Source organism: Caloenas nicobarica, chromosome 3, assembly GCF_036013445.1.
Source record: "Caloenas nicobarica isolate bCalNic1 chromosome 3, bCalNic1.hap1, whole genome shotgun sequence".
Lineage (NCBI taxonomy): Eukaryota > Metazoa > Chordata > Aves > Columbiformes > Columbidae > Caloenas > Caloenas nicobarica.
The window spans coordinates 10,947,781-11,019,049 of NC_088247.1; the positions used below are offsets into that span (position 1 = coordinate 10,947,781).

The 71,269-nt window shown below is 47.4% G+C and overlaps 1 protein-coding gene across 1 annotated transcript; it reads left to right on the top strand.

Annotated features, from left to right (window-relative positions):
- Positions 1 to 1,590: 1,590 nt before the first annotated feature.
- SDC1 (syndecan 1) lies at positions 1,591 to 27,710 on the top strand. The gene is made up of 5 exons (XM_065631713.1): positions 1,591 to 1,861; positions 22,933 to 23,014; positions 24,073 to 24,563; positions 24,785 to 24,914; positions 25,466 to 27,710. Exons 1-5 carry the CDS (start codon positions 1,805 to 1,807, stop codon positions 25,630 to 25,632), a joined length of 927 nt encoding a protein of 308 aa, XP_065487785.1. The 5' UTR covers positions 1,591 to 1,804; the 3' UTR covers positions 25,633 to 27,710.
- The last annotated feature ends 43,559 nt before the right edge of the window (positions 27,711 to 71,269 follow it).

Genomic DNA, 71,269 nt, shown 5'->3' on the forward strand with positions numbered 1-71,269 from the left:
CCATCCCTCAGCAGGAGCCTGCTCTCCTACCCAGGAGCTGCTGCTCCAGCACGGCCACCCACCAGGCACCTCTGTGTCCCCATCACTTTTATTTGCATCCTTTCCCCACCCCGCTGTCCCAGCCAGCCACCTCACGTGTCAGTGGCCATCTTGGCTATGGGACCCATGGGTGCCATCATCTCCCCATCAGCTGCATCTTGGGGAGAAGAACACGGTGGCCATGTCTCATTTGAGGGAAAGGCACCACGGCAGGAGCGGTTCCTAGGAAGGCTGCATGAGTAATTTAAGGGAGAGGGAAAGAAAGCGAGCTAATTAAAGCCACGTGATAAAATCACAACAGTTTTAGCCACATTGAATATCCAATTAAGTCTTTTAAGCCTTTAGGCCACAGCTGTGGGAAGGGATCCTGGCTCTGGCAGAGATGGGCCAACACCCACCGAGAGCCTCCCGAGCCACCAGGAAGTGCTCACTGGTTATGGCTCTTTTTTGGGTTCCCCCCACGAGCAGTCCTGGGGCAGCAGCACAGCCCCATGCCCACAGCCTTGGCCACATCCCTCACCCGCACGGCCACGCACCCAACGCGTGCTCCTGCAGCTCCCAGCTGTGTTAATCTTAAAAACTGCTTTTTTTTTTAATAATGTTTGCACACACATTCAGTTGCATTGTTTATTGCCGACACTTCAACATGTGCTGGCGCACACACAAGAGAATAAAAAAAGACGGCTGAATTGACTGGAAGTGAACAGGAACTCCAGCCCTGACTCTGTAAGCAGGGTAAAAAAATTCATCCCGTGGTATATTTTTTGCAGGACTGTTTCATTTTTGCTAAGGTGAGATGTGCAAAGACCGTCCCGCAGCAATGCTGAAGAGTGGTAAAGTTGCTTTTAACCCAAGAAGGGTAATTTGCAGGAAGGAGCTTCTTTTAAAGCAGCACTTTTTGCCACAAACCTCTCGCAACATTTTACACTGCCAAAAAACCCGTTCCGGGAAGAAAATCGGATGCAAATGAAGGCACAGAGGGTGCGGGGCCAGCCCCGCGGATCCGCGGGCAGGAGGGAGGACACCCCCCCTACCCAACCTCTATTTTTGGGTGGAGAAACCCCCGCTGGCGGTGACCTGGAGCCCCGGCGCAGACGGGCCGCCCGGGGAGCGCTCCCTCCCCTCTGCCCGGAGCGGCGCCGGGGGACGGGGACACGGCAGCGCACCCCCGTGATTTTCCCACACTGGAAAGGGAAGGGAGGGCTTTTAACGTTGTTATTATTATTATTATTATTATTATTAATTATTATTATTATTTTTAGCGAGAAGGAAGGAAACTCGGCGGGAGCAACGCCGCCGCCGCCGCAGAGGAAATCTGGGAATGCGATGGGAGGGAAGCGGCGGGCGGGGAGGGGAGCGGACCGGCGCAGGTAGCGCGGCGGCAGGAAGCGGGGGCGGGCGGCGGGGCGGGCCGGGGCCGGGGCCGGGGCCGGGGAGCGGAGCCGAGGGGAGGGGAGCGGAGGCGGAGCCGGCCGGGGGGTGGCCGTAAGGTGAAGGTTGTTGCAGTGGGTTCATTAAAAGACAGAGTTCAACTCCCTCCCGTCGCAGAGCGCTGCTGGGAGGCTGGTTCGGGGGCTTGCGAAGGGGCGAAAAGAGAAAAAAAAAAAAAAAGAAAAAAACAAACAACAGAAAAAAAGAAAATAGAAAAGAGAGAAAACCCGCGGCTTCTTAAAAGAACACTAAGAGCAGCGGGGCAAGAGCGGCGGAGGGGACCGCGGGCAGAAGGGACAGGCTGCGCGCTCTCGAGGCCCGGCGAGGAGGAAGGATGAGAAACGTGGTGGCCGTGTGGCTGGTGGCCCTTTGCTTCCAGGCTGCTGTCCCGGTGAGCCAGCGGCGAGCGGGGCGGGCGGCGGCGCACGTGGGGCGGCGGGGACCGGGCTGGGCCGGGCCGGGGGGGCCGCCGTGAGCCGCCCGGCTCCCCCCGCCCGACAGGGAGCGGTGCCCTGCCCGGCCCTGCCAGGAGGGCTGCGGGGGCCCTTTGTGCCGGCGGCGGGCTCCAGCCCGGGCTGCCCCGGCAGCCCTAATTCAAACCAGACCCGCTGCGGCCGCTCCCGACCTGCCGGCGGCTCCGCCCCGCTGCGCTGCGGGCGGCGCTGCCCGGGAACCCCCCGCCGGGGCGCGGGAGCCCCGCGGCGCGCCCGGGAATGGGGCAGGGGCGCTGGGGGGGAGATGCTCACGTCCACCCTCCGGCGTGGTGCGGGCAGGGGCGAGCCCTGAGTTTGGGCGAGCGCTCGCATGTGGCTCTTTGTGGTTCAGCCGTGGCCGGGGAGCCCTTCCCCGCGTTCCGTGGTCACGGGTGACTTCTGAAACGGGGGTGCTCCCGCCGTGCCCCTGGCACAACCGGGCTTCGAAGGGAGCTCGGCGTCACCTTTGTGCCCGGGGAGCTTGGCCAGCAGAGGGTACGCCCAGATGCCTTTTATTTCTGCCCGCTAAATCAAAAATCCAGGTGGTCGACTCGGCGCACGAATCCTTCGGCTCCCCCGATGCCCGGGCTCGGCAGCAGCCCTGGGAAACCAGCCCCGCTTCCCTGCCGCGCCGCGGCGTGCGGCCACCCCGGCTCCGGGGCCGCCTGGGCAGCGCTCCGGGGCCGCCTGGGCAGCGCTCCGGGGCCATCCGCTTTCTCCCTCCCCACCGCCGTCCTCAGCTCCCCTCCTCCTGAACACAGTTACTAGCACTGCGACCGTGAGGCTTGCGTTTTCTCCAAACTCCGGTGTTTCGGAGCAGCTCTCCGGGGAGGCGCAGAGCGGCTGGGGAGGGCTCGGAAAGCTCCGCATCCGCGCAGCAGCTGCCGCCAGATGTCATCCATGAACAGAGGATGGCTCTGCCTCTGGAGGGCCTTTCTACGGAGATCCGGCACCGCAGCTTTGTGAACGTGCTTTGCTTGGTGCTCCGGGTCTGTGCTGGAGGCCTGGGCTCTGTCCCCAAACTTCTGGGCATCACTGGAGTCCTTGGGGCCACCTCTCTAGAGGCACAAAGCCCAAGTTGCCATCCCGTTCTCCTGTGGTGAGGGACACGAGCTCGTCGCTTCCCGTGTGCCCAACCTGTGTACGTGGCTCATGGAGTCTTCTCCTTTGGATGAGTTAGAAGGAAAAAGTGAAACATTAGGCTTTGTGTGAGCAGGCAGGATCGTCAAAGTCAAAACTGGTGGGTTTTTTTCTTTCTGAAAGGAAATAATTGATTTGAAAGTTGCCTGGGGATGAACTGCAGTGGGGTAAGGAGTGGCAGAACAAAGTGTGTGGCGTGATCTAAGCTGCTCAAAATACCTTCAGTTTCGCCGTACCATTCTGTCTGTCAACTCTACCTGTGGATCTGGATGTGTACCCTTATAGCCCATGTGGTAGTGAGTAGTTGTGAGATGGCTAAAAATGACAAGCATGTGAGCATAATGAGGAGAGGGCTCTGCTCATAGCTTCTGAATAAGCTTTCTACTGAGTAAAGTGGAAAAACTGCAGTTAATTTGCAGCCTCTCTAACGCATTTGGATAAAATTCCCCTATGATAAATATTCCTTACTAGAAACAGTAAGGACATGAAGTAAATGCTTTTCTGGAGTTTTCCTGTGCATAAGAGACACGCAGGCCTGGATGACACTTCGGATCGAGGGGTTTCCTGGGTGAACATATGGAGGAGCAGAAGCCCTTGGGGCTCTTCGTGGTGACTCAGTGCTGGGACTGTTTCCCTTCTGGTGATCACGTGGCCTCTTTCCCATGTTGAAATGTCAGTGGCACGAACTAAGCTGCCTTTCCCACCCATCTGGAATAATTACGCCTTTGCATCAAGTGGCAGAAAACCTCTGGAGTTAGGCACAGAAAGCTGAGTGACCTTACACTGTCCTTTGCACGTGCCAGATCACAGTGCTACAGGCATGGTTGTGTTGGGTTCTTGGTGGCTGAATTATTGGAAAGTGTGCCACTGGCACATCTCTTGACCCTTGGCTATTGCTGCATGACTTGACTCATCCATATTGTATAAGTAATAAGCAGGAACAAGAAAGTGGCCAAATGATAGTTGTCTTCTGAGTACTATTACCTGTAGGAATGGTTGGGGAGATTCCTGTTCTTCAAGGTGACACTTCATTGCTCAAAACACCTTGTATGAGTGTCATTGCCCTCTGTTGTTATGATGAGGACATTGATTTCCTTGAAATAAGAAGGCTGATGCATCTTAATGGGTTAAACTAGTTATTTTCTCAAATGGAAGCTTTCACGGAATGTAGCCCTGCCAAGAAGCCAAGCGAGCCAAGGTGCATGGCCTGCTGCAGGGGGGCAGCGGACAACCCAGGCTGTGTCGTGAGGGAAGACGGGGGTCGATTGTTTCATCTGGTGTAGGTGCACACTGGTGGTTAACACAAGCTTAGCAGAGCAGGCAGAACCTTTTTCCAAGGGTGATGTCATCCCTATCTGAATGTAAACTAATTAGAAGAAATTAGGTAGTCCAGCTTGCTTATTAAACATGTAGGCAGTGGATAAGGAGGAAACACTTTCTTCTATAGTACATTCAGAGCAGCGTCACGTTATTTATCAAGCACTATAAACAGCACTTCTCTATGTGAACACTCACTTGCTGGTGGTTACCTCCCAGTAAAATGGTGACTCTGTCGTATCTGGTCAACTTTAATTAGAGCAGAGACAAATAAGCTGTGGTTTGTATCGCGTAAGGGGGCTCTGGTGCAAGTTTGTAGTCCTTTGTGCCAGGTTTCTCTCAGTTTCAAGTGGCTAGAAGAGCTAACGTTTTTAATGGCAGCACTCTGAAACTTCTGGAAACCAAACAATCCTCTCTAACAACCTGAGACAAGTTACAGCAAGTGTAAGAAACCTGTAAGCCTTCTAAAATTAAGCTAGTGCACTAACCTGAAATGTAGGCTGCTGTTTTAGCAGCAAAATTGGTCCATTTTAAGTATGCGTTTTGCATTGCTGGTGCTTAGATGTCTCCAGGTGGCCCATGTAGCAGTACTTTGTCCTAACCTTGTTTGAAGTGGCTCTTGTGTCCAAGAACCATACTAATGCCTTTGAGAGGGACATTCCACACTTGTTTGTGTCATCTGGCATCTAGGGAGCTGGGATTTTAGTTGCGTCTGCTACAGGGAGGAGGAACGTTCTTGGGAGAGAGAAGATAGGACCCCTTTCCTGAGAAGGTGCTGTCAGTGGTAAAATTGCGGTGCTTCAGCATTGCAGCGTTAGTATTTTCGTCTTAGATGTCTCTTACTCTTTCAACTCAGAGCTATTTATACAGCACTCGCTCGGACACAGGCTGCTTCAAATGGCGCTAGTCCCTCAGGACAACGTTCAGTTGATGTTAAGACACCTAAATGTAGGTGTCTATGTGTGTGCTAGGTGCCTAAGCTCTCATTATAGTCATGGCGATGTAATCAGTGGAGTCAAAGAGAGCAATTATCTGACCAGCCCCTGCACGTCTACTTCAAGGTGAGTTGCTTTGTCGAGGCTGCTTTGACTAGATCTCATTTTGCCTATAAGGGGAGCACAGACACCTTTCCTTTAGTGTCTTTATCTGAGAGCAATTTAGCTCAAAGTGATCGTCTTTTTATTTGTGAAACTTTTATGGTAACTCTGTCCATAAACAAAGAGACCGAACAGATGCTGTTTCTGTGCCAAGAGAACTATCAAAGTAGTGGGAAACACCAGCTTCCAGCTCCAACGACAGCTCTGTCCTATTGTAGGGCAACTGCATCAGCGCCTCCAAATAATGCCGTAGTCTTGCTCTGCTAAAGGCTGCAGAAGAGAGTAAGGAGTATAGTTGGGTCCTGGGTCAACATTCTGAAGTGAGGAATATGAGCAGAAACATAAGTGGATGTATTTTTGGGGGGGGAGTTGGATTGTGAGCTGTTGAGGAGGCATCAGAGCATTTTAGTATTTGAAGGCACTGTTTATTTGTAGATTAGAAGTGAGGAACCTTTGTTACTCCCTATACTTTGATACAAGCAGCGAACTTGTGAAGTGGAAGCTGTTTTGACCAACAGTGGCAGGATATTTGGTGTTTCTTACAGGTTCATTTATCTTCTGAGCCGAGACTCTTAAAATGCAGAGAGCATGTGGTGTCTCCTTAGAAGTGCTGAGTGTCAATTTTGTTAACAGGTCTCTAAGTCAGAGTTGACTAGTGTACTTCATTTGAACTGCTAGGCTGCTGGTGTACCGCAGAAATGAGCTTTATCTGGCCTGGCTAGAAACCTGGGACAGTGCACTTTCTACTGTGGAGATGCTAGTGGAAAAGTTACCGCACCGTGAAGCCTTACCTCAAGGTGAGATAACATTTGGACCTCCTACAAGCAACTCTTGTGGAGCAACAGCTGCTAATGTGGTGGTTTCCCAACCTCGCAGTTTCTCAAGCAGTGCTTGGCTGCAGTCGACATCCTGGGTCTTGTGGAACCGGCATGGGTCCAACGGAGTCTGTTAGCTTGGGCTCCTTGCCATGTTTGACTGTAATGTTTGTATCTCGCTGCTGAGACCAGTCACACCAGTGAGGCTTGCTTTGCTGGATGGGAACCAGTGTGTTAGTGGGATTTGGATGGAGTTGGTAGCAGAACTTCCCGTTGAGTCACTGGAGCTGCAGCTACAACTGAGTCATGGAGGTGTTGTAAGTCATGGCTTTCCCTGCTAGGCTCCTAGTTTGTAACTCCTTCGGGTATTGATCAACTGAAGAACTCTTGCTGCTTCGCTTAGCATCTTGCTGTTTTTCTCTGGCAGAACTGTTTTCCCCATTGCCCTTGTTTTTGCAATATGGTTTTCTTCAATGTCTACTCGTTTTGTCTCTTAGTGTTCACAGCTTTTCTAATAACAGAAAGGCTTCCAGGATTGCTATTGCAGAATGACTCCTTACTAAATCAAAGGCACTGATAAAAGACAGGGAACTGCCTGCCAGCCAGCTTAAAATGCTCATGGGTGTCTTGCCTCTCACAGAGGCTCTGTGTTCTGGTCATACCCAACCCTGTAACTTTTCTGCACTGCCTGTGCAGTAACAACGTCTTGTGTGCCAGTCATGGGAGCAAGAGCTGACAGTCTTGATTTTTGGCTGCAGACAGTCGCAGGCACACACTGCTGTCAGCCCACCTCTGTAAAGCACATGCAACAACTCATGCGAGTGCCCTGAGCTCCATTGCCTGAGCGTGCACAAGCCATCGCTAGAGAATGGGGATTGCTCTTTCTCTGCCTGTGACACGTGATGATGAACTATTGCCTCTTAAATGGAAGAAAACTTGAACTCCGTTCCAGTTGTAAGGGGAGCAAGCTGAATGCTGTCTGGGCTGTACACAGGGAAGCTCTTCTCATTAGTTTCTGATGCTGGTGGCAGTACCCATCCTGGCCAGAGCTAGTCAGCAGCTCCTGTCCAGCCCTTCGCATATGGGGATTACTAGAGGAGCAGGCCGTGTATTGAAGCCAGAGGTGGGCAGGGGAGAGTGGAGCCAGTCTACCATCTGGAGAGCAAGCAGTGATTAACCTAAGAATTTCCAGATGAGAGCGTTTGTGATGTTCCATGTCGTAGCAGCGGTACTGCCGTGGCTGTGTTGGTAAAGAGCCTTTGTATGATCCCTGGGGATCAGACAGGCAGCTCCAGTGCTGTAGGAAGAGACTACCTGGCTCTTTCCTGTCTCAAAACAGGACCCCATCGCTGCCTTATTGTGTACTTTGAGACCAGTAGAATGGAGACGTATAAATACAGGTATATATATATTTATATATAGAGAGACCTGTCCTTGTCATGTGCTCTTTGTTGACCAGCTCACAGCAGGATTTGCAGGCTGTACACCCTAACCCCAGGATGGTGATTTGGGAGATTCGATGCTCATGCTCTGCACAACCACAGGAGCTTGGAGCAGCCTGTGCATCTACTGAAACATGAGTCTCAGGTAAGAGCATCTCTGCAGAAGGGAAAACCCGTTATCCCATTGATCAGCTAGTAGGTGTCTTCTTTAGGGATAGAGCCCAAGCTTTGTTTGGTCAAGAAGTCGAGGGGTAAAAGGAGTAAAAGCCCAAACTAGAGGAACCACAGAGCTCGCTTGGATTCATATCTTACACAAACACTAATATATCTGTGTTTAAAAGAGGCATAGATGAGGCTCTTAGTGACATGGTTTAGTGACAGTGTTAGGTCAATGGTTGGACTTGATGATCTTGAGGGTCTCTTCCAACCAAAATGATTCTATATGTGATACTTTTCACTCTCCTGCTATGCTCTGTGCTTATGAAACTGTAATAGAGACTCTTGCACTGGCAGATTTGATGGTCAAATGAGATTAGTCCACCTCACTGGCTCTAACAGGGTGTAAGTGGCACCTACATGCAGTGGCAAAGTGGTAGCGAAGCTTGCATCGAAACTTGCTGAACAGCCTGCAGCTAGACGGCTTTGACTGCTAAATCTCTTTCTGTCCTAATGGGAGGAATCTTCTAGATCGTGACTACTTTCTCATCAGTGAACAAAGCACCCAACAAAAGAGGCTGACTCTGGCATGTCTGGGCAGTGGCAGAGGAGTGCTCCGCTATCGTGCGCTCACATCGACTGACTCACGGCCTCGAACAGCAAAGCTGCTGCCTTAATCCTCCAGCAGCATCGGCTCCGCTCTGAAGCGTGTTTGACTCGCGAAAAGTTCCTCAGTCTGCATCTGTAGCAGCACCGAGCTGCGAAACGCTGGTGAGCTTCTTACTCCAGGAGCCGTAAGATGCGATTATGGATAATTAGAAGGTTTTGATGTAGGAGCTGAAACGTGCTAAATGCTCAGTAGGTCCCCATCTCTCCAGCATGCAGCCAGAAGGGGTTAAAAGGATCCACTAAACCTCTTTACGCTGATTCTAATGAGTAAAACAGGCTGGACGCTACTCCTGTAGTCAATTTAAATGCTACAGTCCCAATCATATAGCAAATCTTATTTTCTGACCTGTCCTTTAACACTCCCACGCCACCAGATTGCCTGCTGGGGAACCTTCCCAGGCGTTATTTGGGGGCAGACCAGTTGGCAAGGCTCGAAACTGTGCCAGAGATCATTCTCATAACTTGATGGTACAGATCGTGTTCCAGTACCCGAGGACATTCCCTGATGTTGTTTAATTTACTAGTATGGATGTAGCCGGTGGGTCTCTGGCAGCAGGCCCAGAATATTAGGAAAACTGCAGTACCCAGTAAAAGAAAGTGAAAGTTCGTAATGGGAGATCACGACTCATTGAAAACGGAACCTTTTCGGGTGCTTCAGAAGGATGAGCAACTACAGTTCTGTGAGAAATCCTGTGGAATCTACCATCTGAGGTTTGCAAGGTGAATACTAGAAACCTGGATCAGCAAAGCATTCAGTGTAGTTGTGGTGGTGCTGGTGTGTGCCAGTGATTCAGCCTGTGCTTTTAGAATTGGCTCACAAGGTGGTCCTTCAGCATTTTATGCTCTACTTTCTTTAGAGAGATATTGTGCTGACTAGAGTTGGTAGTCAGTGAGTAGACCCAGAAGTTCATTCATATATGAAATACCTTAGTGATGTTTGAGCAGTGTCTTACAAGTTTGATCTGTTGTTATGTAGTATCTAGCTATTCTGATGGTACTCCTCGTTAGAAACTTGTCTGAACTAAGGGCCATGTTGGAGTGACTTGGTACTAAAGAACTTTACCTTGCCTTGCAATTTTTGGTACTGTTTTATTGACTTGTCTTAATGCCTGACAGTCCATCAGCAGTGGCATTAGCGATGTCTCTTGTCTCTTCACAGTATAGATGTGTAAAATGCAGGGATATCCAAAACACAACTTAAGTCTTACAGTTGCCCGTATGAGGCAGGAGAGCATCTAGACTCCACTCCCCTAAACTATAACCTCCTCAACTGATTTGGTGACTGTTCTGAAACCAGGCCATGGGGAAGACAGGTGAACAAGCTGTGTACCCAAAAATGAAGGCATGAGGTAGCTGAAGGTAGTATTCATCGCAGTGAGACTTGGATAACACCTTGGATCAAAGGGAAGCTCTCTGATTTATCCTGCCTTCGTAACAGTCTCTTGTTCAGGGCTCTGCTGCATAGATGTGATACTAAACAGTGCAACCCAGTGACTCGATTAGCTTAATGCACCAGGTGTTTGGTCAAGAAATGCCTAATGTTCATTTCTGACATGAGTAGAACTATAGGTGACTAGAGTGCAATTGCAGCAGCAGGTTTTTTTTAAGATTGTTTCTGATGGGAGGATTTCTTTTGATGCTTCAGCTTTGAAATGATGCTTCATCACCCTCATGACTCAGCTTGGAGGTACACCACCCAGCTTCCATAATCTCATTGAGGTGTTGCATAATTTAACTGTAAACGGGGCAACAGTAAGCTACTGCTGTCAGAACTTTGTCTTACATGGCGGATTACCAACGCTTTTATGAACCTGAACACAGAAACCATGAGTGTCCTAAGAAGAGGCACTGAGAGCTTCATCTCTGCACCATTTTATATGGGTAGATCACTTGCTGTATGCTCCAGTGGTTATGAGCGTGTGTATTTCTCAAAGGGCGTTCATGTAGTCTGAACTGTGTTCTATGTTAGAGTAATTCAGTGAAATGTAGTCCAGCCATCTGGCCTTCTGCTGCTTATTTCAAGAAAACTAGCAGTACCTGAAACACTTACATGCTGCTTTTCTTCAGGAGCTGCTGAGACTATGAGGAACGAAGGGGGTGATGCTGAAAGTGCCTCTTTGAGAAGACTCTTGGGATGGGGGAACAGGGTATTCCTGATCTGAGATGTGGCTCCTGCATCTGGTGGAGATGTTTCAGTCGTTTTGTGCGTGGCTTAGTCGTGCTGGTGTAACTGCATCTGTTTGGCAGGGATGACTCCTGCATTATGAACAATCTAGACTTAGTCAACACTCTAAGATTCCGTGGATAAAACAGACCTGATAATGTAGGGAGAGACTTGATTTCTTCACACCCATGCTGGTTTACTTGAAACTGGAAATGGTGAGGCATAGAAGGAAATGCAAAAAAAGTACACTTAACCATGTGTGTTGGTTCCTGCACCTTGGCAGGTCTTACACTGGCCTGCATTGCATCAAACCCAAAATCTAAAGCTGCTTGCACGGTCTGCATGAGTCCAGCAACTGCTGATTGAGACTCGCAAGTTCCTTCTTAGCAGACCAGCAGCTGGCTGGCGTGAGTCTCTAAGCACTGGTTAGAGCTTGGCTATAGGGAGCGTGCCCAAATCAGAAGGGACCTGCTGAATGTCAGCTGTTGGCTCACTTTGCTGCCCTAGTCTGACTTGTGCCTGCAGCTCCCTTGCAAATTGTCGAGGTCTTCTGTAGCAGACGGACAAATAACAGCACCAAGAGATCAGGTGGTTGGGTGTGACCGGTCCTGCCATCTGGTGTGCATGTGTGAGATGGAGACTGGGATGGTGTCTGTTCAAGCCAGGCAGCTTTTTCTGGGTGCTCCCAGTTCCCTGATCCATCAGCTCTTCAGTGGGGGGTGTGCCTGAAAAGGGTTGTTGGTGGTGTCGTAACTAAGAAGCTGGGTAAGAGACTTATAATGACATCCAGCATTCAGAGGTATCAGATGTCTGGGATGTGCGTATGGAAAATACAGATTGTTAGCAAAACAGCATTTCACAGGCACTGGAGACTTCATCGTGCCTCCTTCTGGGGAAAATGTGGAGTTTACAAAAGCGATCAAGAAGGCCTTGTCTTGGATTGTTGAGTCTCAGGCTGGGTTGTCATGATATAAAGGACTTGATGTATGTCCTGTAGGGTAAACTCTGAGCTGATCAGCTGGGAAGCTAAAGCAGAGTTGATAGCAGCAGGCTATCCAGTTGCTATAGGATATATCCTCCTATAAAACCTTAAGTATGGGTGGTTTTGCTGTAACTTTATGTAACTAGTCAGAATACCTGGTCAGCTTTTCTCATTATAAAACCGTTTGTAGGTTTAAGTAGTCCCATTCAGTTTACCAACTAACCTGCTTTAGCTGAGATGTTCAGTTATCTGGGTTTGCAAGTTCACCTTTCTGCTGAGGTTTAAATAACTTCGTAGCTGCTAGGAACCAGAAGTGCTGCCAGTAAACCATTAGTTTGGTGATACACTAGGGATTTTTATCTGAAACTTGGATTTCACTGACCTAGTGTAGCACTGCAAGCAGTTTGCTGAAATTAGAAACACATATATGTGTCACAAATAGGGTAAAAATGCTTCTGTGATCCTTCAAGATCTTACAGTTTTGTCTCTTGGCTCCTTGGCATATCTCGCACTAGGTAATTGCTAGAATTCAAGGAGGAGAAGAGGGTAAACTTCCAGGATTGAGACAAGAACTTGGGTCTTCTCCTAGCCATGTGCCTGGACACCAAAGGCTGTTGCGCTCACTCTTGCCTGATAATAATTCCTGGAGGCAGGAAAATACTCCTGGCTGCACGTTGGCTTCCCTTCCTCGGGTGAAGCAGGACAGCTTCTTCCCCTCCAGAATACTGTGCATTATGGTGATGAGGTTGCTTCTGACTTCTGGGAGCACATCTGCTCAGGTCAGAGCGCTCGTGCAGCTGTAGTGTTGCTTGTGGTAGTTTGCTGATCACACAAAAGCTGCCATGGGGCTCATCTGAAATGGGTAGTAGTTCCACCAGCCACGTTGTAGGGCATTTGTCTCCAGGAAACAGGCTCACCTAGAACCAGAGGTGCATACAGGTTTTCCTGGTGCTGCTGAGAGACATCAGTGATTCACAGTGTGCCACCAGCCTCATTTGAACACTAGAGATGCCATAGAGCAAGTCACGCTTTCCTATAGACACGTCTCCGATTTCTGAGCTGGGTCTCCCTGAGCTGAATGGCTGAAGATGAAAAGATCAAGCTGGGCTCCTTTGGGATCAAAGCCTTTGAACTGCCTCTTGTGTTGTGAGGTGGGTGTGCTGCAGGCTTGTGCTCCGTTCTGCAGCGATGGCCTCAGCAGGAGGAGCCTGCAGGGCTGAGCCTCTCGGCATCCTGGCACATGCCCTACAGCCGCGTGCTGGCCGGTTTGAGCTGGCAGACCGACTGCAAGGAGACCATCTCAAATCGGACAAATGCAGACGCTAGCTGCTTTGCAGCTCTTGCCTCAAACCTAGTCTCGGACTACATTCATCAGTCTCAGGACTGCAGTGCTAACTGGTCTGCTATACTGGGAGCTCTGTGGTTCCTGCTGCCTGCATCAAGAATAGTGTGGCCAGCAGGACCAGGGCAGTGATTGCTCCACTCTACTTGGTGCTGGTGAGACCCCACCTTGAATCCTGTGTTCAGTTTTGGGCGCCTCACCACAGGAAAGACATTGAGGTGCTGGAGAGAGTTCAGAGAAGGGCGACGAAGCTGGTGAGGGGCCTGGAGCACAAGTGTGATGAGGAGCGGCTGAGGGAGCTGGGGCTGTTCAGCCTGGAGAAAAGGAGGCTGAGGGGAGACCTGATCGCTGTCTGCAACTGCCTGAAAGGAGGTTGGAGCATGGAGGGGGTTGGTCTCTTCTCCCAAGTAACAAGTGACAGGATGAGAGGAAATGGCCTCAAGTTGCACCAGGGAAGGTTCAGTTTGGATATTAGGAAAATTTTCTTCACGGAAAGGGCTGTCAGGCATTGGAACAGGCTGCCCAGGGCAGTGGTTGACTCACCATCCCTGGATGTGTTTAAATTATGTGTAGATGAGGCTCTTAGGGACATGGTTTAGTGGCAGAGTTAGGCTATGGTTGGACTCAATGATCTTAAGGGTCTCTTTAAACCAAAATGATTCTATGATTCTATTCTTAGCTTTATGGGGAGAGGAGACTGGCTTCTCCAACCCATGTGTGCCGTCAAGGAGCAATTGGGCAGACCGAAGCCCACTGTTGCACTTGCCAGGTGGTTCTGCAGTGAGTGTCACTCCAGTGACAGTCCTCAGTGCTGATCCTGTAAGACCGGGTGAGGGGGTTGCAAGAGATGGGGCAAAGAAAGGAATTTGCACCCAGCTGCAAGCAAGTCTGTTCATGGCAACAGAGGTCACTGCATGGATTGAGATAATTGGCCAAGGATAGGGACTGGTTTTGCCGGGACCACTGTTGAAGACATAAGGTCAATGTGTTTATATGTGCTGGAGGGCAACACTCCAAGACAAAGTCCAGTCTCCATTTAAGTGGTTATAACTGTTGTTGACTTGTCTGAGGTGAGTTGCTCAACTTCACCTGCCTGAACTCCCCAGCAGGGGCTGTGTGTGTGCTGCGGCCATCCTACGTGGTGTCAACTAGCCAGGTCGGGATACGTGGTAGCCAGTGGGCACGTGCTTGTGCTGCTCTGGGGGAGGAAGAAGCAGCAGGGACCTTGGATGCTGTCACTCTTAATTTCTTCTTCCATCAGGAGGATCATGTTTATCTGTGTTGCAGTTACTAGTATACATGGCTAGTGGGTTTTGGGCTACTGGAGTCCTTTGCTAGATGGATTTCTGTTTCATAAAGATGTTCTGACCTTATTTTGTCAGGGTTCCTGGGACAGGCAGCCCATCACTGGCTTTGGCTGAAACTAAAGAATTCCCCGTCTGTTCTTTTCTGAACAAGCAGATGAACTGGCTGTTGCTGTAAGGCTGAATCTTCTCAGCTGGTTTTGCTACACTAGAAAGTAAAAAGTACCGGTGACTTTAGGTGAGAAGGTTTTAAGACAAAGTTTGTCCAGTCTGGGATTATGCAGCTCACTGCTCGTCTCTCAAGCCAGCTGAAATGGATTGAAATCAGTTCCTACCTACTTTACACAACTCTTGGAGGTTATACATTGACTGTGGCTTTCTTGTGCTATCTGAAGAAATGAATACCTGAATTATCAAGCATGTTAAAGAGCTGCAGGGAAGGCTCTTTAAAGAAAAGCAGTTAACAGCATAAAACTAAACTGGCTGCTTCTCATGAGACTGGCTGCAGGGAAAAGAGCTGGCTCATTAGACCGCATCTTCAAAACCCGGGCTGCCTTGAACGTGGGAGACAAAAGGTATCTCGCTTTTGGCCATATTGTGACAACTCGCATCTGCCACTGATTCGGAGTTGAGTGCTTGTTGTGTGCCACATCTGTGGATGTGTTGACTTGTCAGTGAGGTTCAGTCACTGGCCTGGGCTGTATGGGTTGGCTGGAAGGAGCAGGTTGGCATGAATGAAAGCCGTGTGTAGTAATTTACTTGTTTGATGTGTCCTCCAGGTGGAAAAGCAGGAGCACAGACTCTTAACTTGTTCCTCTGTATTCCTGAAGGACTGGCCAGCCTTCTGATGGAACTGACTGAGAGAACTGGGAGGCAGCTCAGCTCTTGTGCGTCAGAGCTGACGTGGTGCTCTGTACACTCCTAGCAGCACACACGGGTCGTGTGCTTGTCACCAATGCTCTTGTGTGCTTGTCGCTGATGCTGTGTATGTTGCGTGGCCATGGGCTTCCCCGGCTGTGGAGTCCATAGCCCTGCTGGGCTCTGGCTCCCTCTGGCTTTGCTCAGCCCTCTCTGCTGAAGGACACGCGATACACTCCTTGTCCAGCACTAAACGGCAATTGCACTGCGCCTCCTGTAAAGTTCAGGTGGCTCAAGACAGAACGAGAACTACTGCCTTTCTGATTAAGACATTTATCTAGCCTTTGCTGCTGTGTTTAGGAGGTCAGGGAGGACTTAAAACGCTGTTGTCAGACTTTGTTCACAATGGATAAGGATTGTTCCAAACACTCTGCAGAAGAGAACGCTCTCTACAACCCCTCTCCTTGCTGCTTTTTGTATAAACCTGCGCAGCACTTTGAGTCAGCCTCTGGTTTGCACGTTGTCTGCAGTCTGAGGGTGGCGATGCCCCTTTCCAGGATGCATGGCGGTGACGGGGTTCTGCTGGGCAGGTGACTGAACGTCAGCAGCCCGGAACCCCGGGCGTGATTCTGTATGAATTGCTTCAGCAGCCCTGGCTGCCGCACTCTGCCCTGTGCCAGTACAAACACTTGTGCATTCATGCACCGAGCAGGATGGAGGAACTGGTCCTACTGGAAAATTCTTTGACGGATATTTTCTCCCTTCCTCCTCTTTTTTGTTTTGGGTTTTGGGTTTTTTTTGGGTTTTGGGTTTTTTTGGGGGTTTGGGTTTTTTGGGGTTTTTTTGTTTTTGAACCAGACCAGTTTCCTGATCTGGTTCACTGTGAGATGAACAACAGTGCAGGGGATGGTCCAGGCAGCATGAAGTGACACGCTCTCGTGGGAGGTGGTAGTTTAAAGGGCCCCACTGCAGAATGTGAAACCTAACCTGATGGTGACAGGCTGGTTCATTTTCACTCTTGGCATATTGATTGCTGTGTTCCAGCCCTACTTAATTAAACAAGTTGGCCTGTCACAGTAAGGAGAAAATGTAATGCTGATTGGGCAGTGGTGTGGTACTTATCAGGTGAGCCTCTAGAAGTATTGAGACTGTTCCTGCTGCGCTTATGGAGTAGCTGGATGCTCTTCTTCCTTGGACACTGCATCTTTTTCAAAGGATCAGTGAATGCTTCTACAGCTGCGGCCACAAAATTTGGCAGAAAAGGAGGATTGCAGAATCACAGAATGGTTGGGGTTGGAAGGGATCTCTAAAGATCATCCAGTCCAACCCACCTGCTAAAGCAGGGTCACCAGAGCAGATCACACAGGAATGTGTCCAGGCGGGTTTGAATGTCTCCAGAGAAGGAGACTCCACAGCCTCTCTGGGCAGCCTGTTCCAGGGCTCTGGCACCTCAAAGGAGAGAAGTTTCTCCTCATATTCAGATGGAATCTCCTGAGCTTCAGTCTGTGCCCGTTGCCCCTCATCCTGACGTTGGGCACCACTGAAAGGAGTCTGGTCCATCCTCTTGACACCCACCCTTGAGATATTTATAAACATAATCAAAGCGTAGAGGACGGTGAGCAGAGTTTACAGTCTGTTTTGTTCTGCCCATAGTGGAGTAGATCCTAAAAGCTCTCATTCTGTTTTGAGTAGGTGTTGGACGGTGTTTCACTGCCCCCAGAGCTGAGTGCCAAGAGGTGCCTACTGTGTGGTGATCAGGTGGTTCATGCTTCCAACAAAAGCAACTGCTGTTGCAGTGAGGACCTCTCCCTCAAAGATAGTCCCCTTCTCAAGTCCTCAGCCAAAAACAGGAGGCCAGTAAGAACTCAATTAATCAAGATTTTCCAGATTTCTTTACACTAATAATGATTTGATAGAGAAGATTAACTTGCTGCTACAATGGTGCTTGCCTTGCATTACTCTGTACTTTGCACTTGAGAGCTGCCTGACCACGTCCCTTTGGAAGGAGCATCCTGTGAACCACTAACCAGCCTTAATCCAGCTGGCATAAACGGGTGGATGGACGGGTGCGGATGCCAAGCCTGTCAGTACACAGCAAAAGCTTGTTGAAGGAGGGGGAAAATGACACCATCTGAAATAGGGAGGGCAGATAGTTGTTATGCTTTGTGCAGCCTTGATTGGAACACTAGCCAGGGATAAAAGGTCGGCTTAAATCTACACTACCCTGTTCACGAGCTGTTTGTGGGATGGTTTGTAGGTGTCTTTCTGCTCTTTGGCCTGCGCTGTTAGTCTGTGTGTTTGGCTGTTGTAGGAAGATAACTACTCCATTAACCAGCAGGGTCACCAAGCAGCACTGGTGTTTATCCTGAGCAGTGGAGTAACAGGAGAAAAAACTGGAAGAGCCATTAGCTGACATGGTGCCACGTTGCCACTGACTTCTGATGTAGCAGACATGGCACGCAAGCTTCGTGTCTGACTTGCCACATAAAAGCATCAGTTCTGTTTCAGCTACTCCAGGATTTATGGCTGGCTGTTAAATTGAAGGTGTGCATGGTCAACTTAATGTTAGCAGTCCATGTGCCTGCAGAAGGAGGATGCTGTTTTGTTTTAGGGTTGGGTTTTTTTTACCTTAAACATTTAAGTTGTCTGAAAACCATGGACATCTGGGACTGGAGTTAATTATATGTGGGCTATTAACTGCAGAATATCAAGGTTTAACAGAGATAAAATTTCTTTCAGCAGGTGGTTTTGTCTTCCCACACACTAATATCAATATTTTGAGGTCAGAAGCTCTTCAGGCAGTTCTGCCTCAGACAGCATTTCTGTGAGAGGGTCTAGCTCTGCTTTTCAAGATACAGAAAAAGGTGAAAGACAAACCTTTCTGTTTGAGTTTTAGAGCTGTTCAAATCCTTGTGAACATCTTTTCTAGATGCTCCAGTGTTCTATTTGGTAGCCAACTAGAGCGCAAATGCTTGTCTTGTTCTTATACGTCTCTCTTAAACAAGAGCAAACTGTTGGGTTTGCCTCCCATAAAGCTGGAAGAATCTTGCAGGATGCTTAGGAAGGGGCTTTAGGTGGGAGAGCTCATTACAGGTCATTCCTTTTCAGCTGAATAAGAAGGATTTATTAGGAGAAACAAATGTACAAATCTAACAACATTATTGAGATAATGGATGATTTCAAGTGTGTTTGACACTGCTGTAATAGGCTGATCACTAACTGGGATTAATAAGAGTGGGATACAAATCATCCTTAATCTAGTTCAGGGCTTGTAGCAGCTTGTGGCAAAGCCAGTGTTTTTGCTTACATCAAAGAACAATTTGAAAAAAAAGCTGCTTCCTTTTACATATACCATGGCTGCAAATTAAAGAAATGTGGTTCCCAGTTTGGGTGGGGTGAGATCAACTAATAAACTACAAATCTCCCCTTTGTCGTGAGAGAGTACTCCAGATCTGGGCTCTGGCAGCTGAAGGGATAAACACAGAAAGGTTCATGTATTGGGACTGCAACCAACATAAAGACTGAAGAATAGTTAGAAATGATGTCTTAAAAATGAAGAAAAAAAAAAGACTGGAGTATGTCAGACTTCTGGAGCCTATAATATCGCTAATGATTTGTGAAAGCCTGGCCCATTCTTGATTAATTGAAGGTGCTGCTAAGCAGCTTTCTGGTCGTCCCATCCGAACTGAATAACTATTTTTCTGCAACAACAGAGTGCTCAGCAAGAGCAGAGGCTCAAAGTCTCCCTAGGGTTTCCCCTAAACAGGCTGCTTTGATACTTGGGAAGGGAGTCTTCCACTGGTTACTGCATATCAAAAAAATGCTCTTAAAAATGTTACCCCTCGCATGCAACTGAATTCAGTGACACCAAATCAAAAGGACTAGGCAAGTATTTCTAATCAGTTGTCTGAGCTACTTAATAAATAAACCCAAAACCACAACTGAAAAAAATACTATCTTGTTAAGCAGTAAAAAAGCAACGTGTTGTAGGTACAGTATAAGAATTGAAAGTCTTTTGGCTAGAATACATGAGATACCATCAGAGATCCTTCAAAAGATCAACTGTCTGAACTTAAACCTGTTCATCCAGCCTCCCTGGCATCAGTTACAATGTGAATGGTCCACAAATAGTCTCAGTGGACTGAAAAATAAACTGGATGATGATGGAAGTAATTTTAAAAGCATGTCCACATTAGCTGATTATATCTAACAGTCCAATAATAAAACTTTTAGCTGAAGTAGTGCAAAGTTGTTGGTGGAGCAATCTTGCTTTAAGATGGAATTTATTTTCTGCACTTTTCGTACAATAGCACAACCTGGTGATTCAATCTGTGTTCTGCGCCCCTAATCCTTTTGACTAATCAAAACCTTTCTCATTGGTGTAACTCGGATGCAATAAAAGGTCATGGAAAAGCCTTGACCATGAGGTGTTGGCTGTCTGAACAGCACGGTCCGTCTTCCTGATGCAAACCCGAATTAGTTCAAGCCAATGCTGTCCTGTGTCAGTGTTTTATGTTAACCTTGCTGTGTCTGAAATCCTTCAGCAGCAGATCATTACAGCAGCATGACCTTTCTGCAGTATGTGGATTTTGTGGTATTTTTGTGGTGCCATAGGAAGGGTTACTTACTGCCTCTCATGCCTACTGAAGCTGCAGTCCATGCAGCAAGAAGTGTAGTCTGTATATAACTGTGCAGTTACATAAACTGGGCAAACATTCCTTAATGCTCACGTGTCATGAAATTTGATCATGTCATGAAGTTGCATCACTTTGTGGATACTCTGACTGTGCATAATCCTACACTGTCCCTTGAGTATTTGGGGCAAAGAAAGTCCCTGTCGAATCCCAGGCTGCAAACTCCCTGGTGAAACGCTGCAGCTCCCATGGGAGCAGCCCGAGACAAGTTCATTTGGGGACAGCTAAGTAGAAGGACACATCTAATGCAGCTCCACTGAGTTCTTATATAAAGCTGTGGAAGGCTTTTTAAGTCCTGAATCATGTTTTCTGTTCCCTTGAAATATGGTAGCCAACCTCAGGGGACAGGAACCGATTGGAATCTGCCTTCATGTTTGCATGCAGCTGGGCAACTCCACGCTGGAACAGCATAGGTTTCCATTGGTTTAGACTGGGCTGCACTGGACTCTCCTCCTCTGAGAAGGACCTAGCTATCCCTGCTCAGATGCAGAAATCAAACTAGGATTCAAACAAGTACATGGTGAAGGTTATGGAGAAGCAGAACACGCGGCAGCCTGGGAAGAGGCTAAAAGCTCAGGTGTGAGGGGAAATCTAAGGGTAGGCTGGTTGGACATGCTAGATACCAAGAAAGGAAGTGTGGTGTGAATGAGCCTCACCTGTGAACACCACAAGGGTGCTGGTTCCATAGTCAAGATCAGGAGTTGCTGTTTCATGTCCTGACAGGCTGTGATCCTTTCAGGGGTGTTGCTAAGGTCTGCAGACCTCCAAGTGTTCTTGGAAATCCTATAAGAGCTACCCCTGAAGATTCAGATTTGAAGGAAGTTAGTCTTATCCTAGAGATGAGTGTATGGTGACATGTCTTAAACTGTATTGGCAGTCCCTTTCTTCAATAAAAAGCTGGAGAGATTGCTTTCTAAGTGCTTCAAGGTAGAGTCTTCCCAATGGAAGGAGAATGCACCCCCTTTTGCAATGAGTCTGGCTTTTGCACTCAAACCCAAGCTGAATGGGAACAAAGGCTTGTGCTTGCAACTGCCAGTGCAAGAAAGGAGGGAGAAAAATGGTCCCCTAACCCCTCATCAACCAAAATGGTACAATTTCTGCAGTCTGACTTTACTTCTGAACGCACTGGAAAGGAAGCTCAAAGGAGCAGAGTGTGGGAAGCCTGGTAGTTATTTCCATATTCTTTTTGCACCAACAGCTCATACTCTTTAATATTTGAAGTGTAGTGATATCAGCTTGTGTGAGTCACTGACCTTTGACACAAGAAGGAAAATATACGGGAGGTACGTATCTGACCTACTTTCCATGGGTGAGTGCAAAAGCACAGTGCAAACAAGCAGGGACAAATCTAAAAATCCAAATTACCTCATGACATGCAGCTAAAAGAATTGAAGGGCAGTTTCTTCTTAGAAATTACTCTAGAAATATGCCTGCAGAAGCTTGAGGAAAAGTGTTTTGTGTGGGGATTTTTTTCCTCTCTCTTTTTTTTCCTCTCTAGTAGAGGAAGAAAGTGCTAAAAAGTGTAATGTCTATATGAGGGGTTTGTTGTTGTTGTTGTTCTTTTTGTTATTAAAAAAAAAAAATCATCTAACTGCAATGGTCACCCAGAAGGGGTGAGCCTGATTAGGTTGGTGGCAGCTTGCATACTTCGTTTTCAGGGAGGTCAGATCTAATGGGCTAGTTAACCACCTTGGAAACCAGTTGTTCTGTGGAAACGTGGTGAATGGATAAGGTTTTGAGGATGGAAGAGAAGATTGGATGAACTTAGATACCTTAAAAGAATGAAGAGGAGATAGGGCAAATAAATACAGCTATGTAGGTAATAAAGTGACAATGAGACAGCTCAATTGCTTTGTTTGACAGATTATAGTAGTGCCAGTAACTTCTTCCTAGGATGAAAATTTGTGTTATATTCATTTTTAAGTGACACTGTTAATGCGAGCTAGAGGTATACAGTGGGCCTGGGTGCAAAGCTGGCAAGAATATATTTTTTTACATCATAAAATGAGATTTCACACTCCCGATAAAACCATGATCAGCTTGGATGGTACGATGCAATATCTCCTAAACTTGCAAATGGGGCAGTGCTGGCAAGGAATGATGAGGGCATCTTGAGGATGGGATAGAAGTCAAAATTCTGGAAAATGGAGAATGTAGTTGGATGGGGAAAGATGACATTCCAAAGAAGTGATTTATAGGGCTTTGGTTTGCAATCTGAGAAGGGAGAATGACAGGTCAGGTAATGGCAGCCCTGCAGAAATAAACCTGGGGCTGGTCATGAGCTGAGAGTCAAGGATGTTGTACCGACGGGAACAGCAAGTGTGTACAGCAGAGGCCAACAAGATGCTTGAAGTAATCACTCTGCTTTATTTAGTGTTGTCTTCTTTGGATATCCCAAACAGCTTTGAGCATTGTGTGTTATGACAAACAGGTGCAGCAGAACAGGGGTTTGGTCTCTTGTTTCAGCAGCCGAACTTCTGTGCAGGTTAGTGCACTCCTTGAAGCATAAATGGAGAAAGGTCAGGGCTGTGTTCTCCTACACGGAAGGCTGGCTTCTATCTCAGGACTTAGTCTGAGTGCCCACACCGATAAAAAGAGTATCTCATTCTACTTCCAGTTAGATGCTGTGGTTTCAGATACGTGATCGGTGCTGGAAGGGCTCGAAGTCAGAACCTGAAGCAGAATGGTTGTGTTGTGTGAGGACTGAGCAGCGGCTGCTACCAGGATGCAGCTCTGCATGGCTTCCTTGCTTGCTTCTTTCTCAAAGCAAGCGCAGCCTGGAAGCAGCGCAGAGAAGGGAGGCAGCAAGACTGGCCTTTCCAACACCAAATAGACTAACCAAAACTACTCTTTTGGGGAGGGGGGATGGAATAAAGAAATATGAGAAAATGCAATCCGAACAAAGAAAGTTTGTGTAACCTTCAGGAGCCTTTAGAGGACTCGGCACAAGCAACACAATAATTTCAAGTAATCTCATCACTAACACAGCTTTTCCCTTTCTCTTTAAAGCAAACTACAAATTTGAACCTTCCTCCTGAAGATCTCGATTCATCTGGTGATGATGACGATGGCTTCTCAGGTTCAGGTGCAGGTGAGTTATTAGCATTCGTACTGTTAGTGCTTGATCCTTCCAGAATGTGGCAAATAAGATGTTGATGAGCATCCAAGCTAAAAGAAGAGGAAGGAATCACACACACCCCTGCCTCAGAATATGAGAGTTAGGAACAGAGAAAGAACCTAATGTATTCATCTTGTATTGCTTCAGATACTAACAATTAGCAGAAAACAAGTTGTAGGAGACTTGAAAGGGACCAGAAGCAGGTATACTCCATGTCACTGCTAATATGAAACATTGCGTGAATAATGTTATGAAACTGGAGTGATTCTTTACTCATGGGGAAGAGAGACCATAAGAAGGGCCTTCATCTTCTCTTACAAGCTGGTAGGAGATACCATTTGAGGGTGTGTAAACCCCAACCTGCCAACATGCATCTAGTGCAAATTTTATCTGTCATCAGATATGCAAGTTCCCATGAGTCATAATTTTTTAGAATTTGAATAAAGGAGTTTTAGGGTGGCGAAAAAGTCTATCAGAATGATTACTGAACTGCAGAGAGAGACCTTTGGTGTTCAGTGCTGAAGTTAAGGAGATGCTACTGAGGCAAGAACAAGCTATTGAAAGCTAAAGCATGGTATCCTGCTTCCTTCCAGCCACATGCTTGTATTTTAGATTAAATTCTGCAGGAATAAGACCCTGAAATCGATGCCAAATATGCCAATGACTAAAGATATTGAGTAAATGGGTGACTGCTCTGAATCACATAAAAGATCTTCATGAGAAAAGAGTCAGATAACCATCCTGAGCAACCAGTGTACTGGAAGCAGACGTCCCCCTTGTCAACTTGTCAGCAAACAGATGAGCACTTGTGCCTCGGGGAGAAGCAGATGACTGTCAAAGTATTGCTGAGTAGTGCGTTGGTCTGTCCCTTCCTTATTCCACTGAAAAGAATATAAGGAGTTTCAAACTGAACTGCTGTTATGACAAAAATTGGCTATGCAGGTTAGGCATCCTCTGTAGACCAGCACCCTGAAGATACTGTTAACAGGTCTCTAAACTGGCCAAGGATAATATTTTGTTTTGTTTTGCAGGTCCCCTGACTGACCAGGCTCACACCCGGAGAATCCTAGGAGAACAGACTAATTCCTCATTACTGGCAATACCCATGGATTTCAACGAACAGCCATTTCCTGGGATTGAGAGCCGAACTGAAAAGGAAATAACCTCTCCTTCTGCAACTAGCAGCGTAGTGACAGAGGAGCCAGTTGTAGCTGTGAAGGACGAAGGGCCCGTCATGGGCTTACCTGATGAGAAGCCAACAAATGATGCAGTTACAACAGTGAGAAGCCCCACTACTCACTTTCCTTCAGTGGTTCACGTAACTCCTTCAGAAATCTCAGGCATGGTCCATGAGCTCGAACCTAAAGTCCCTAGTTCTGATGTGCCAGACACTAAAGATGTGCCTGAGCCCCACTCTACCATTCATCATGACGTAGATATCGCTGCCACCCCCACGACAACAGCTCCAAAGGATGTTGTTCCTACACAAGAGGAGGTTTCTGAAGATGGCTCTGGAGACCCGGTGAGGACTAATAGCTTTGACATTCTTTCCAGGGAGATGGCTTTAGTAGTGGGTGGTAAGTTGGTTTTGTAGGAAAGGGTAGTAATTTGTCAAAAATAATGATTGACATAATATGTTATATTAGTGTGGAGGGTTTTAGATGAAGAAAATAAAAAAGCTGTGGAAGGTCTCTAGTAAGAGACATGGGAAACGTGAATAACCTGCCTTGTATGTTCCAACAGGGAGACTTCATCTTGACTAAAGATGAGGATTTGGTCCCCACGCAGAACTCAGAAGTACCACATGACTCTGAGAGGAATGCCAAAGCAGCAGGAGCCTCAGGAATTATGGACAGGAAAGAAGTTCTTGGAGGTACTTGATATTCTGGATTTCTAGCTGGTAAAAGCAGACTCTCATAGGAGTCTTCCAGGCAGCAGAAGCTGCAGTTCTGCAAGTACATATCTGAGCATGAAAGCCAACCTTTTATATTACAGCTCTGAAATGAGGGTGCTGATTCATGATTCTGTGCTGTCAAAACCCTAACAGGGGCAAATATTAATCTGCTAAGAGCAAAGCAGCCACTGCTAGTCACCTGGAATTTTATATTGAAACCTATTCAATTGCTTTTTTCAAAAATTAGAGTGAAACTGCTCTAATGCTGCCTGTGTCAAATTACTAGAGTTGAATAAAGAAGTCTTGTGTGATTTGCAGTGTGACCTGGTGTAGTACATGAGCAATGTCTTAGTAATGGCAGGATGACTGGGTTTGGGGAGGGGATGACACAAAAAAGGACAAATTAATTTCTGGAAGTCATGAAGTCAGGAACTGCACTGTAAGGAACAATCTGGAACTTACAATCATACTAGTATTGTGTGGTGTGGCGTCTAAAGTAATTTATGGCTTTTTTTTTTTCCCCCTTCTAGGTGTTATTGCTGGAGGACTAGTAGGCTTGGTGTTCGCCGTGTTTTTAGTTGCATTTATGCTGTACAGAATGAAGAAAAAAGATGAAGGCAGCTATTCACTGGATGAACCAAAACAGTCTAACGGAGGATACCAAAAACCACACAAACAAGAAGAATTCTATGCATAAACACTGATCTTCAGGACACTTCTTATTCCATCTCTCTTGGACTATTCTCTCCCTGCACGTGGACCTCCTAGTGTGCTTTGCGTTAAACTTAAGCCATATGATCATTGGGTTATTTGCCCTTACCACTTTGCCATTGGAAATTTTATAACTACAAAGTAGATCTGGATTCATTGAACATTCCCTGCTTTCTTGCACAACTTTTATTTTATTTTATTTTTTAAACAGAAGTGGGACTGCAAGTTCCTAAACTTACTTTGGTTTATCCTGAAGACTGCTGGGGCAGGCGGTAGGGAGAAGATAAGGGAGCACTGTATGTATAAACCTCTTGATATTTAGGGAAAGGGCTAGCAAGAATAAACAATTATCAGTGCTCGAATTCTGTATAGCAGGGATCCTTCCTATTTAACTCATAGACATGTCTTTAAGTGTAACAAGTGTCTGCGCTGGGCAGATGTTTGGTACACTGCAATCCTCTAGCTCTTTCTAACTGCCGTATTTGGAGCACTTAATGCCTATGAAACATCAAGCTGAACTGATTTCTAGTGAAAAGAGGTAGGAGGGGCAGGGTAAGCAAATGACTGTCACGTGATTTAAAGTAACTTATATTTGGAAGCATTATCCCATACTCAGAACCAGCTCGTAAGCAGTTGGTGCATACACTAATAGAAAACACACCCCAAAGACCCCCAAACTAAGCGGAGAGTTCATTTTGCCAATCACATTGGATTGTCCCACCACCCTCTTGCTCTTTCTAGGCTTAGGTAAGGAACAGATTTTTCTAAGCAGTCTCATCTCAGACATTCCCTCTTCTTGGGTGCCGTATCTGTTGTGCTGCAAATACTCTTATTCCAGGCTACTGTGTAGTCGCCAGGCGACTGATGGCGCGTTGTAGCACCTACCTCTCTGTGCGCCGTTTACAGCGGTGGTCTCAGAACGCGGTCTGCCGTCGATGCCACGGAACACCTTGGCACACAGGGGTGGAAGGTAGAAAGCAGCATATCATGACTTTGCAGTTAAGGGGTAGAGAAGCATAGCATCTGAAACAAGCCTGAGGAAGCCTAAACTTATATGGCCTTAAATATATACAACAGTTGGCGTGCTTGACTCTCACGACTCCGGAACAGCTCTTCAGAAGCTGTTCCTGCACTTTGGAGAGAAACAGCTCCAGGGATGTCAGACTAGTAAGGGCTGAAAAGCACCTCCTGAGGAAAGTCTTGGAGCTGTTGGTGGTCAATGTGCCGTCAGATGTGAGGCACTGAGGCCTTATTGAGGGTCTGGAGTTCTCCGGAGTATCTCAAACCGAGTGAGAAGACGAGTGTGGTGTTCTGCACAAGCCTTACTTCTGCTCTGCCTTTGGTTAGCTTCTTGCAAGTTCAGTTCCTCATCACTCAGTGCAGAAGGTATGGGGTAGGTAGAGGAGTGTTTACAACTGGTGTAAATATTTGTACTGTTGAGCCAGAGGAAGTGATTAGAGAATATTGGAGAATATTGCAACAGTTGGTACAAATGTTGCACATTAACAATAGAACTTAAAAACTTGTGTAATTTAAATGAAGTATGAAACACTCCTGAGCTGCTACGCAGCTAAAATTGGTGCCTTCTCTGCAAACCCAGGAAAAAAAAAAACCACTTCTAGATTCCAAACTCTTCTTTATGCACACAGAAAATTTGTGCATATGTGTAGCTGGCTGTTTTTAAATAAAGCTGCAAAGTCCATTATGTCTTTTTTTTTTTTTTAACTGAATGAGTTTTTATAGGTTAATGCAATGACCACATGGTGTTAATTTCAGCTGTAATTCTTTGCTTTGTATAGGAATGTAGAAATGTTGTTTGATAGGTTTATCCATGAAAAGGTTCTTGTAAAGCACAGGAAAAGAAAGTGGTAAACTTCAGTTGTACCTCACAACCTTGCTAGGGGGGAAAGGAAAAAACTTGTTTATTTTGGTAGCCTAAACTGACAATTTGTGAAAGAAACATGACATTCTGTGTTATTTAAGTGGCACAAATGAAAGAAGAGTTCTAACAGAAGATGCAACATCTGGTTATCTGTATGCCATGTAAAGGTATACTGCAATAAATGGCATTTTGGCAAGAATGTGTCTGATCTGATATACTACTTCACAAAGTAGATGTCATTTTTAAGACTGCCCAGGTCTTTAAGGAAGTTGGATTCCAAGTGTGAAATGTGAATTTTGGTGCTAAACATGTGGAGAGACTTGAAGGGTATGAGTGTGACCTGCTTCCCCTCTCACCCTGCCTTGGATGTTGGGGTTGCAGGGAGTGATATGGGATGTGAACAGGCTGTCATGGAGATGTGAATGAAATCTCTGTTAGAGCCCGGCAGCATTTTACACCTGTCCTGATTTTGGGAGCTCTCCTTGCTCGCGTAGTATCTCACCATCCCCAAAAAGGTGAAAAAGAAGTTGTAAATCTACAGAGCTCCCTCTTACTAGTCTTCTGCCTCCAGGAGTCTGAGAGCAGGGAGGGCTGCAGGAGGGGCAGCTCCACATCTTTCTGTTAATGTGCTTCCCAAGATAAATTTGGAGATTGTACCTCCAAAGAGGGAGAGTAGAGCAGGCCTGTCCCAAGTATTCTGCTGTACAGCATCAGTTCTCTGAGGTGCTATGGCTTGTGTGGGAGGAGATGGAGCAAAAATAGAAGTAGAAGAAGATGTCCTTCATGAAACAGGGATGTCAAAAGCTGCTGCATGTCTGGGTGAGTCTTACTGCAGCTTAGACAATAATTTTCTTTTACAAGGCTTTGAGCTGTAAGAAACTTGAGGTTTTTTGTTCTGTAAACTAGTCACTGTATTTTTAATCTCTTGCTTATGCTCAAATTGTGTGGACTGTGTGTTTCGCATCAGAAAACATTTGGAGGAATCCTGGTAATCAGAAGGTTTTGAGATCAAGTGAAAGGATTGAAGGACTGAGTTTAGAAGACTTTGCTTCCATAGCTAAACAAAGCTGCAAAGTGCTTTCTAACTGTATGCCAGCTTTACCAGTCCCTTAAACTGGGTGAAAACGACTTGTGTAAGATCAGAGTTGACTGTTTTACATAGCAGTGTCTTACCTGCTGTGAATTCTCTTCCTTGGAGGTTCCCAAGACTTTTGCTTCTACTTTTGTAGTCAGTGATAATGTGAGAAGTTGAAGGTGGCAGGGAGGGGGAAAAAACTATTGCTGAGGAAAGTGGGAAATTTCTATGATGTGAAGTGAAATACAGTGTCTGATCCTCAGTGTGTACTTCAGAGAAGTTTTGTGGTACTAGGGGAGAATAATCTATAGGAGGGATAGTCTGTCTTCTGGCACAGGGCAGCCTGGGTTTTCCTGAGTCACATTGCTGTTCACTGTGCTTCCTGACTTTCTTCTTCATCCATGCGGGAGCAATTATCACATTTGCTCTTGTTCACAAGTGAGATGCAGAGAATGTGGCTGGCAGAAAATCTGACCCCTTCTTTGTTCTGGAAAAATGACCTGGAGGGTGTAAATTCACTGAATGTCAAGGAAGGCAAAGTATGAGAGGAGGAGGACTTCTCACAATTCTCACTTTGTCAGGTTGCATTAGACCCTATAAAGGAAGATAAAGCAAATCTAAAAGGCTGTATAATCTTGTAATTGAGAACAGGAAAAAAAAAAAGAGGGCCACTCTACTGAGAAGCCCTTTTAGACATTTCATAAATGCCTTATCTGAGTCTTCATCAGGACAGGTATGTATATTGATGAAAATGAGAAGTGAAATAAAATGAGTAGTGAAATAAAAGTACTGGGTGAAATTTGCTCTGTTTGAGGTAGCAGCAAATCGCAAAAAACTTTAAATATGCAGGAGATGAGCTCGACGCTCAAAACCAAATAGTTACTTGGCATTCTGGAGTGGTGTTTAGCTTATGAAACCGGAAGCTCGATGGAAAGCACTTTTAACAAGCTTGTCAAATTAGAGGACAGCAATTTTACTGAAGAAAATGAAGTGCAGTGCCTGCACTAAGGAAAGAGGGGAGAAAGGATATGGCTTCAGCAGTATGCAGGATCTTACAAAAGGATCCAATGGCTAGAAAAATTAAATGATAGGATGCTGATACATGTGATAAAATATAAAACAGATTCACCAAAAGCAGATTGTGCCAGAGTAATTGGATCTCTTCCTTTTTGATAGTGGTTTTTCAGTCAAGAGCAAATCTAATTGGTAAACCAATTTAACAGTGCCACACAGAAAATGAATAATCAAATGGAGGAAGCTGGGGATTAGTGGAAGAATTGCAAAGTGGTGAGGAATGGACTAAGGAGGAGCCTGCAGCAGGCTTTGCAAGACAGGGAGTTAGTTGGAAGAAAAGCATTTTGGGGACACCTTTCTAAATATTTCATTAAACTGAAATGGAAGGGAATACACAAAATTACATTTGCTGTTGGGAATTTGGGAATATCAAGAGCGGAATATTTTAATGTTCTGACAAGTAACAATTAGGATCAACTTCAATAGGACAAGGTCAGGTGCTGGAGGTGGTAACAGCAGGAATTTCTGCTCTGACCTGGGAATAAGAGAGAAGAAGAAAGGGCTAGGTGAATTAGTCAATTTTAGAATAATTATCTGTGTGGTGCAGCTGCAAGACAGGAAAAAAAAATACAGGATATAGTAGCCAAGGCATTTCCAGCAAATAGGGGGAATTTTCAGCATCGTGGGTATTGTTACACAAAGAACTAAGAAGACCTTCGCTTACCATCACCTACATGCTGTAGGATTAAATCATGCTGGGAAGGATCTGCTCTTATTTATCACATATTTTATTCACTCCAGTCTACTACTGTCCTTCCCCTAGTGTGCTTTAGCATGGGGAAAGCAAATGGGCAGCCTTCTGGACCATTCTTTGAGATTATAACAAAACATAATTACGACTAATGTACTCTGCTTTGTGTGTGCAAACACATGTATATATGTACATGTGCTTATATGCATACACACGTGTATGTGCTTACTAGAAATCAAAACGGCAACTAGGTAAGGGCAATCACTAAATTTTAAAAAGTCAGAAAATATGAAGTGCTTTTGGAAGTAGAAAATCCTACTTCAAAATGGCATAAAGCAAAGAATAAATAGACAATATTTAAAAATTAGCACTTGAGTAGACAGTGGATTTCAGAACAAAGCTGTTCCAGTTTAACTAAAGCCACTTTGTTGTATAGGGAGGTCCTGAGCATGAACCCCTACTTGTCTGAGCCAACCATCAAAGCACTCCTGACCCTCAAGAACCTGTGTGGGGGAGAGTTATATGCTTAAGACGCACCACCAGTCCAGGGGTCTCCAAACTGGTATGTGTTCTACTGTAATACGCAATATATTTCCAAATAGCATGCACAAAAATACCAGAAACCAAACCTCCAAAAACACAGCATCAAAACCTGTCCCACCTGCCTTATCTCTGGAAGTGAAAGGCAGGAGCCAGTGAGATCCTTCCTTCTGCACACAGAGCTGAGAGCTGCTGCAGGTGACCAAGGGGTGGGGGGCACATTGAGGAAGTGACTAGGGCAGCATGGACAAAACTTCTGCTAATGCCACCAGCGCATTTCTCTCTCTAAAAAAAAGCCTGGGACCTCCCGTCTTAGGTGACTGGCTAGCTGTTTTCGTAGGGTGGCAAAACTGATTACATTTCTGAAAGGAGAGGGGTTGAGTGCCAGCAGAAACTCAGCAGCAGCTGAGAAATGCAGCTTCTGAACAAGCTATGATGCTGATGTTACCTTTCTTCTCTGCAAAGCAGCGGCTCCCGACTCCCATCAGATTGGGAATTAGCGGGTGCTGAGAGCAGGGGGCTGCTCCTCTGGGAGATGCTTGGGGCTGCTGTGGCTCCTTATGTGTGAGCACGTGCTGTTCACAAACCTGCTCCTGCCCTGCTGAGGCGGTGTGCTGGATGTCGCTCCCCGCTGCGTGAGACCAGCCAATGTGTGACTTAAAGGAATCATAAAGGGGTTTTTTTGTTATTCTAACAGACACATCCAGACTCCCTCATGCAAAGCCTTAGCTGATGAAAGATTAAAAGTGTTAAAACTTAAGATATTCCCTGTGCAGAACAAAATCAAACCAACAGGGATTAAGGGTGAAATAATTTCAAAAGGCCATAAAACAACATTATTGTATTTTCAAAAAAAAAACCCCCACAGGCTAGAAGCCGTCAAAATAAAGTGGAGAGTGCATAAAAACAGAAAGCTAGCATGTATCACAATCAAGTGAGCGGAGGGCCCATCTAATTGCTTATCCATCCATACCTGGAGGATATCTGAAAAGCTACCTTTGCTGACAGTCAGAAATCATCTTAATAACCCCTCCTCTCTGGTCAGAGGCCCTCACAGCCCAGCTCCGAGTGGTTACCAGGGTCTGGCCAGCCCTTCAGGGACTCACGTGGAGCAGGCAGGACTGTACATGCAGCTACATGCAGCACACAGCCCTGCCAATGGAGGAATCAGTCCTTTCTCATTCAGTACATCCAGGCCTCAAGTTGACTTTATGAATAACTTAAAGTAGCAGTTGAGTGTTCAGTCTTGACCCAGAGCAATGGGTCAAGGTCTTCTTGGAGTTTTATTGTTCTCAGGGTGGCACAGGGGAAAATATGGTTGTTTCGGAGCTATGTTACCTGCCTTTTATGCAGGTTAGAAATGTGGCTTTATTATTATTGCTATTAATGAACTACTGGAGGAAAAGACGGTTGGCATATACTCTTGAAAATGTTGGTTGAGTCTGCTCTTCCTGCTCAAATACTGCTGTTAATGTTTGATAGCAGCTGCCTGAAAACAGAAGCCTTTGAACTGTTTATTGTTCTTGAGAGGTGGTTTGTCTTTTTTGTTATATATGTAAACTGGAGCCTAGCTGCAAGTTTCTTGGGCACGGCGTAAATTGTTAGAGCCCTGTTCAAAGGTGTTGTTGGTTTTAACTATTCTTTTCGGATGTTAGCATTTCTACTTCCAAACAAAACCCCTGCTGCTGAAGCGCAGCTATGTGTGCCTGCACGGTTGCGAGGAGTGGTTGTGTGGTTACTCCACAGTAAGGATTAGTCACACATTAACCACGGCTGTAAAAACATGTCTATGGGAAAATCACATCCAAACACCGAGGGCCTTTGAGTCTGCTGCTTATTGCCGAGGAGGTGGGTTTCTGTTCCATTTTTCTTCGGCATTGTGCAACATATATCTGGCCTGTCTACTTTGCTATCAGGATGCATCGTAGCTTTTCTTCTGGCAGTCTCCTTACCTCCCCCACCTCCACGGACCACGGTTTACCAAGGTCTTACAGGTAGAGCTGAGTCGGCCAGTGTTTCTAAACCAGCGGATCTTGGCAGGGGGCAAGGGGGAGTACTCACACTATTACAGTGTTTAGCCACACTATTTCATTGCTACCTGAGGCAAAGCAGGTGGTGCCAAATGATGACTTAGGGCTCTGTGATTATAACAACTTTAGGCCCATGAGAAGCAAGGGCACCCTTGTTAGTATGGACTCTGCATTCAGTTTCCAAGTCCTCCTCTCCAGATCTTCTCGGAGGTAGTAAAGCTGAAGACTTTAGAGGAGAAGGAGAAAGAGGACAGTGTCGCCCCTTGGAATGTGTGACTTGGTGGTGCCACTCTGCATCGAGCTTTGGCCTCTGACAACTGCAGTTCACTCTTCAGGGCTTCCAGAAGAGGGTCCCAGATCATCATCAACCAACTAGGGATTCTGTTGTCCTCCCACTGCCGTCGAATTCCCTTGAAAAACTGAAAAACCTTCATAATGTAAATATTACTGGGGGGTGAGAAAGGCAGTGCAAATAAGAGGTACACAAATAGGAAAGCTTTCTCCAAAGCTACTTTGGGTAAAAGAAGAAAAGCAAGCACTCAGTGAAGAACATGTAATTACCATGTCCTCTGCCCCACCCTTGCCTTCTCAAGAGAAAATTCTCTCTTCATGCATTAGCCTGGCTTCTGAATTTACTGATTTGCTCCAGGCCTATGTCACATGGCCCATTGCAAGTCAGCAACCAACAAAGTCTCTTTCATATAAATGAGGCTCCTTTAGACTCAAGCTGCTTGTTGAGGAAGTACATTAAGGAGAACCGAGCACTGGGAAGAGGGCAGTGCAGCTGTCTGGTATTCCTGGAAGTGATGTCCCTGTATTTGGGGACAGAAGGTGGGAATCTTCAGCCAGCTTTTGTGATTCCATTCTGTTTTCTAAAGCAATGTCCTCACCCTGGCTTCTGCCTGGAAAGGACGATTTAAGGTGGGGTAGGAACATATGTATTACTGTAACGTGAGAAGCTGAATTGCTCTGAGAAAGTGCATGTTTTCTGTGCATTGAGCTCGTTTCCCTTCCTACCCAGCACCGCTGCCTCTAATGCCTGCTCCAGCTTGTTTTCCTGTTACTCCCGTGGCACGTTTCAAACCATCCTCCCTTTCCCTACCTACAGTGAGTAAGAGAAGGTTGCCTCAGGCTCCTCACGTTTTCTTTGCACGGGGCAACATGAATTCCAACTCTGCCTTGGGCAAGGAGCCATTACTATTTATCTAGAAAACTCCTTAGAGGAAAAAAGAGAGATCTGGAAACTATCCCATTTGGTGGGTTCCTACACTGATCCCCAGTTTTTCAAATGGGAAAATACACCCTGCACAACACAATTCTGCTGTCCAGTTAGGACACTTTGCAAGTTATTTTACAACTGCCTTCTTGAGAAGTCTGCTTGTGTTCCCGTCAATCTTCCAGCACCTTTCCCTTGCATTCATCCACATGAAATGAGGTAAGACCAATGAGAAACACCATGATACAATCTTCGTAGGGCACTGCTACCTCTTTCCCTCTTTCAAAGGCCAGTTACACGGATGTCTGTACTGTGGTCAATGCTCAGCTCTTGCTGCTGCTTCTTCACGCACGTAAGGACTGTATCACAGCTGGAGAGCCAGAAAATACACTGAAGTTTCAGGAACAAGTGTTTAAACCTTTCCTCACCCCTCCCCCCCCCAACATTAATGACATTCTTGGGGCCAAATATTCCCTTGTTTATTCCAGAAAGCAAACACATGCTTTCAGAAGTCCTTGTGCTATACATACATGGGACCGCTGGCCCAGCTCAAGCACGGAGTGCCACAGTCCCGACCCTGGCTCTGCCCCGGGACGCTGCTCCAGGACAGCTTTGGCTTGCGGCATGGGCAAACACTTGTCCTGTCCCAGTTTGGGCCCACATTGGAGGGGAAGGTATCCAGCTAGGTGCTGTTTGGGGTGGACAGTGCCCAACCGCCAGCATGGAGGCCGTGATGGGTAAAGGCTCAGGGCAATGAAGCTGGTGAGGGGCCTGGAGCACAAGTCTGATGAGGGGCAGCTGAGGGAACTGGGGTGTTCAGCCTGGAGAACAGGAGGCTGAGGGGAGACCTTATCGCTGTCTGCAACTGCCTGAAAGGAGGTTGTAGCATGGAGGGGGTTGGTCTCTTTTCCCAAGTAGCAAGTGATAGGACAAGAAGAAATGGCCTCAAGTTGCACCAGGGGAGGTTTAGATTGGATATTAGGAAACATTTCTTCCCAGAAGGGGTTGCCAGGCATTGGAACAGGCTGCCCAGGGAAGTGGTGGAGCCACCATCCCTGGAGGTGTTTAAAAGGTGTTTAGACGAGGTTCTTAGGGACATGGTTTAGTGCCACAGTTAGGTTATGGTTGGACTCGCTGATCCTGAGCGTCTCTTCCAACTGAAATGATTCTATGATTCTATTCTACTCTATGACACCCCAGGCCACTGCCCTGCAACTAGCATTGCTATCAAGCCCCATTCCAGGCATGGTGGGAGCCCCACGTCACTATGGAAATCATTTTCTGCTGCTCTTCTCGGTGTTCTCACCCAGCAAGGGCCACCCACAGCCGCAGCCCCTCAGGAACATGGAAGGCCATGCTGGTCCTCTCCACTGAGACCCCCCCCACAGACCCCCACCTTTCACATGCAAGGAGTGCTGACAAGCGAGCAGGGGGTGAAGGCGGAGCCGCAAAATTATTCTTGCAGAAAACTGGTTTGGGTATTGGGAAACAAAAATGACAAAAGCTGAGAGAAAATGCCCCCCACCCCATGCACAGCCTCCACTTCACCGCAGTCACCCCTCGCCCCAGGCGGCAGGGCGGCCTGCACGCCATCGCTGCCCCCACTGCGCCTCCTGCTGCCAGTGCCCGCCCCGCCTGACAACTGTTCCCTGGGGTACACACCGACTCCTCTCATTGGCTCAGAGCCGGCACAATCTCCCCTGATTGGCTGAGCTGTGTGTCCGTTGCAGAACTTTCTGGCTCCGCTCATAGCACCTCTCTGCACGCCCTGCCAAACCGTGCTGTTAATGCCCAGCACAGCCAGTCCTCGCCCCTGCGGAGAAGAGATCGAAAATCTGTCACTGGAGCAGCTGTTTGTGACAGACTCTGCCCTCAGCACCATCAGCACCTCCACAGACTTGCGCTGCTGGTACCGCTCGTCTCTTGTGGGGAACAGAGGTGGCTGCAGGGACAAGGTGCCCCTGCTCCCAGCAAGCCTTGTCCTCCTCCGGGGCATGGCACCGAAAGGCAGAGGGTTACGGGAGGTGGAACATCTTTTCATCACAAGCTCCATCTCTTCTCGCTGTGAAACACATGCCCAAGAACAGCTCCAGTGTCACGGGTTTCACGCATCATCCCTCCCAGGGTCAGCTGCTTGGCAGAACCTGCAGGATGGGTGCGTGGCTCTGCTCACCCCTCCCTGCGCTGATGCCAAAGCCTCGCTGCCTCGGCCGGGGCAGCGCTGACCCGTGGCAGAAGCACCCGGGTGCAAACAGCAAAGCTGTCTCCAGCCAGCGGTGGCACTGACCCTGGGAGCTTTGTGCAAGCATGGTGACAGCGAATGAGGATGAGGGTGAGCACCCAGCAGCTGCTGCCTGGCAGAGGAGGTGTCTCTGCCCCAGGTCTCCTGTGTCTGGCTGCTCTCATGGCAGCGCAAATGTGGTGGGAGCACAGTGCAGGCCTCTTCTGGCCCTGCTGCCTTTTGGCCCTGTCCTCGGGCTGGAAGGCTGTCTTCTACTGTCCCTTCCCTTCCTGCTTCCAGGGCAGCAGCATCAGATGGAGCCCAAGTCTGGAAGCCTTCCCTGCAAGACCAGCTGTGGCACAGGGCTTTGTTGGGCTTGGAGCAGAGACTGCTGGAGCCAGCTGTGTCCGGGGCACTTCCTTTGTCCTTCTCTGCTCCTCTATGCCTGTGGCACTGCAAGGCACGTCAAGATACATGCCCATGAGGGACGCAGGCTCGTGTCTGCTCTGGGCCAGAAATGTTCCTGGGAGTGGCACAAGAGAAGCCTCAGGAGCATGCGAAGACACCACCATGCGCAAGGGAGCACGGAGGAGCATGCAGCAGCATGGCCAGCGGGGAAAAGGATGAGAAGAAGGGCCCTGGGACACAAGGGGATGTGCACAGTCATTCCCCTTCCGACCAGGCACAGCAGGCACTGCCACTTCATCAATAGTCTCTCCCTGATTGGGTGGCCTGTAGTAGACACCAACCACAAGGTTTCCTTTGTTGCCTTGGTCTCCAGTTCTTGCCCATAAGCTTTCTACCTGCTTGTGGCTATTCTTCAGAGACAGCTCTTCACACTCTATTGATCTCTTGATGTAGAAGGCAACCCCTCCACCTTTCCTTCCTTGCCTGTCCCTTCTGAACAGCCTGTAGCCATTGATTGCCGCACTCAAGTCATGGGATCCGTCCCACCACATTTCAGTAATGGCCCCTAGGTTGTAGCCTTCTAGCAACATGGTGGCTTCCAACTCCTCCTGTTTGTTGCCCATGCTGTGTGCATTGGTGTAGAGGCACTTGGGCTGGACCGTTGGCCACATCACCTTCTCAGAGGAACATCCCTTCATTCCTCTGAAGTATTTCACTGGTGGTTTCCTGTTGGTCTCTGTTACCTCAGGAGCCCCTGGCTCATTTCCATAAGACTTCAAGTGTGCTCCAGTGAGGCCAACACGTCTCAGGACCACTGGCTGAGAGTCCTCACTAGCACCACACCCCTCTATCCTGGGCGTCTCATCACACAGCTTGTCATGGGTGAGCTTGATATCATCCCCTTTCACCATCACGTCCAGTTTAAGGCTCTGTTGATGAGCTCTGCTACTCCATGTGCAAAGACCCTCTTCGCCCTTTCAAAAAGGTGAAGTCCATCTGATGACAGCAAACCTGGTGCTGTGTAGGCCACTCCATTATCAAAAAACCCAAAACTGTGGTGGTGACACCAGCCACTGCACCCGTCTGTTTCTTCTGATGTCACTGTCTGCAACTGGAAGGACAGAGGAGAAAATAACCTGTGCTCTCAATTCCCTTACTAACCGACCCAAGGCGCTGAACTCTCTTCTGATTTCCCTTGGACTTCCCTTGGATTATCCCTTGTAGTCACAACTACATTGCCACCCACATGGAAGACCAGTAACGGGTAGCAGCCTGACGGCCATAACCAGGCTAGGAAGTTTCCTGGTGATGTCCTTAACGCAGGCCCCAGGAAGGCAGCAGACTTACCTAAGAGGAGGGTCCATCCGGCATATTGGACCTTCTGGAAACTCTGCTCCAGCACCTGCAGCACCTCCTCCTCTGCCTTTTTCATTGACCTTGGTCTCTGCATGACTGTTTCTCGTGCATTATTCTCCCTCCTCTCTCTCACAGCTGCCGTGCAGCGTTTTCTAGCCCTTCTTATCACAGAGGTGCCATGACTGTTGCTGATTGGCTTGGCTTTGGCCAGGCAAGGATCCATTTTGGAACCAGCTGGAACTGGCTTTGTCCAACATGGGGGCCAGCTCCTGGTCTCTTCTTACAGCAGCCAAACCTGCAGCCCCCCAGCTACCAATACCTTGCCACATAAACCAAATATGCAAGGAAAGAAGAGACTCCCATGAGTTCAGTTCAAGAGAAACAAGTTTATTGAGAGTGTTCTGGCTGCCTCATAAGGCCTGGCAGAGATCTGCTGCTCTCTGGGTCCATGCCCCGCTGGGCCCTCTGCCTCTGGACACTTGACTGGGGAAGAGCACGGTCAGGCACCCAAAGAGCGTGGTGCCCTCCCTGAGGCTCTGCTTGCCATCCCTGTTGTCCTCTTTGCTTGGGGCTCCTCAGCTTTCCTCTCATTTCTGCTGCTGCCAAATTGGGCCTCGCCTGGCCCTGGGAGCTTCGTGCAGGCAGCGTGACAGCAAACGAGGATGAGGGTGAGCACCAGCAGCTGCTGCCTGGCAGAGGAGGTGTCTCTGCCCCAGGACTCCTGTGTCTGGCTGCTCTCGTGGCAGTGCAAATGTGGTGGGAGCACAGTGTGGCAGAAGACTCGCATTCTCAAGCACAGTCACCTCCTCTATGGCATACCTACACGCATGTACCCGCTGTGGTTGCTGGGTGGCAGCAGCCCTCTTCTGGCCCTGCTGCCTCTTGGCCCTGTCCTCTGCTGGAAGGCTGTCTTCTACTGTCCCTTCCCTTCCTGCTTCCAGGGCAGCAGCATCAGATGGAGCCCAAGTCTGGGAGCCTTCCCTGCAAGACAGGCTGTAGCGCGGGGCTTTGCTGAGCTTGAAGCAGAGACTGCTGGAGCCAGCTGTGCCCAGGGCACTTCCTTTGTCCTTCTCTGCTCCTCTGTGGCCATGGCTCTGCAAGGCACCGGGGTGCTCCGCTGCTGGATCTGTCATTTGGCTCCCCGTGTTGCCTGGGGGCTGTGCCAGCCGGAAAGCCAGCAGCTGGTTCTTTACATCTTCAGTAGCTTTCCTTGCCCTGCAGTAATCAATGATGGTTGTGAGGAGCAGTTCCAGATGGGGGATCTGAAGGCTGGTGCCTGTAGAGTCTGGAGACGGTGGCAGAGCTGAGGGTCTCTCCTCATAGGAGGAGCCTTGTGTCTGTGGGGAACTTCTGCTTGGAGGATCTTCCAAGTCTGATGGCAGCCCAGGTGTCCCCACGTCCTCATTGGAGCTGCTCTGGTCTTCCAGGGAGTGGTCTGCTTGTCCCATGGGGAAACTCTTCATCAAGAGTAACTCTAGTGTCCTCATGTCCCCATCGGAGATGCTGGAGCTCTCAGACACCTGGCCTGATTGCTCCTGGGTGTCTCCCTCGCTCTGTGGCAGTGCCTGCTGTGCCTGGTCAGAAGGGAAATGACTGTGCACATCCCCTTGTGTCCCAGGGCCCTTCTCCTTCCCATTGGTTTCCCTGACGGCCATGCTGCTGCATGCTCCCCGGCGCTCCCTTGTGCATGGTGGTGTCTTCCCATGCTCCTGAGGCTTCTCTTGTGCCACTCCCAGGAACATTTCTGGACCAGAGCAGACACGAGCCTGTGTCCCTCGTGGGCATGTGTCCACAAGTTCTGCAGGCTCTTCCTGCAGGCCAAGGGGCTGTCCTGCTGGCTTCCTGGTGCGATTGTGCCTGTCCCATTGCTGGAAGGGACACCAGTAGGGCACCACAGTTTGTCGAGTGGGAGGCTGAGCAGCTTTTAGCCACTGGGTGATGTCTTCAGAGCTCTTCTCATGTTGCAGGACCATGGGTGGCAGCCCACAGCGGCCTTGTATCTGCATTTTTACAATGTGACGCTCCAGCTGCCTTTTCACGGCGTCTGCCAGGAAGGTCAAGTCCTGCACGATGGGAAACTCCATCACATCACGCTGTTCTGATCGCTGAGGTGCTTGAGGAAGTGATGGAGCCTGCATCCCTAGCAGACCTGTCTCCACAGGTTCTGGAGACTCTACTTGCAAGAGAGGCAGCTGTCCTGCCAGATTCCTGTTGAGCTCTCTCCTGTCCCATCGCGGAAAGAGAGAGTGGTAGGGCAGTCCAGTGCACCTCTGCAGATGGGGAGGCTGAGCAGCTTTTCTCCCCAACTCACTGTCTTCAGAGGTCTTCTTCTCATATTGCAGGACCTTGTTTGGCAGCCCATAGTGCTGTTGTATCTGTGTTTTCACAATGTGATGCTCCAGCTGCGTTTTCACAGTATCTGCCAGGAAGGACAGGTCCTGTGTGATGGGATCCACCATCACATCATGCTCTTCTGGTTGCCGTGGTGATGGAACAGCCGAGGCTGGGACATCCTGCAGAGTCTCATCCACATCAGCTGGCAGGCCCAGTTCCCAATCCAGTTCTGTGGCTGTAATGAGGTCCTCCAATGGATCCTGGCCATTGTGGTGTGTGATGGGTGTCTCCGTTTCCCTAGAGTGGATGTCGAGCACCTCTGGAGATGGACTGGGAGTAGCCAGCTGGATCTCCAGTTCCTGTTGGTCCTGCTGCATGCCTGTGTCCTCAAGGCAGCTGGCCAGGTCTTCCTCGCAGAACGGGAAACTTTCTGGACCAGGCTGTTCCTCTAGTTCGGTCCTGGGATGCTCCAGAGTAGGCTGGACGCTGGAGGAATGAGCCATGTCCCGTTGCTGCAAAGGAGAGCGGTAGGGCAGCACAGTGCGCTTACGGGGAATAGGAGCCTGAGTGGCTTTTTGCGGTAAGTCAATGTCTTCCGGGCTCTTCTCATCTTCCAGGACCTTGGTTGGCAGCTCACAGAGTGGCTGTACCTGCATATCTGTAATGTCATTCTCTAGTTCCCCTTTCGCAGTCTCATCCAGGAAGGGCACGTGTTGCACAATAATATCCACCATCACATCATGCTCTTCTGGTTGCTGAGGTGATGGAACAGCCAAGGCTGGGACATCCTGCAGAGTCTCACCCACATTGGCTGGCAGGCCCAGTTCCCACTCCAGACCAGACTGGACGCCGGAGGAATGAGCCATATCTGCTTCATCCGCAAGAGTTGGGAGAGTCTCCTGTGAAGAGGAGCCAGCGTTGCTCTCCATGAGGGAAGTCCGGGAGTTGTCACTCAAACGGGAGAGACAGAGCTCTGTAGAACAGCTGTTTTCATTTGCCATGATGGAAGAGTTGGAGCCTTCTTCTGAAGGGGGCAGAGAGACACTTGAAGAGGAGCTGACTTCACTGTCTGTGATGGAAGTCCAGGAACTCTCACTGCCATCAGGTGTCTCACAGTTGAGTCTGTGTGAGGAGGAGCAGTAGGGAAAGCCTGAGCACAGCACTCCCCAGCACCCTGGGGCTCTCCCTCCTGCTCTGAAGGAGGCAGCAGGCTGCATCACAGACGTGGGGTCCCACCCAGTGTGTGCCCAAAGCCCCTTCCCTGCCTGCCGCACACAGGATCTCCCTCTGCCCCAGGAAAAGCGGAGACACTGCCAGCTCTGCGCCACGGAGGTGAATCCCTGCACAGGGACATCATCCCTCAGGTTTTAGGCCCATGGATTTCCCCAAGTCCTCCCCAAGTGGTAGACCCCAGCCATGTCCCTGTCCATCTCCCTTCATCAGTGGCCTCACGTGTCCAGGTATCTTGTTATGTGCTCGACTGTCCTGTTGAACTGATGGACCATTTCATCTACGGCATCCATCTCTGGATGTACATGGAAGCTGCAGAGGAGCAGAGAACAGGGTTAGTGGGACCTGTCATGGTGGGGGACACCAGAGAGGGCTGTCACATTCATCAGGGCACAGCTCTACTTACTGTGTCCTCAAGAGCTGTGAAGTCTCTGGGAGGACAAATGCTGCAGGCAGAGGAGACAGAGTGAGCAGATGGTGCATCCACTGATGGGGCGGTGGGCTTGTGGGGCCAGGGGGCGTCTTTGGAGGGCACTTGCCCTTGCCCAGAGTCTGCTCACCGCTGACACCCCGTCTGTTCTCTCTACGCTGCTGCTTCTTCGGTCTCCCTTCCTACACAGGCACAGAAAGCAGTGGGTGAGAGGGAACATTCCCCGCCACCTCAGCGGCACCAGCATAAAACCAGAGCCCACCAGGGGAGACCTGTGCCCAGCCCAAGGCTGCTGGCCCAGGCTGGCCAGGGCCCGGCTGGGAAACGGCCTCTCCTACCAGGCTGGGCTCCTCCAGCCCATCCCTGGGGCTGCTCGCGGGCCCCTGCTGACCCCCCACCCTGCCAGCTAGGGCTCTGCTCTGCCCCAGCACTGACTCTTACCTGGGGCTTAGCCAGGAGCAGCATGAGGCGACAGAGAAGCAGCACCAGCAGCAACCATAGCAAAGCCAAGAAGGCGACAAAGGCCTCTTGGCTGAGGAACCAGCTCATTTCCCAAAGCTGGACAGATGTGCTTGTAGAGTGCCAGAGAGAGCCAAGGAGAGCTTGAGGAGGAGCAGCCGGACCCAACTCGCAGTCCACTTGCTCTTCCTTCCCAGCTCAAGAGCCTCTCTCTTCACCTGGCAGGTCGCAGGCAAAGTGCCGCCCAGCTTTGCTGAGCCCCACGTATGTATGGGGCCCGTGTTTGTGATGCAGGCGTGACACGGGGCTGTCACCCTTTCAGCAGCTGCGGTGTCACCAGCACTCAGCTATGGCAACGCTTGTGATGCAGGGACACTGGCAGCAAGTGACCCTCTCCAAGCTGAGCTGAACCGAGAGAGGCGACAGTCACCTGAGTATTGGACAATGGCAGCACAGCTGGAGCAAGCTCAGCTCATCTGGACCATGACCAGCCCACCCCATCCTGAGACCTGTCCCTGTGCAGGGCCATACGAAGCCTCTGGCCTCTCACTGGGAAGGGCCAAATCCCAGGTCCTGACGTGCGCTGCCCCTCCGACACCCCATGAACTGCCTCTTGAGTCCCACCCGGCCTCAGCTCGTCCCCGTCCCCAGGCTGGTGTCCAGTTTCTGTGGCTGGGGTTGCCTCCACCAGCCCCATGCTTGCCCTGCTCCCTTGCTGTGGCTTTGGGACAGGCCCTGGGTGCCAGGCCCTGCCTCTCCTGCCTCCCTGGCTCTGCCAGCCCTCACTGCTGTCTCCTGTCAGCTTGGAGATCCTGCTCTCCTCCTCTGCAGACCTGCACTGCTCCCAGCACAAAAACGCAGCCATGGTGTGCAGGGGACCTCCAGGCAGATGGAAGCCCATGCTGTCTCTGGAAGCCTGAAGCAGAAGACCAGTCCCAGGTCCCTCTCCTTAGGAACCTGAAGGGCCATTGTGGTCCTCTCTACAAAAGCTGCCAACAGAGCTGCTGCCTGACTTGCCCATACAGGGAGGGAAGAGAAGCAGTGGCACCCGGGCTGTGAGGGCAGCTCCCTTGGGCAGTGGCTGCTGGCAGCCCCGACGGGCTCTGCTCCACACTGCATGAAAGGCTGTTTTGGGAGCTGCTCCGTGGCTCACAGCACAGGACCAAAGGCATTTTCAAGAGGACTGCAAGGTGTTAACTGAAAGGCAGTAAAAGATGCATTTTGACTGTCATGGGTCATCCCTACAGCACCTGTTGTCTAGTGTCATCTCTGGTGTTCCAATGTCCTGTCACAGTCTGTTTGAATGTTTCAATTTTACAGGGCGATGTAATACATGAATAAAAATTTACTTTACAAGCTCATTAGGAAAGAAAACAAGCAAAAATGGCAAACAAAAGCTCAATCCCCTTTACACAGGCTAATCTAAAGTGAAATCTCTGATTCAACACACTATTCATGAAGTTTCTGGCTCACAACTCTCTAATTCATAAACTGAATACACCAGGAAAGAAGAGACTCCCTTGAGTTCACTTCAAGAGAAACAAGTTTACTGGGAGCGTTCTGGCTGCCTCATAAGGCCTGGCAGAGATCTGCTGCTCTCTGGGTCCATGCCCCGCTGGGCCCTCTGCCTCTGGACACTTGACTGGGGAAGAGCACGGTCAGGCACCCAAAGAGCGTGGTGCCCTCCCTGAGGCTCTGCTTGCCATCCCTGTTGTCCTCTTTGCTTGGGGCTCCTCAGCTTTCCTCTCATTTCTGCTGCTGCCAAATTGGGCCTCGCCTGGCCCTGGGAGCTTCATGCAGGCAGCGTGACAGCAAATGAGGATGAGGGTGAGCACCCAGCAGCTGCTGCCTGGCAGAGGAGGTGTCTCTGCCCCAGGACTCCTGTGTCTGGCTGCTCTCGTGGCAGCGCAAATGTGGTGGGAGCACAGCACGGCAGAAGACTCGCATTCTCAAGCACAGTCACCTCCACTGTGGCGTACCTACACGCATGTACCCACTGTGGTTGCTGGGCGGCAGCAGCCCTCTTCTGGCCCTGCTGCCTCTTGGCCCTGTCCTCTGCTGGAAGGCTGTCTTCTACTGTCCCTTCCCTTCCTGCTTCCAGGGCAGCAGCATCAGATGGAGCCCAAGTCTGGAAGCCTTCCCTGCAAGACAGGCTGTAGCGCCGGGCTTTGCTGAGCTTGGAGCAGAGACTGCTGGAGCCAGCTGTGTCCAGGGCACTTCCTTTGTCCTTCTCCGCTCCACTATGGCCACAGCTCTGCAAGGCACCGGGGAGCTCCACTGCTGGATCTGTCATTTGGCTCCCCATGTTGCCTGGGGGCTGTGCCAGCCAGAAAGCCAGCAGCTGGTTCTTTACATCTTTAGTAGCTTTCCTTGCCCTGCAGTAATCAATGATGGTTGTGAGGAGCAGTTCCAGATGGGGGATCTGAAGGCTGGTGCCTGTAGAGTCTGGAGATGGTGGCAGAGCTGAGGGTCTCTCCTCATAGGAGGAGCCTTGTGTCTGTGGGGAACTTCTGCTTGGAGGATCTTCCAAGTCTGATGGCAGCCCAGGTGCCCCCACGTCCTCATTGGAGCTGCTCTGGTCTTCCAGGGAGTGGTCTGCTTGTCCCATGGGGAAACTCTTCATCAAGAGTAACTCTAGTGTCCTCATGTCCCCATCGGAGATGCTGGGGCTCTCAGACACCTGGCCTGATTGCTCCTGGGTATCTCCCTCGCTCTGTGGCAGTGCCTGCTGTGCCTGGTCGGAAGGGGAATGACTGTGCACATCCCCTTGTGTCCCAGGGCCCTTCTCCGTCCCATTGGTTTCCCCGCTGGCCGTGCTGCTGTATGTTCCGCTGTGCTCCCTTGTGCATGGTAGTGTCTTCCCATGCTCCTGAGGCTTCTCTTGTGCCACCCCCAGGAATATTTCTGGCCCAGAGTAGACAGGAGCCTGCCAGTAGGGCAGCACAGTTTGCCTCTGCAGATGGGGAGGCTGAGCAGCTTTTTGCCCCAACTCACTGTCTTCAGAGGTCTTCTTCTCATATTGCAGGACCTTGTTTGGCAGCCCATAGTGCTGTTGTATTTTTCACAATGTGACGCTCCAGCTGCATTTTCACAGTATCTGCCAGGAAAGACAGGTCCTGTGTGATGGGATCCACCACCACATCATGCTCTTCTGGTTGCCGAGGTGATGGAACAGCCGAGGCTGGGACATCCTGCAGAGTCTCATCCACATCGGCTGGCAGGCCCAGTTCCCACTCCAGTTCTGTGGCTGTAATGAGGTCCTCCAATGGATCCTGGCCATTGTGGTGTGTGATGGGTGTCTCTGTTTCTCTGGATTGGAAGTCGATCACCTCTGGAGGTAGACTGGGAGTAGCCAGCTGGATCTCAAGATTTTGCTGGTGCTGCTGCACACCACTGGCCTCAAGGTAGCTGGCTAGGTCTTCCTCGCAAGGTGGGCAAGATTCTGAGCCAAGCTGTTCCTCCAGGTTGGTTCTGGGATGCTCCAGGCCAGGCTGGACGCTGGAGGAATGAGCCATATCAGCTTCATCCACAAGAGTTGGGAGAGACTCCCACGAAGAGGAGCCAACATTGCTCTCCATGAGGGAAGTCCGGGAGTTGTCACTCCAAAGGGAGAGACAGAGCTCTGTAGAAGAGCTGGTTTCATGCGCCATGATGGAAGAGTTGGAGCCTTCCTTGAAGAAGATGGAGAGACACTTGAAGAGGATCCTACTTCACTGTCTGTGATGGAATTTCACGAGTTCTCACTGCTCCGAAATGTCTCCCAGTTGAGCCTGTGTGAGGAGGAGCAGTAGCTGGGGCTCTCCCTCCTGCTCTGAAGGAGGCAGCAGGCTGAATCACGGACATGGGGTCCCACCCAGTGTGTGCCCAAAGCCCCTTCCCTGCCTGCCGCACACAGGATCTCCCTCTGCCCCAGGAAAAGCGGAGATACTCTCAGCTCTGCACCACGGAGGTGAATCCCTGCACAGGGGCATCATCCCTCAGGTTTTAGGCCCATGGATATCCCCACACCCTCCTGCAGCAGTAGACCCCAGCCATGCCCCTGTCCTTGCCTCTGTCCCTTTGTCAGTGGCCTCCAGTCTCCCTGGAGCCTTCTCTTCTCCAGGCTGGACAACCCCAACTCTCTCAGCCTGTCCTCACAGCAGAGCTGTTCCAGCCCTCTGATCATATTTGCGGCCTCCTCTGGCCCCTCTCCAACAGGTCCTGGCCTGCGCTGCCCCTCCGACACCCCATGAACTGCCTGCGGGTCTTCCTGAGCCCCACCCGGCATCAGCTCGTCCCCCAGGCTGGTGTCCAGTATCTGTGGCTGCTCCTGCCATCCCCTTGCCTGCCCTGCTCCCTGGCTGGCGTGGTGGGACAGGCTCTGGCTGCCAGGCGCTGCCATTCTGTCCCCACGGCCCCGCCACCCCCGGCTGCTCTCCCTGCCTGGGGACCCGCTCAGCTCCTCCCGCCTCCTCAGCCTCCCTGTGCTGGGCCGGTTCTCTCAGGGGTGGGGTGGGCTGGGCTCCTCTCATTGGCTCGGAGCTGGCACCGTCTCCACTGATTGGCTGAGCTGTGCGTCCGTTGCGGAGCTTTCTAGAAGCGTCTGGAACCGGCCGTGAGCGCCACAGGCAGCCCCGGGCTCCCCTCGCAGCGCCTCCCCTGCAGCCCCTGCCAAACCCGGCTGTTGATGCCCAGCACAGCCACCGCTCCCTGTGCTGATGCCAAAGCCTCGCTGCCTTGCATGGGGCAGCACCGACCCGTGGCAGAGCCCCCGGTGCCCACAGCAAGGCTCTCCTGCCAGCGGTGGCACCCCGGCTGTGAGGGCATCTCCCTGGGGCAGTGGCTGCGGGCAGCCCCGACGGGCTCTGCTGCACCTGCATGGAGCACAAGGGCGCTTTGGGAGCTGCTCCGTGGCTCACGGCACAGGAACAGAGGCATTTTCAAGAGAACTGGAAGGTGTTCGTTGAAAGGTGTTAATTCAAAGCCAGTAAAAGAAAAGGCTGCATTTTCATAGGCACAGGGCCGCCCCTCACCCTCTCCCACACAGGACATCTGCAGCGTCCCCACTGTAAAACTTTGTCAAGGAAAACCCCATGCACATGGAAATGAGGTGCACCTGTGGGGACAGGGAAGAAAATAGGGAGTACGATGGTGAGAATACTCGTGTTGAAATAAGAACAGAATTGTAAGGGACATTTAACGAAGGAATGTTGTTTTTACAAAGCTAAGGAGCTGGTGCCTGACCCCACCTGGGGGGAAGGACGGAGAGACATCAGACTATGAATCCTTAATGTGAAACAAAGTCTCTTTGAACTAATCCCAGAATGCATACTGATACTTGTATTTACAAGTCGATCTAGGGGGAAGGGTAGCCAAAGAACCAGGAACCCATATTTTAAATAGATTGATAAGGGAAAGGGTATTGTTCGAGTTAGATGAATTAAATTTGTAAACTGAGGCAGGCATCGGGTAGTCTGTAAACCCTGCAGTACCCAACCAATGGGAACAGGGGAGGCAAATTGCGGCCGGGATTTGGGGGGATATAAGCAGGGGCTTTTAGCCCTATTATGCGTGCTTGCCTTTAGGTGGAACACCCGATCTTGCAAAATCATTATTAAAATATGCTTTGCTGAGAGATCCTGCCTGAGTCTATTATATTTGCAAGGTAATTGTTTCCTACAAGAATAATTGCTCTCCTACGATTGTCATTAGCAAAGGACACTCAACTTGGGGAATTTAAGTTAATTTTAAACAAAGAATTACTGGTGTGGGTATCGGGGAGTGAAGATGATAATCTTTTGGGCTGATGGGAACCTCATGAATTTCAGCAAGAAGTGCAAATTCCTGCACCTGGGGAAGAGCAACCCCAAGCACTAGTATATGCTGGGGGCCACCGAGCTGGAAAGCAGCTTGACAGAAAAGGAGTCTGGGGGTCCTGGTGGACACCAAGTTGAACATGAGCCAGCAATGCACCCTTGTGACATTGAGTGTTAATGGCATCCTGGGCTGCATGTTGCCAGCAGGTGATCCTTCCCCATTATTGAGCTCTGGTGAGGCCACGTCTGGAGTGCTATGTCCAGTTCTGGACTCCCCAGTACAAGAGAGACATGGACATACTAGAGAAAGGGCCTCTGGATGTTGAAGAGACTGGAGCATCTCATGTATGAGAGCTGGGACTGTTAAGCCTGGAGATGAGAAAGCTCAGCTTATTAATTTATATAAGTTCCTGAAGGGAGGATGCAAAGAAGATGAAGCCAGGCTCTTTTTGGTGGTTCCCAGTGAAAGGACAAGAAGCAATGGGCACAAGCTGAAACTTGGGAGGTTTGTCTGAACATCAGAAAATAACTTTTTTACTTTACTGTCACCAGACACAACCGCAGGTTGCTCAGGCAAGTTGTGGAGTGTCTATCCTTGAAGATATTCAAAAGCTGTCTGGAGACAGTCCTGGGAAAGTGGCTCAAGGTGACCCTGGTTTGAGCAGGGGACTTGGACCAGATGACCTCCTGAGGTCCCTTTCAACCTCAACCATTCTGTGATTCTGTGGTTCTGTGCTGTGACATCCAGATAGTACTGAGCATCATTTGTAAGACTTTTACTGGCACCTCAAGCCCGACTGCTTTGTTATTTACCTCTTCTAATACTCTCCTATTATTAATCTCATCAAGCTACTCACTAATTTAGGAACTTGGACTCCCTGAATGAGAGACTGATCCCACAGATCTGAATTCTGCTCTGGCATTGCCTGTCGTCCCCAGCTGTGCAGGCTTGTTGGTTGGCTGAATGCTCAGAGGTAGTGCAATTATTGAGGAACCCGTAGATTTCTTAGTGATATCTCTGTGCAGCTGTACTCAGGTTTTGTGTAGGCTCCAAATGGCCTGACAGTATACAAAAAAAGGAATAGAATTTGTTTTATTCTTCCGTTTTGCTTTATTCTTCCATTTTGCTTTATTCTTCCATTTGCTTTATACTTCCATCTCTTCTCCTGTTCTTCACCAATTACTCTTACTATGTTTTATTTGAGGATGAATATTCATCCCTTAGCACAAAACACTTGGACTGTTAAAAGTTCGAGCATATTGTGCAAACATCTAGGAATCTTGGCAACAAGGTATTGTTTTGAATCACCAGCTATTTGGTCAAGTCCTTGACAGTGGATTGCTTGGAGGATGTGTCCTTGGAGATTTGTGGAAAAAAATTGACGTTCAGAGGAAGTTGAGTGGTATCTGTTTGCTGAATTTTGCAAGATCTTTATCTTGGGCTAGTCTGACAACTGTTCTAGCTCCTTTCTAGATTCAGGGACAGTGCACCAGAGTTGTGTTTCATTAGTAAATACAGACTGGCTCTGGAGTTCTTGCAGCTAAGATGCATTTAAATGCATTCCTCGTCCACAATAGAGGACTCCCTTTATAACTCTAACAATAATGGTCTGATAGACTGACCAGATTAAAAGAACCAAATGAGCTACTTTCAATATTTCTGATTTCACTGGTTTAAAGGGTTTCATTCAATACATAGAATTTGCCTAAGGAAAATAATCTGTAGCCTTGGTTAGAAATGCTAGTCAATAGCAAGCGTTAGTTAGTAAGTATTACCTGATTCCTACAGGAAACAATTAGTCTTCTTGTCACCAGTGACTTTAATTAGGCAAAGCAACACAACCAAAGATATTTAACAATTCTCCATTATCTTCAGGATATATGAGGTGGTATAGAACGGACTCCTAGTTCCTACTTTATTGTAAACAGAAGATCTGCAAACTCAGCCTGACGTAAAGACAGCTGTCACACAAAAGCTCTTCTGTTTGCACAGCCAGGTAAATGGCCTCTCCGTAACTTGGAGAGCTTGCACTGTGCCCACAGACAAGCCACTACAACTTGCATAAATGATATTAACACCTCAGTGATATTAACCCTCTACACATATCCTCTTCTTAACTTACTGCACAAAGTAATTGAGTTTGAAGGAAGATCTTCACCCTTGTCCTTTTGCCTTGGGCCCTCATACTCTCCTAAAACAAGGCTGCTTTTACATTTTTTTTGGCAACTGTTTTAAACGGTAGGTCCAAAAGATGCTGTAATATTAACCAACAACTCTGCCTCTTTATTCACAAAGGATATTTGGATCGGTGATTAACTGTTCACTCTACCTCACTGATATTTGAACCTTTAGTCTTAAAAACTTCAGGATGGAGCCTGGCCATGCTCTAGTGAGGACTGTGAGACTTTGATCCTTGATGTGCCACCACCACAGTACTGTCAAAGATTAATTCCATCTCAGCATCTGCCTCTGGTGAGCTCCCAAATATAGAGAGGAGGCAGAAGAGCTGTATGATTCTGTGAGAGGTATCACAAAGTAGTGAGTTTGCGCTTTGTACGCTGGATACTGTGCTTTAAATGGCTAAAAGTGCAGTGCGCAGTTCCATCTTGGAGGAACTTCAGTCATGTTACAGATGTTTCTTCAGGCTTAGAGAGAGGGGTTCACAAAGCAGAGATTGCTTACAGTTCTGTCTCTTCCTTTGTAAAAAGTTTAAATGGTCACACTGGAGTATTTTGTTCCTTAACAGGTCTGTCAATTTGCAATACAACTAATTTGTGCTGAAATAGGTTTCAGTAGCACAAGAAGTTTATGTGTGGAACCCAGTCAGATGAAACTAGACATGTCTGAAACTCTGAATTCTAGAAATGGGCGTAAACATCGCTATCTAAGGGACAATATACAGTAACTCAACAGAGACTCTTTTTCTAAGCATCAGACTTTAAGTCCTCAGCTACTCAAGAAACCATTGGCTACTATTGAATCTAAAAGCATATTTGTTAACCAGTTTCCAGCAGAGCATAGTGACAGCAGAGCCTCCCTGCCCAGCACATCTACATGCATCTGTTTAAACTGCAGCGACATTGTCCAAAGCCCCACAGCTACCTTTTGTTTTCTTCATACAGTAAAAAGCAGGCCTTTGTAAAACTCAAGTGCTTAAAACTCAAATGTGCCAGAACTTAAAGCACAATTAAAAGCTTGATGATTAGACTATTTATTTGTGGAAACTGGTCAAATGGAGCAAGACATCCCGAAGCATCTGTGGCTGTGGCCTAGTCTAATAATCCGACATCTTAAAAGAGCTTTAGGGCTCATCTACCTAGTAATCAATTAAACAAATTGAATAGAATCTGAGATTTGTAAAGGTGTTCATTAGCACAGGTTAGGCAGATATCTTTATTGGGTAGTACACAGCTAATCCATTTTGGATTCTCATATGTGATTATGCTATTCTCCACCAAGGTCATCACCTCTGTATCTAAGATCTTTGTTCAAGGCAAAAAAAAGGCTGTGCCTTACAGTAATGATTTAAGAGTTAATACAGGCAGGGGTAAAATGTTTTTACCAGCACACAGCAAAACTCTGAATATATGCCTATAATCAATAGAAGACATTTGTTTGAAAGAATCTGTGCTCAATCTTAAATATAGTCTCAGCAGCTGGCATCACTGCTAGAGCAAAAAAGAGGATGAATGCTTGTTCCTACAAGGATTATTATTTAGGTACCAGTCCCACACCTATGGTCACTGTGAAACCAACAGCTGGGTTTTGGTGGAGTCATCTTCCTGCCCTGCCGTCTGTCCACAGCAGAGCTGAGGTGCTTGGTCATTCCTGGAGATGGCTGGCTTTGCCCAGAATGGGGCATTTCTCAGATGCCCCATCTTGTGTGTCCTCAGAGTGTGGAAGTTTCTAAGGGGCTTGAACATCATACTTCTTTTGAAAAAGAAGTTCAGCTATACCCTGCCTGGTACTTACGTGAGGCACGCAGAAAACAAACAAGATGCTATAAATACATAGATGGGGGTATCCACACCAGGACGAAAGTTTCATAGAACTTGCTGAACCTGAACCAAATGCAATTTTCTTGAGAAATAAGCAAATAACAATTGTGATGAGCCATAACCAAGAGAAAGGAATGCAAAACCTCAAACCAGTCATGCTCTGCTTGCAGTGTCTTTTCCTTTGGCTTATACACACCATCATGACATACAACAAATCTGCCAGTGCTTGTTGACCTTGTTGCTAGAAACTGAAGCATTTTTACAATAAGCTTTGCAAAACGAGTATCTGGTTAGAAAGAAAGAGAAAAGAAAAAAAAAAAGTTCAGGATGGAACCCCTCTACTGGAATAAGCTAAGCAGGGCCACCAAGCAGGACAGCACATGAAGATGAGAGTAGCTGGTGATGATGAATCAGAAAAAGGGCAAGAAAGAATCTGCTGAGGGGGCAGGAGAGCAGCCTCACGCCAGCAGCCACTGCACTTGGTGGCATTTCCCGTCTGTCTGTCTGTCCTGCGGTTGCTGAAGGAATCTGTCCTGTGCAGGTTGTCATGTTCTGTTATTCTTGCATGGTTCTGCTTATGCAAGAAAGGAAGGCCAAAAGGTTGTCCAAAGTCCATCAGGAGCAAGAATCATGGTGAAATACACCACCAGGGCTGAATGTCTTAATTACTGAAACTTGTGGTTTTTTATGCTTCCTTGGGAACAGATCTCTGGAGGCAAAATCTGTCTAATGGAGCAACGAATGTGTCTTCCTTCCTTCCTTCCTCCCTTCCTCCCTCCCTCCCTTCCTTCCTTCCTTCCTCCCTTCCTCCCTTCCTCCCTTCCTCCCTTCCTTCCTTCCTCCCTTCCTCCCTTCCTCCCTTCCTTCCTTCCTTCTTTCCAGTCCAGGAACACTTTGGGAGGTTCTCCTCTGCTAAGATTAGAAGTATGGCAAAGTGGGTTAAATTAACATAATATACCCTGACTGTCATGGCAACCTAGTGTTGATAAGCTGAGTCAAGTAGTGCAACACTTGCATAAAACCCTGGATTCATATGGACAGTTAAGAGCCAGCAGTAGGTGGCAGTTGCAAAAGTCTTTATTTGCTATGGGTTTCATAGCAGTAGGAGAAGAAAGCAGAACTCATCAGTGCCTGTACTGAGGGAAAGGCTACAGTGAATTCAGCCCATGTTGGATAACTGAATGACAAGAGAAAGAGCTTTTAATATATGCTTCAAACACAGGAAAAGGCCAATTAATCACAGAATCACAGAATGCCTGGCATTGGAACAGACCTCTGGAGATCATCTAGTCCAACCCACCTGCTAAAGCAGGTTCACCAGAGCAGATCACACAGGAATGTGTCCAGGCAGGTTTGAATGTCTCCAGAGAAGGAGACTCCACAGCCTCTCTGGGCAGCCTGTTCCAGGGCTCTGACACCCTCAAAGGAAAGAAGTTTCTCCTCATATTCAGGTGGAACCTCCTGTGCTTCAGTCTGTGCCTGTTGCCCCTCATCCTGTCATTGGGCACCACTGAAAGGAGTCTGGTCCATCCTCTTGACACCCACCCTTGAGATATTTATTAGCATTGATGAGATCCTCTCTCAGCCTTCTCCAGGCTGAACAGACCCAGCTCTCTGCATCTTTCCTCATAAGAAAGATGCTCCAGACATCCCACTGCTCACAGGATGACGTGTTTGTCCTCTCAACGCACAGAGAGACAGGAATGATTTGTAAAGATCAGATGAAACCAGCAGGCAGGTTATACTCCAGCGACAGCCCTGGCTCTGCTGCAGGCCTGGCGAGGGGCAGTCTCGATGCACACGGTCCCAGGTAAGTCCTGTGCCATGTTTTGCAGAGGCAGCCCAGAAGTGACATGGTCTCCGACACCAGTGGGCCAGGTACATGACGGTGTTCGTGGCAGGTTATGGCAGCACACAGAGCTCCTGAAGCCTCCAGCTATTTTCTGACCACCTGCATGGTAGGGAAAGCAGGAGCTCGATAGGGGATCCGACTCCTGGGGAATCCACATGGGAAACTGAGAGGCAGCTTATCTCAGCTCTTCTGACAGATGTAGTAGGTGCCATTTTAGCTAATGCAGAAGACATTTAAAAGTTGACTTTAGGGCTAAAATAGTGATGTCCTCGAGTTCAAGCTCGTGTGACCAGGCTAGAGATGCTCCTGTTTTTCATTGGCACAGGAAGGGCCTTGTATGGGACACTCAGACATCAGTGGCATAGACTGTGAATTACATGAATTGTAGTTTGGCTCTTCATTCTTTTTGCCAATTAAATAAATAAACGACTTTAAAACCTGCTTCTGCCACCACTGTGTAATTAATTCTCTATGTGGAATGCCAGCCATATTATAACTATGTAAATTCAATGTCTTTTTTTTATTTTTTTTTCTGAATGAGAATTATGCAACTAATGGCAGATACTACATCTCCAAGCTTTCAGCCCTATCAATTTCTGAGTCCTAAAAATGGTTACAGCTAAGAACTAATAGAGATACCCTGTACACTTCAAGTGTCTATCACTTGCCTCGGGAGTAATGCAGCTTGTTAGTTGCTTGCCAGGCTACAGGTGAATAAATCCTATGGAAAAGGTTTTAAGCAGAGCGGTGTTTCATTCCTGCTTTGCTAAGTGCTTCCTGAGAGCCAGGCAAAATCCTTTCAGTGCTCAGTCACCACAGGAACCTGCCTGTGGGCTTTGGCTGTGCAGGGTTGCCTGGGAAAACCTGGCCAATGTCACCTTCCCACACCCCCATTCACACCATGGCTGAAGCTATCTGAGACATGAAGGTGTCTAGTGAAGAATAAATAGCAAAATAATGGTCTCTGTGGGCTTTTATTTCTTCCTGATGATTTATCAAGCTTATCTAAGTCCTATTAAAGAAACCTTTCTGGTCCTTGACCATTGGAGGATGCTGATTAGCTTTCTTGTGTTCGAGGATGCTGATGAGATCACTGATGAAAATTAAAAAAAAATAGCTTATGATTCCGTAGGGTGAAAGCATCAGTGGCTGTGTGGGTGTTAAAGTTCAGAATGACTTGTATTTGGTCGAGTTTCCCTAGACCTTGTACTCTGAGTGTGCTCTGTCCCCTAAGCCATCTGTCTACGTATTTCTTCTGTTTTTTCTCACCTTTGTAGATGCAGTTCTTAAGTTTTTTCAGGACAAGTTTGCACAGCTTCACATGCTGTTTGACTATAGCCATGGAGTATGTAAGTTGAAAATGAATCAGATATATTTTGGCATCAGTTAAATAAATTTTCAAATGTTTCCATCCATGCTACTTTCCCTGGGAAAGTGATGGAACACCTTATCCTTGGTGCCATCTTAAGACATATCAAGGATAAGAGGGTCATCAGGGGTAGTCAATATGGCTTCACCAAGGGGAAGTCATGCTTGACCAACCTCATAGCCTTTTATGAAGACATAACAAGGTGGATTGATGAAGGCAGAGCGGTGGATGTGGTCTACCTTGACTTCAGTAAAGCATTTGACACCGTCTCCCACAGCATCCTCACGGCTAAACTAAGGAAGTGTGGACTGGACGATCGGGTAGTGAGGTGGACCGCAAACTGGCTGAAGGAAAGAAGCCAGAGAGTCATGGTCAATGGGGTGGAGTCTGGTTGGAGGCCTGTATCTAGTGGAGTCCCTCAAGGGTCAGTACTGGGACCAGTGTTATTCAATATATTCATCAACGACTTGGATGAGGGAATTGAGTGTACTAGCAGCAAGTTTGCTGATGACACCAAGCTGGGAGGAGTGGCTGACACGCCAGAAGGCTGTGCTGCCATCCAGCGAGATCTGGACAGGCTGGAGAGTTGGGCAGGGAAAAATTTAATGAAATATAATAAGGGAAAATGTAGAGTCTTGCATCTGGGCAGGAACAACCCCAGGTTCCAGTATAGGTTGGGGAATGACCTATTAGAGAACAGTGTAGGGGAGAGGGACCTGGGGGTCCTGGTGGACAGCAGGATGACCATGAGCCAGCACTGGGCCCTTGTGGCCAAGAAGACCAATGGCATCCTGGGGTGTATTAGAAGGGGGGTGGTTAGTAGATCGAGAGAGGTTCTCCTTCCCCTCTACTCTGCCCTGGTGAGACCTCATCTGGAATATTGTGTCCAGTTCTGGGCCCCTCAGTTCAAGAAGGACAGGGAACTGCTGGAGAGAGTCCAGCGCAGGGCAACAAAGATGATTAAGGGAGTGGAGCATCTCCCTTATGAGGAAAGGCTGAGGGAGCTGAGTGTCTTTAGCTTGGAGAAGAGGAGACTGGGGGGTGACCTCATTAATGTTTATAAATATATAAAGGGTGAGTGTCACGAGGATGGAGCCAGGCTCTTCTCGGTGACAACCAACAGTAAGACAAGGGGTAATGGGTTCAAGCTGGAACACAAGAGGTTCCACTTAAATTTGAGAAGAAACTTCTTCTCAGTGAGGGTGACGGAACACTGGAACAGGCTGCCCAGGGAGGTTGTGGAGTCTCCTTCTCTGGAGATATTCAAAACCCACCTGGACGCCTTCCTGTGTAACCTCACCTAGGTGTTCCTGCTCTGGCGGGGGGATTGGACTAGATGATCTTTCGAGGTCCCTTCCAATCCCTAACATTCTGTGATTCTGTGTGATTCTGTATACTACAAGTACCTAGAAGGTGACAGGATTTAGAGGACTAAAACTGGACAAAGTAATTCTCACCGAGTACATCTACGCTGGTAAATAAGATGAGGCTGGGGTGGGGTTCAGCCATGAGCACACAATTGCAGGCATGATCAGTTGTTAACATGCACCCCATTATTGTTGGCTTGTAGCAACCTGCACCATCCCAACAACACCCCAGCAGCACCTGGGGAGCACCACAGGCCATTGGTCGGTTTTCGCTCAGCCACAGTGTACAGGAGCAGAAAGAGAGCTCAGCCATATGGACGTGAGCTGTGCTGTGCCACTTTGCCTCGGGGCTAGCAAATGGTCCCTGACCTATTTTATTTCACAGAATCATAGAATCATAGAATGGTTTGAGCTGGAAGGGACCTTAAAGATTGTCTAGTTCCAACCGCCCTGCCATGGGCTGGGACACCTTCCACTAGACCAGGTTGCTCAAAGCACCATCAAGCCTAGCCTTGAACACTGCCAGGGATGGGGTACCCACAGCTTCTCTGGGAGCCTGTTCCAGTGCCTCACCACCCTCATGGTGAAGAATCTCTTCCTAAGATCTAATATATATCTATCCTCTTCCAGTTTAAAGCCATTAGCCCTTGTCCTATATGCCCTTGTCAAAAGTCCCTCTCCAGCTTTCTTGTAGTCCCCCTTCAGGTACTGGAAGGCTGCTATAAGGTCTCCCTGGAGCCTTCTACAGACTGCAGAACCCCAACTCTCTCAATCTGTCTTCATGGGAGAGCTGTTCCAGCCCTCTCATCATCTTTGTGGCCTCCTCTGGACTTGTTCCTACAGATCCATGTTTTTACAAAATCATAGAATTGTTTAAGTTGCAAAAGATCTTTAAGATCATCAAGTCCAACTGTTAACTTAGCATGACCAAGTCCACCACTAAACCATGTCCCTAAGCATGCTTTTACACGTCTTTTAAACACCTCCAGGTATGGTGACTCAACCACTTCCCTGGGCAGCCTGTTCCAATGCCTGACAACCCTTTCTGTGAATAAATGTTTCCAAATATCTAATCTAAACCTCCTCTGGTGCAACTTTGCAACTTGAGACGATTTCCTCTTGTCCTATTGCTTGTAACTTGGGAGAAGAGACCAACACGCACCTTGCTACAACCTCCTTTCGGGTCTCCACTTGGACATCCAGCCATTGACTGCAACTCTTTGAATGCAACCATTCAGCCAATCACATATCCACTGAGCGGTCCATCTGTCAAATCCATGTCTCTCCATTTAGAGGCAATGATGTTGTACAGAACAGTGTCAAATGCTTTGCACAAGTTTGTTTATTATAAAAATGGAAGAAATAAGCCAAAACTGGATGCAATCTGTTAAGCGATTTTAAAATTGACGTGATTTGTAAACATGAAATTAGGCATTTAAAAACTATAAGGTGTAAATTATTTCTGTCCTATAAAAACGATGAAGGAACTGGGGTGGACACATCTAGGCACATGTTTTGGCAGAGGAGAAGCACAGCAGGGATAAAAGTTAAGAACTCAAAGCTCCACAGTCATCCTTTCATTTTGTGGCTGGATTCACGAAAGCTTTGTGCCTAGTGGAACAGGTTGTGGTGCACGGAAGTGTCCTGTCCCCTGCTGCGATGATGTGGCAGCAGCTGCATAGTGGCACAAGTCCCCACTGCCCTTTCTTCCTGTGGAAACCAGGACATTTCCAGGACACATTCAGCTGGGCCCAGGAGTTCGGAGACATCACTGGCTTCACCAGCCTACCTGAATCCAGAGTGATCAAGGGAGCATTGTGTGAATTTTTAAAGCAAAGACAGATCTTCGTTTTTAAAAAAGGCTGTCTGCTGGCTTTTGCGGTGCCTGTTGAGGGGCTTTTTCATCATATTTTAATACAGTAGTCAGGCTGCAAAAAACATGCTGGGTCTGCTTATCTGCCCTCATATCTTCTGTAATAAATGCAAGCCTCATCTTTCCAGCAGCATTGTTGGGAAAAGGATTTTCTTTTACAAAGCCAGTTAAACATCTTTCAATTAAGGATCTTTCAACAAACTGAGTTTTTTTCATCAGTATGAGCAACTACAAAAAGATGTGCCATCAGTCTGCAATGTGCCAGCAGATAGATAGGTATTTAACGGGTGGGAAGACTAAAAACATCATTAAAGGAGTGACAAAAATCCTGAGGAATGAATCATAGAATCATAGAATGTCCTGAGTTGCAGCCCAGGCACCTTTACTGAGGCAGTGAAGAGGGAAGAAAGTAATTTACTCTTTTTTTCATGCACTTTCATCCCTCCACAATTCCCTCTCTGCAGCACCTGCTTCAAGTGTGCCCTGGTGAAGAACGGTTTTCTGGGACCACTGTTCCCCCTTTTTCTACTGCTGGGACCTCAGCTGTGCCCCAGCGCGGCAGAGGGGAAGCTGGTTCCTCAAGGGGGTTTCTGTGGTCCATGCACTGAGGAACAGGAAGGTTTGGGGCAGAGAATGGGCCCTATGGGTTGCTGCATGTGAAGTAGTAGGACTGGGACATTGAGGCATCAATACACAGGAGTGTTTGTGAAAAAGTCCAGGCTGGGATTCCAGCCCAGCACTCAGAAGAAGGGAAGGATGTTTGAGATCTGAGATCACCTTGCACATCACGTCTTGTGCTATTTCCTGGGCCAAATCGTGGATCTTTGTCTAATCGTGGTGGGGTTCAGGCCCCTGGGGTGCTTGTGCCAGGCCAGTTTGCACAAATACAGCCCAAAGGGCTGCCAGAGTGTATGCCAATAACCATCCAGCCTCGGTGGAGGTTTGTTTTTGGCTTTTTTTTTCCCAGGAAGCTGCAAAACCTGCCTGAGAAGCCAGGTGAGTGCCTGGGCCTCAGGCAGCCCAAGTGCTTCCTTAAAAGGTGTTTGGAGACGGTCCATGAGTGGTGCAACACATGGGATTTTGCAAAGTGCTCGTCTCCATCCTCAAGGCTCCTCCTTCTGCAGTCAGTGCTGAGATTTCACTGAGGGTATGGCAGTAGCTGAGACTGAATCACACAAAAACCTCTACCTAAAACTTCATGATGAGCTACTATCTCAGGAACGTTGCTCCATCGCTGCCAGCCCAGATGTTCCCTCAGCCTGGAGCAGCCTCACAGCTCCCCGGAGGGCTCCTTGCCTTGGTGCTCAAAGGCAGAACACGGGGCAAGTCCTTCTCCTCCTCCTCCTCCTTCCGTCTAATGCACTGAGCATGGCACAGGCTCAACACCTCTCAGAAATGACATCTTGTGTCAAAACAGCAAATAGCAACCTACTATTTATTATGTATTTATCGATAACCTACTGTTCGTCTGGGATAGTGTGATAATGAGCTGCCAAGAGACTTGGTCAGTGATTTGCTGTTAGTACGGGTTTACACAGTGATTTTTTTAAGACATCAGAGAGGAAAGGGTGCTAGGTATATAGTAAATGACATTCTGTCATGCCACAGACTGCCTTATTTTATATACTGTATAACAGAATATAAAAGATACAATATTTTATGGTGTGTGGGGAGGCAGGACTGAGGTAGAACTTCCAAGCTCACCATCTCATTTTCAGATCAAGAAATCTCTGCCTCACTGCTGCCTGGTTTCTAGCTGTGTATATAGATTGACAGCAGAAATCATTTTGACCATTAAGAAACAGCATCTCTTTCTGAAATGCAGCCAAGTCCTGAAATGAAAGAGCAAACATTAGCAGTGTATAACCAGACTCCCAGCAGTTCAGGAGAGGAAGTAATAGATATCTCATTTACCTGGAACTGCAGGAGGAACAGAGCATGCTGCACACAGGGACCCATCTGGGCACTAGGAAGAAACCTTGAGCAAGTTTTCCTGTGCAAAAAATAGGCACAGGTACTCCTACGACCACAGCACTCCGGTGTAATTCTCATGTTTCATTCCTAAAACTTTCCTGTTGGCAAAACAGTGTATTTTCATGGTTTATGAGTTCATTACTGACAAACTGTTACCAGCCAAATTCCTCCCCAACAGCTATCCCTGACCATTCCATGAAGCCAGGGTTATTTGGTTAAGTTTTGGTGAAATGAAGCAGATATTTTTCCCAAGAATTGTTCACCAAGAAGAGCTGTGCTGAGCCCAGGTATGGAAGGAGCCATGCAATGCATGCGCCTACTGACCCATCAGAGTCTAGGAAAAAAGCTGGGATCTCTTTAGGAGAACATATGACACCACGTCTCAGACTGTACTGGAGATCAGGCTCCAAATCCAGAGCAAATCTACTATTTGATAGCTTTGATTATCTCAGGAAATCTCACACCCCAGGAATGTGTATCTGAACTACATCTTTTAAAAATACTTTACTGCCTACCTAATGGGGTAGGAACTCAATGATGGGAGTTTGACACTCCCAAACCCACATTCCAACTTCGCAGTATATAAATGTGCCTCAGTTTAATTCTCAGTTTAATATGTTATGCTTCTTTGTTGCCTCAAATTTAATAAAATATTTATTGTTTATAATAATAGTGAGGCTGTAACATAAATGCGCACTAAATGACTGGTGTGTTTTGAACTTTAAATAATGGTGAAACATTTTTAATAAAGTATATATTACATTCCTGTATACTATACACACTATACTCACCTTTAAAATGTGTTTTAATATATTAGCATACACGTTTTATGATGGAAGTTGTAGCATGGCCAGTTACTAAAGATGCTGCAGATCTATAGTTGCCACTAATTGATAGAATCACTTGTGTTCAATGTCTCTTAGGATTTGGTCTTCAGGGATCATGCAGTGCATTAGTGAAATGATAATCAAATATTGGCCTGCTCTTATTCCTTTTAACTTCAATTAAAATATGACTGACATCAATATAGTAATGTGTCAATACATTTTGTTGATTAAAAATATTATGTTCAAAATTCCTTCCTTATTTGTGACTAGGAATTCAGTTTTGGTATTGTTTGCATAGCTAAAAAGCGGCATAGTGTCAGAGTGACTCATGAATGGAAGTTAAATACATTACAGTGGGCGATAATGCAACCTGAAAAGGTTGGGTAAATATAACCCCCAGAAGGGAAATTTACTATATTTTTTCCACGAAAGATCAGATGAACTTTGTGTTTATCAGCCAGGAACGTTAACAAGTTCTGGCTAGTTCCAATGATTTAGAAACTTTTCATCCTGCAGTTTTGATGCATTATTTCCAAGGTCCCTAGGAGAATTTCATTTAAAGTTTGACTTAATCTGGATTCTATTATACTTTCTTCAGATAGAACCAAAGCAGAACTTTTATTTCAATGTGGTAAGTTTTGGGGGTTTTTTTTGTGAAGAAATCACATGATGAAAGTATAACTCCAAAGTGTTACTTCTCAAAGCTGCACAGCGCTTCATTTCTGCCCTGACTTGCATAACCTACTCTTTGCATTGAACAACTGTCTTTAACGAGGGAGCTGTTAAAATGTGCTGTGTTCCCCTAGTAAGAAGTGTGGCCAAGAAAAGGAAAGATTTTCAGTTCTCATTAAGAGAATTCTGGCTTCCTCTGACTTATTATTGTCTTTCTTTATCTTTTAAATTTCATATAATAAACCCCTTTGGCCGCTTTTAGGAAAACAGATGACATACCCATCTCTCTCTTTTTATTTCTATATGTCTCGATGACTACCTGCTTACAAATATCCTCTGTAGGGGGAACAAAAGAAACAAGTCGATTCCTGCACCACAGTCACTTTTGGTTTGTGCTCTATCCCAATCCACACACATTTATTTTCCTGCCTGTGCTGTGGCACTACACGTGTTTATTCAGGTAGGGGTATGTTGTCCACAGAAACACTCTTCCCGGGGGAAGGTTTTCACTGTGCAGAATAAAAGGACACCTGGATTATCTATGTACATCTGTGAAAGCTGTTGCATTTATTTTCCCTTTCTGTTGCAGTCAGCCTTGTGTGATATATTTTGAATCATTTGTGGATGGAGGGGTGAAGAACCTTAACTTGGCAGCATGCAAGAGGCTGGGAAATCGGTGCTATTTACAACTTGCTTGACATTATGCAGAAGAAAATGCAAAAAGAAAAAAAACCTCCAGCATGTAATGGGCAAATAATTACACTCATCCCTCCTGTACAGTTAACTGCAAATAATAAAATTACCTATAAATGAGTAGTCACACCTAGGGAAGGTAAAATGCTACTGTCTGTCCATCTTCATGCATTACATTGACCTTTACATCAATACAGGTGTAATATAGAATAGTTACAATTCAGGTTCCAAAAGGCTTTTTTGCCTTTCTGGGGGAAATAAACCAATTAAAGGTAAAGGGTCTTTGTGGTATAACAGAGCACACTGTATATTGTGGCATGAATATTGTCTTCTGTGGTGCATCAGATGTCAGGTTTGCAAACAGATTTTCAAGGAATTATAGAAAAAAATAATTTGGAAGCAAGCTCTGGAAATGTCCAGCCTGACTCCTGCTCAGGGCAGGGCAAGCTTCAGAGATGGATGATTTTGTTTGGAGGGTTTGTCCAGACAAGTTTTGAAAAGTCGTGGAGGCTCAACACCTTCACATTATCCAGGTTGTAAGTTCTGGAGAAAAAAAAAAATCCTGAGATGATCCCAGAGAAATATTCAGAAAATACGTAATTAATTACCTCTCATGTGTACTAAGTGTGTATTGCTGGTATAGTGTGGTTTATTTTACTTTAAATTATTGTTATTGTACCTTTACAGAAATGTATTGTATTGCGCTCGGTTGAGGCTGCATAAAGGTACACGCATGAAAAACATGAAGAGGTGTGATGAGTGATTGAGATAAGCTGGGAGCTCAGGAGGCACCTGAGAACTTCACCCCCACCCAGCAGATGGGTGATGTTTTGCAGGAGAGAGATCTATTGCTTCTTCCTTTCCTCTCTGCTGAGCGAAGTGAGATTTAGATCTTATCTGACTGCAGACTCTGTGTTGCTTTAATGACAGGCACAATCCCGGGGCTGTGAACACAGTTATAAAAAGAGTTTATTTCTTTGTACATTAAAAGTCAGCAGGAAAGAGAATAAACTCTGCTGCTATACCATATTTTAATACTGGGGATAGTATGCTCATGAAAAATAATACACATGTACGTGGCATTATGACAGCAGTATGAAAAGAAACACTGGATGAGAATACAGGTCTATAATTATTCATCATACCGAAGCAAGTAGAGATCTACATTTAATTATTTCATGGACAATAGAACAGTTTCAGCCGGAAAGGTTGAGGGAGGTTCATTCCAACCATATAGGCGGATGGTACGTTTACCTGAGAGGAAGGGGATAGAGGTTCAACTGAACAAAGACATTTTCCTGTGAAAAATTTTCCCTGTTTGTTGAGCAGGGACAACTCCCTCATCGCTACAAGCGGCAGGCACGGCGCTGCATGGAGAGCCTGGGAAGAGCAGCCAACAGCTGCCACCTCAGCGTTCCCACGAAGCGCGCACCTCCATATATACATACAAATATCAATTTGCATATATTTACATACATATTTGTATGTATATATATGCTCTCTAACTAGGCTTCACAGCCTCCCATTCACAGAAGCCCATCAAGGGTTACTTTGGAAATAATCTTGATGTCTTCCACGATAACAAAAAATTCCATTTGTTCCCAGATCCCAATCCACAGCAAACACTTCTCACAATCTCTGAGTACTCAAAAACCCTTTCAGTACTTAAAGTACATACCAGCCACTGTAAGTTATCCTTAAATATCACGTGCAAATGTTTACATATGGGAAAACTGAGTTTCTGCGTCTTCTTTCTTTCTTTCTCTCTTTCTCTCTCTCTTTCTCTCTCTCTTTCTCTCTCTCTTTCTTTCTTCTTTCTTTCTTTCTTTCTCTCTCTCTCTCTTTCTTTCTCTCTCTCTTTCTCTCTTTCTCTCTTTCTTTCTCTCTTTCTCTCACAGCCACCAAATTCTTCTGCAGTTATTGATAATGCTCATTAACATTAAGTTTTATTGTGAGTCCATGGCTAGAAAGCCCGTGATAAATACCATGTTGATCCCTACCTGCTTTCTGTACTTCAGCATGGGCAAGAATTGTCAAGTTAAGCTCAGCCCACCTGCCCAAGCTGGGCAGGACAGCTGTGGTTTCGTGGGGTTATTCATAGCGTGGGGTGCAGCCTCAGTGGGCAGCTTTTTTAATAAAGTGATCCAAAAGTGAAAGGGTAGTGTTTACCAAACCTGTTTCAAAATGGCTGATTAATCAAATAAATGGCTGTTTATTGAGGCTGTTGCTAGGTACTTACTGTTATTGAGATAATTGTATGACTCAGCTAAGCCAGACAAAGAGCTCTACTGTTGCTCTAAAGTACCGACCAGTGAAGTTTGGAGCATGACACCAGAGTGAAGGGGAGAAACTTTGCTCTTTCTTCTCAGCTTTCTCACAAGGCTAATCACTTAGTTCATTTATCATCACGTCATCCACTTTTACAGCTTCAAATGCCTTCCATAAAACCAAAAAACAAACACTGACCCTTCTGCAGAACCCCTTCATCCACAGCACGGTGGTGATGGGTTTTAATTACTGACACCAAGGTTTGGGGACAGACCTTTCTGTTATGTCTTTTCTATGTTATTATATTTTATTAATTTTTGTTATTATTTTAATATATCATTTTAATATGTTATCACAGTATTTTATTATTTTATTATTGTTATATTTATGCCTTTTTCTGTTAAGCATCTGCATAAACCATAAGGTCCTAGCCATTCAAAGAACTTGTTTAGTAAATAATTGGGGCAAGTTTTGTGGGGAGAGGTAGTCTTTTATAAGAGCAAGTGATAAATATGGGAACAGCTGACAAGCTTTCAAGCATGCAAGCCCTTCTTCAGGTCAGACTTGTTGCTTGAAAAGCTCTTTCCAACCAGATGTGTGTTTTTTCCAATAAAAGCTGTTGCCTCTCCCTGAAATTCTCACTGCACATATTCTTAACTCTCACAGCTACAAAGACAAGGCTACTAATAAACAACAAACAGTATTTGATTAGGCAGGCTTATAATGGAGATTTTGTGATAGAAATTATATCATACAAGTCGTGCCTCATATTTTTCATCTAAAAAATGGGAAGCATTTAAAAAAGTCATCTGCTAATGAGTATAATTATAGAAAACTCTCCTCGCTTCTCAGAGGAAAGCATGAAGTACATGAGTCTTGTGTAGAGAAAGAGATTTGTATCTGCGGATTGAGGGGAACACTAAGAACATACCTGCCGTTCAGTTAAACTCCCTCTTGCTTATATATTGGTTTGATTTTTTTTTTTCATTTCCGAGTAGCATTCTGTGTTTTGCTGATGGTAGTTTATATAGCTGAGTGATAAAAGGTATTTGAAATCGTCGACGTATGTTTACTTCAAATGTTTCCAGTCCATCAGTCTCAAATTGTACCAGTTCGAATTTGGAGTAACCCTATTGGCACTAGTGTTATAATCAGATTTACACTGGTGTATCTGAGAGTAGAGTTTAACCCTGGCTAGTCAAATTCTGTAGCAGTATTTTTTTTTAATCTTCAACAAAATAAATGATATATTGTAATGAAGCATAATTTCACTTGCTCAAGATTGCATTTTGATTAGAAAATCTGGTGTATGTCGGATCACCGCTTTTTAGCAACAAACAGCTTCACTACCTGGAAATGCTCAACATCTATTCAAAACACTCCACCAACGCTTTCTTTACTGTAACATCCAGTCATAGCTGATAAAATGAAGTCTACCCTTTTAACAAATTCTGGGGGCTTATAGATCAAGGTCTGAACCAGGCTTTGAACCAGGAAGCAGGCTTTGTTTGAACTGCCTAACCCTCACATTTGATTTCCTGAATTAATGTTTTACCTGTAACTCAGAGTGTTTTCACTGAAGGAAGAGAACAATCCTGCGGCTGATTTAACACCTCTTACACACCAAAATATGTTATTGAAAAAAAATGTAATGCCTAAGGTGTCTTTTTGCTTTTATTGGTCATGAACATAAATCACTTTAAGCGTGTATTGGAGTGTGGAGCCAGCCTCCCAAATGTGAGGCTTTATTAATGCGTCTTCGTGGATATCCAGGGGGAGAAAACTGCGAGAATTATCACCTGAACGAGCCACTGTACAGAGGCAGGTTTATGGGTGATTTGTGAGTGTTAAAGGAAAGTAAGTGAAGGATGGAGCAGAAATCCCCTCCTGAATTCTGCGTGTGACCCAGAGAGGAATAAATAACAACATGACCCCAACCCTCTCTGTCGGCCCCCTTCAATCTCTGGGATATAACCTCTCGTTGTTACACCTGTACATGCAAGAGCCGGTATTTTTTCCTCATATCATCCCTTTGTGCGGTTGGGGTGGTACCGCTCCGCCCTGGGGGAAGGGGAGGATTGTTTCTGCTGAGATTGGGGTATGGAGCACGGTTGGAAAACTAGAAGTGGGTCAAGATCCAAAGTCTGATGTTTATCTGATTTTCTCCAGAGGGCAGAAGGACTTTACAAGCCATTAGCTGTCTTGAGTGATTCAAGACACTCTTTTGCAAGCGTATGTAGAATGGCCACCACTGGAAGATGATAATGGTGTAAATTCAAAAAGGTATTTTTAATACTAGAAGGCAGCAGCTCTTCCTCGGGGTGTCCCTTGACACATCAGAATTGGGCCAGTTCAGCTCCCTGCTGAGAGGGCAGCAAGAGCCTTTGCAGGGTCCCCTATTCCTTGTCTCTGCTGTGGGGAGCAGCAGCCATGAACACCTTTCTCCTCTACGGCTTTGGGCAGGAGAGAAAACCATCAACCTTTTTGACAGCAAATTATTTTACAGGCCAGATGCTAAATATGTGTAACCCTCCTCCCTCAGTGTCTGCTAACAACCTTTTTTGACAATGTAATTTACCAGCAAGTTCAGTAGCAACAACTTCAGGTAGAAAACTGGAATTTTAACTACTTTTTTTTTTTTAATCCCAATTTTGATTACACTGCATTTTCACTGAAAACAGTGGGAAACGTATTTGGCGGAGAGAGGGTCTAAATACTGAAAATACTTAGTCTTTCAGCCCCTTGAGGCTTGGAAAAAAATGGCATACTTCATTTTATAGTTGATTCTTGTTCTAAATTCCCAAGGTAAGCTTTTTTGCCTTTTTTTTTTCTTTTCTGCTCGCAAGCAAACAGAATGAAACTTTTTTTTTTTAGCTAAAAGTTTCAGTTCTCCCAGTAAACACTTGCATTCACTGCCTATATGGCCCAGCCAGACCTTGCTTACAGACTGGAAATCCGCAAGGGATTAATTCTGCCAGAAGACACCGATTGCTTTAATTCCTTTTCCATTACTAGTTCCTCGGACAGTGCTAAACAGAGTGGGAATGCGGCTGCATGCCCTTGGTCCTCCTGATCTACCATTTTCCCAAGGGCGAACAGCCTGTTTGCAAGCGGTGGAAATGTTACCGCCTTCAGTACGAGCAAGCACGACTGGCTGAACTGGTGAAATTATTTTGGACTCAAACTGTCTTGTAGCAGCCTTATTGTGCTACGCCTAGATCATCTACAATATGAACTGACTTGATGAAGGACAGTTTGTTTATTTTTGTTTTAAACCTGTAATCCATTAATGTCTTTGCACAATTTCAAAAGGTGAGTGGGAAGGAGGGGGCGTACGAAGGGAAAGCTGTATCCAAACTTTACCATTGTTGAATGACTTGTCTACTGAATGTACGTACCAGAAATAACAGGAGTCACAGGGAAACAAAAAACAAAGTATCTGGTATTTGGTGCCGTCTGATCCATAACCTGAAGGTGGAAAGGCGATTATTTCCTAGTTTTCTCTGTGGTTAGTGTGTGCATTCGTATTGTTTGGATTATATTTGTACCATTCAGCATTCCATCTGGGAGCGCTGACCGGCTCTCCACTGACCCCAACCTGTTTAGGCACCTCTGTGCTGCAGGGAGCACCTACACATGCAACAAATACATTTACCGGGGGCAGGATCGCTGCCTGGGAAAAGCCTGGAGAAGGTCAGGGGTTGTGTGTTTGGTGTCTGCGCCGCTGATGCTCCCGTAGCACCGAGACAAACTGGTGAGCGGAGACCCCCTGACCCCGCGTGAAGAGCCTGTCCACATCTCCCCCCAGACAGAGCAAATAACTCAAGCACATGGCCCTGACGTCTTCCTTACCTGCAGCAGCATTTTTGCATGTATCCCTCACTGCAGTGCAAGGGGATGCACTGAGCTAACGAATTTTGCAAAATCCCTGTCTTTCATTGGGACAGGAACTGTGTTTACAGCTCTAAGCTGCTCTGTCTGGCCGTATCCTCATATGTCTCGCTGCAGTTGCGTCAGTTCGTCTGTTTTAACCCTCACCTACGATTAACAGTCTGAGCTGCTGTGCATGATATATAGCACAGTGAACTGTGGTATATAGTCTGCAATACGTCCTCATTTCAACTTTAAAATACTAACCTCTTAAATAAAACCAGCTGCACAGAGCAATTAGCGAGCATAAAAAAAAAAAATCCTAAACAATTAGATTCAGGAAGCCTCTGAAGAGTGTGCTCGTCTTCCTGGGAACTATAGCTGTTACAAATTAAGTAAATAAATAACCTCTATTTTTCATATCCAGGCACAAAAGAGATTTTATTTCATATAGGAAGATTTTAAAATAAAATTTGGAGACTCATGTATGCATGCACAGAAGCACACACATGTGTACACATGTCCTCATTAAGCTGCTTCAGCTGTAGCTGTAGGAAGCCACATTTAGACAATGGAGAGTCTGTTTTGCTGAAGAGTTATGCTTTGGCACAGTGTTAAACAGCGTATATATTGCATGCTGGAGCAATGTAATGCCAAGGCGCTGCTTCTGTAGCAGAATTAGTGCCACTTTTATTTATAATGGCAGCGCATGCAGCTTGCGTTAAAGAGACTGCGGGGGCTGGGTAAATTGCAGAAGTAATGAAAAGAGAGTCCTCCCCAGGAATTTCACTATATTTCTTTTTCCCGTCCAGAGGCAAACACTGTCCCTGGGGAGACCTTGTTGTGACCTTTCAGTACTTAAAAGAGGCCCATAAGAAAGATGTGGACAGACTTTTTAGCAGAGTCTGTTATAACAGGACAAGGGGTGATGGTTTTAAACTAAAGGATGGGAGATTTGGGCTAGAGATGAGGAAAAAATTTTTTACACTGAGGGTGGTGAAACACTCTCCCAGGTTGCCCAGAGAGGTGGTGGATGCCCCATCCCTGGAGACATCCCAGGCCAGGCTGGACGGGGCTCTGAGCAACCCGATCTGGTTAAAGATGTCCCTGCTTATTGCAGAGGGAGATGCTAGATGAGCTTCGAAGGTCCCTTCCAACCCAAACTATGATTCTATGCCTCTAGTTAGTGATGAAGGAGCATGCTGAGACATCCTTAGAACCTTTCAATTGACCACAGGGGTTTTTCTAGATGCAGATAGGGTTCGACACTGCTGCCAGGAGCACTGCTGCTTTGGTGCTTCCTTTGCTGTCAGTGTGGAGGTGTCGCCCCCATCCCCGCCAGCACAGCTTGGACACAGACCCTGGGGCTGAGGCTGCCCCTTGGTTTTCCACCACACCTCAGTGTGTTCCATGATGGAGGACTTTGAGGCTGGATATGGGGGCAACCCTACTGCTGGCCTCCTCCTCCCTCCCTCCTCACTTTTCCGTTTTCCTAAATTAAAAACAAGAATGGTGTTCTTAAGCAGACACCTAGGGAAAAGCAAACACTGCTTCTCCATCTAATGCTTCTCCAAGCACTTTCTCAGCCTCCAGCTACTCCAAAATCAGGTGTTTTCTGAGCCTGTTCAGCAAAGCTCTTTTTCAAGTGTCTCCATGAAGCCCTGCAACCTCCTGAATCCACAGCACCTTTTTGCAGGGGGTGCCACACATCTGCTATTCACTGAGGCAAAAAATTGCTTCTTTTTACCTGTTTTGAACCTGGCTCCTGCTTATTAGGTGTCTCACTTGCACTCAAAGATGCAGCCAGTGACCCATCCCTGCCTGCCCCATAAGCCGTGCATGGCTTTGCACACTTCCAGTGTGTCCCCTTCCATAACGAAGGGTCAGGAGCCCCTTAGAGTGCCTGTCACGCTGGGCAGCCCAGGGACCACACCATCCCCTGGAGACCCATGTGAGAGCTGCCTGGTCCCTTTCTGGCAAAGCTGGGCACACCAGCTCATGAGACCAGCCCATCACTGAGCCCACACGTTTGGGGAGCTCAGGGGACAGTGTGTGGCAGCAGCCCAGCAGAAGCCATGGTATCCAGTAATGGGCAACCAGTGCAAACCACTGGGGACG

Coding starts and splice junctions, on each gene's coding strand:
- SDC1 (XM_065631713.1), top strand. CDS start 1,805: ATGAGAAACGTGGTGGCCGTGTGGCTGGTGGCCCTTTGCTTCCAGGCT. Junction 1,862..22,932: donor GCTTCCAGGCTGCTGTCCCG/GTGAGCCAGCGG, acceptor TTCTCTTTAAAG/CAAACTACAAATTTGAACCT. Junction 24,564..24,784: donor AAGATGGCTCTGGAGACCCG/GTGAGGACTAAT, acceptor ATGTTCCAACAG/GGAGACTTCATCTTGACTAA.